Genomic DNA, 72,089 nt, shown 5'->3' on the forward strand with positions numbered 1-72,089 from the left:
TTCTTTTTTTTTTAAATGTGTCATGTTTATTCCTATTACAAGGAATGTAAACATCCCTTGTAATTGAAAAAAAGCATGTCTTAAATATGAGATCGGGGGTCAAAAAGACCTCAGATCTCATTTTTACACTAAAACGCAATTAAAAAAATTTTCATTTGAAAAAAATAATAATGGCCCTTTAAGAGCTATGGGTGGATTTGAAGTTTTGACCCCGCTTCCACCCTGCTATGGTATGGAGGCGAGTGGGGACCATCTTCCCCTCACTCGTCTCCATACCCAGGCAGCAGAAGGACCCGATCGCCTACGCCACTGCCAACGGCTCCAGTAAGCGGCAGAGGGCACGGGAGATATCATGTCACTGATAAAAGTGATCTTGCAGTGAATACGACACAGAGACCACTATTATTGGAAACCGGACTGCCAGCTGAAGAGGAGGATACCTGGGTTTTCGTCAGCTAGCTGCTACCTTAGCAAAGATATCTTTCTTCAAACAGCCAATGTATACCAGCGTGCGGCGGTCCGGAAGTAGATATATACATTTTTACTCTATGCTAAATAGCTTTTGCCAAGCAAATTTGTGAAATTAAGCCTATTGAACTAATTAAAATGTGACTTCAGGGACTTTGATTTTTCAGTGCAGAAATGCTCATCTGCATTGAACAAAGCCCTGTAACACAGGTAAGTTCTGTAATGTACTTAAAGAGATTTTAAAGGTACATTTAAAAAAAATAACAAACATGTTATACTTAACTGCTCTGTTCAAGGGTTTTGCACAGAGCAGCCTGAGCCTCTATTTTTGGGGTCCCCCGGTGGTGCTCCTGGCCCCTCCTCTTCAATAGGTGCCCCCACACAGACAGCGGGACTCGGCCCTGCCCCCAGCTCCCGTGCCACTGCATTTGATTGACAGCAGTGGGAGCCAATGGATCCTGCTGCTATCAATCTATCCAACAAGGACCAGAGACCGTGGCTGGAGCTGATGGGCTCGTGCTAATTGCTGTAACAATCGGGTTCAGGTAAGAAAAAGGGGGGCTCTGGGGGGCAGCTGCATCACAGAAAAACCATGAGACGTTACAACTCCTTTAACCACTTCTCTACTTTGGGTGTTTTTCAGATTTGGTGTTTACAAGACTAAAACATTTTGTTTGCTAAAAACATACTTAAAACCCCCAAACATTATATATATTTTTTTCTAACACCCTAGAGAATAAAATGGCGATCATTGCAATACTTTTTGTTTCACCATATTTGCGCAGCGGTCTTACAAGCGCACTTTTTTTGGAAAAAAAAATCACTTTTTTGAATTGAAAAATAAGACAGCAATACATTTGGCCCAATTTTTTTATATATTGTGAAAGATAATGTTACGCCGAGTAAAATGATACCCAACATGTCACGCTTAAAAATTGCGCCCACTCGTGGCATGGCGTCAAACTTTTACCCTTAAAAATCTCGATAGGCGACGTTTAAAAAATTCTATAGGTTGCATTTTTTGAGCTACAGAGGAGGTCTAGGGCTATAATTATTGCTCTCACTCTAACTATCGCGGCGATACCTCACTTGTGTGGTTTGAATACCGTTTTCATATGCGGACGCTACTCACAGGGCGCTTTAAAACTTTTTTTTGTAATAGAAAAAAGCATGACAGGTCCTCTTAAATATGAGATCTGGGGTCAAAAAGACCTCAGATCTAATATTTAGACTTAAAAGAAAAAAAAAATTTAAATTTTTTCATTTAAAAAAATGACAACAAAAACATTGTCTCTTTAAGACGCTGGGCGGGACTGACGTTTTGACGTCACTTCCGCCCAGCAATGCTATGGGGACGTGTTGGGGCCATCTTGCCCTCACTTGTATTCCCACAGAGCAGGCTGAAGCACCCGATCGCCTCCGCCACTACCAATGGCTTCGGTAAGCGGCGGAGGGCACGGGAGAGCGGCGGGAGGGGGGCCCCCTCTCACCGCCGATAACGGTGATCTCGCGGCGAATCCGCCATGGAGACCACTGTTATCTCTTACAGGATGGCTCACACTAAAGATGGATACCTCAGTTGTGTGCAGCAGCTGCTGCCGTTACCGAGATATCCATCTTTAAAGTGCCGCCGTAAAAAGACGTAAGGCAGTCGGCAAGTGGTTAAGCAGACATTAGGGTTGATTTTCTAATGGTGAATAAGGCTATTTACTTTTCAAAAGAAGTTTTAATTTGAAAGTGATTTTTCTCCAGAGTTTAGTAAATTTGGTGAAATTTCACTTTGCAAAGAATACCCATGGCATGGAAGGAAAATAAAAAACAGCATTTTTGCTTGCACATGATTGGATGATGGAAGTCAGCAGTTCTAGGCTAAATTGTGAATGCAACTTCCCTTGAAAGATGAACCGTCTACATTGCCTTTAGTAAATCAATCCAACAGTGATGCACCTATTGGCAGCTTTTAAGCATTCCTAAGGGCCCTTTTCCATTATTGCTGTGAGCTAAGGTACATTATGTTGCATCTTTACATGATTTACATTATAGGACCTCACTGATATTGATGAGCTGTCAATGTACCAAAACTTCCTGAAAATCAGACCTGTCACAAAATGTGTAATTCAATGCACCACACTAAGGTTGGAGTGCACTGCAACAGATATGTGTTTCCTTAGTGCATTGGGGTGCCATTTAAAATGAACAGTGCAGTTAACGGGCAAATAGACTGCACACTTTGCAAAGTGCAGTTGCAGTTTTCTGTTCTCTCTTTAGAAAAAACATAAAGCTCCTGGACACTGTGAAACCGATAAGGCTCCATTTCATGTTTATTTGAAAATAAATATTTAAGTAAAATATTTCATAACACATTTAACTCAACATCTCAGTGGTGAGTAGGGATTGGCTATCTGTTCGAGTCGAACATGAGTTCATAGCCTGTTCGCCGAACAGCGAACAATTTGGGGTGTTCACGGCAAATTCGAAAAGCCGCGGAACACCCTTTAAAAGTCTATGGGAGAAATCAAAAGTGCTAATTGTAAAGGTTAATATGCAAGTTATTGTCATGAAAAGTGTTTGAGGACCCAGGTCCTGCCCCAGGGGACATGAATCAATGCAAAAAAAGTTTTAAAAACAACCGTTATTTCGGGAGCAGTGATTTTAATAGTGAAATATTCCTTTTAATTTCATACCTGGGGGTGTGTCTAAAGTATGTCTGTAAAGTAGCACATTTTTCTCGTGCTTAGAAAATTCCCTGCACAAAATGAAAATAAGTAATTTAAAACTACTGGCGGCTATAATGAATTGTTGGGTCCCGGCAATACAGATAAAAGTCATTGAAAACAAACAAAATTAAAAAAAGCATGGGGGTCCCCCTAAAATCACATATCAGGCCCTTCAGGTCTGGTATGGATATTAAGGGGAACCTTGCGTCATTTAAAAAAAATGGCGTGGGGTTCCCCCCAAAAATCCATACAAGACCCTTCAGGTATTCTCTTAATTTCATAGTATTTCTCTTGGTTCCAGTAGTTTATTTTTATGTTAGAGCTTTTATCCAATTATATTTCAGCCATCATGTGTTGCCAGGGCTAAATAAATCTGCCTTGAGGCCTTCAGAATTAACAGTGTGGGTGCCTGTAGCTTAAAACAAATGGCAATGAAACAATCAGATTCAGAGTTGGCAAGAACCCTGTTGGGGTAAAGCTAGCAGGTGTTCAAAAAAAAAAAAACAGCATTTTTGTTTGCACATGATTGGATGGTGGAAGTCAATAGAGCTTCTGCTCATTTACTACCCTCTGGAGCAACTGCACTTGCAGAGTGACACTGCACTTTGCAAAGTGCACAGTCTTTTTGCCATTAGTAAATCAACCCCATAGTGTCAGCAGGAGTATAATTTATACACACGGAATAGCCGGTAGCACCTAATTGTGCTGAAGTTTTTTTTTTGCTTGTCATATTTGGTTAATGACTTCAGCAACTATCCTCAACGTTTTGTTGATATTGCATTTGTTGACATTTTTGTGTACAAAAACAGGGAGTGTGGACAGAGAGCATAGGTCTTGGCATGTTTTTGTCATTCATCATGATTGACAAAGATTTACCTCACTGGATGAAGCAGTTGATGATGAATTTATATCATTATATCATTTTTTTTTAATTAACCACTTCAATACCAGGCACTTACCCCCTTTCCTGCCCAAGCCAATTTTCAGCTTTCTGCACTGTCGCTGTTTAAATGAAAATTGCGTGGTCATGCTACATTGTACCCAAATACAATTTTGTTCCCACAAATAGAGCTTTCTTTTTGTGGAATTTGATCACCTATGCGATTTTTATTTTTTGCTAAACAAATAAAAAAGACCAAAAATGTTGAAAAAAATAAAAGTTTTGCTTTTGTTTCTGTCATAACATTTTGTAAATAAGTATGTTTTCTCCTTCACTGATGGGCACTAATAAGGCGGCACTGACAGGCATTGATGAGGTGGCACCAATGAGCGGGCACTGACGGGCACCGATGATGGGCACTTATATGTGACACTGATGGGTGGCACTGATATGTAGCACTGATGGGCATTGATAGGCAGCACTGATGGGTACTGATAGGCTGGACATCATTAGTGATGTCGCGAACCTAAAATTTTGCGTTCGCGAACGCCTATTGCGAACTTGCGCATATGTTCGCGCATGCGCGAACCGCCATAGACTTCAATGGGCAGGCGAATTTTAAAACGCACAGGGACTCTTTCCGGCCACAATAATGATGGAAAAGTTGTTTCAAGGGGACTAACACCTGGACTGTGGCATGCCGGAGGGGGATCCATGGCAAAACTCCAATGGAAAATTACGTAGTTGTCGCAGAGTCCGTTTTTAATCCATAAGGGGTATAAATCACCTAACATTCATAAATTGTTTGGAATAACGTGCTCTAAAACATCAAGTATGATGTTATATCGATCAGGTAGTGTAAGGGTTAGGGTTAGGGTTAGGGTTAGGATAACAGATAGCGTTAGGGTTACAGATAGGGTTAGGGTTAGGGTAACAGATAGGGTTACAGTTAGGGTTAGGGTTAGAGATAGGGTTAGGGTTAGGGTAACAGATAGCATTAGGGTTAGGGTTAGGGTAGGGTTAGAGTTACAGATAGGGTTAGGGTTACAGTCTGTAACCCTAACCCTATCTGTAACCCTAACCCTATCTGTAACCCTAACCCTAACCCTTTCTTTAACCATAACCCTTTCTTTAACCCTAACCCTATCTGTAACCCTAACCCTATCTGTAACCCTAACCCTAATCCTATCTGTAACCCGAACCCTAACCCTATCTGTAACCCTAACCCTAACCCTATCTGTAACCCTAACCCTATCTGTAACCCTAACCCAAACCCTATCTGTAACCCTAACCCTATCTGTAACCCTAACCCTGTCTGTAATAGGGTTAGGGTTCACAGTGACAGACCAAACTCTGAGCACAGTTTACACTATGAGCCTGACACACGCTGGCAACTGACTACAATTCTATTGCAGTAAATTTTTAGGGGTTTTTAAATGTTATGTACTGTGCCACCAAGACAGATGGGTGGTGGGTGGCACTGGGCACAGTGTACGCTGTACCCTGACACACGCTGGCAGACAGGCAACTGACTACAATTATATTGCAGTAATAAAAATATATTTTTTAAATGTTATCGACTGTGCCACCAAGACAGATGGGTGGTGGGTGGCACTGGGCACAGTGTACGCTGTACCCTGACACACGCTGGCAGACAGGCAACTGACTGCAATTATATTGCAGTAATAATTTTTTTTTTTTTTAAATGTTATCTACTGTGCCAAGAAAGATAGATGAGTGGTGTATGGCACTGGGCACAGTTTACGCTGTGATCCTGACACACACAGGCTGCCTTCCTAGCAGGCAACTGCAATGAGATTACAGAGAAAAAAAGCCACCAAGATAGATGAGTGGTGGATGGCACTGGGCAGTGTACGCTGTGATCCTGACACACACACAGGCTGCCTTCCTAGCAGGCAACTGCAATGAGATTACAGAGAAAAAAAGCCACCAAGATAGATGAGTGGTGGATGGCACTGGGCAGTGTACGCTGTGATCCTGACACACACACAGGCTGCCTTCCTAGCAGGCAACTGCAATGAGATTACAGAGAAAAAAAAAGCCACCAAGATAGATGAGTGGTGGATGGCACTGGGCACAGTTTACGCTGTGATCCTGACACACACAGGCTGCCTTCCTAGCAGGCAACTGCAATGAGATTACAGAGAAAAAAAAGCCACCAAGATAGATGAGTGGTGGATGGCACTGGGCAGTGTACGCTGTGATCCTGACACACACACAGGCTGCCTTCCTAGCAGGCAATAGTGTTGCTCACGAATATTCGCATTGCGAATATTCGACTCGAATATAGCATATTCGAGAAATCGCGCTATATTTCGAATTTCGCGGTGAATATTCGCAATTCCGAATATTCGCATTTTTTCAATTTGATTTTTAAAACAGATCACATCCTATCGACGTCTAAAAGCATTGCTGGTATGATTAGAGACCCTGGGCCGAGTAGCTAAGCTGAGGCGATCCTTTTATGTTGCCAAATTGAAAAAAAAAAAATTGCGATTTTTCGCTATTGCGAATGCGAAAATGATTGCGAATTTTCGATAACTGTGGTAGGAGAACTCTGATTGTCTCTGATGCAAAAGGGGGGGGCTTTGTGTATGTTTCTGTTATGAATATTTGTATGTTTGATATTATTTTTTTTTGTAAGAAGGAAAAAATTGCGCATACCTTAAAAAAAGGGGAGAATACAGCAGCAACTCAAAAATGTTATACAACATAATTTAATACAAGACAGAAAATGGAGTCGCTCTACAAGAATAAAAAATATGTCTAGTGACAAGACATGTGGGCAAATTATAAAATAAGCAAGCGCAAATAACTTGTGAAATACACAGTGAAACAAATATATAAAGAAATATAGTCCCAATAATAGAAAAATAATCTTTCATAAAAATGTCTTTGATATGTGAAGTGAAAAAAAGTCCAAAGCATGCAGCATGAACGTGTTCAATCTTCAAGGTGTTTGATTGACAAACGGCTGTGACAGATGGATAGAGTAAAGAATCACCACCAATGCAAAACACTTTTTATTTTGTATTGTAAAATATCAAGAATATTCTGAGCCAATCAGAGTGCTCCTTCTGCATTTGCCGAATATTCGCAATTATTTTGTATTGTAAAATATCAAGAATATTCTGAGCCAATCAGAGTGCTCCTTCCGCATTTGCCGAATATTCGCAATTATTTTGTATTGTAAAATATCACGAATATTCTGAGCCAATCAGAGTGCTCCTACAGCATTTGTCGAAATTGCGCAGTAAATATCGCATTCGCATGTTGCGATATTTCGATAAAATATCACGAATATTCTGAGCCAATCAGAGCGCTCCTCCAGCATTTCTCGAAATTGCGCAATAAATATCGCATTCGCATGTTGCGATATTTCGATAAAATATCACGAATATTCTGAGCCAATCAGAGTGCTCCTACCGCAGTTATCAAAAAATCGCAATTATTTTCGCATTCGCAATAGCGAAAAATCGCAATCATTTAATTTCGATAAAATATCACGAATATTCGAATTTAGCGAATATATCTCGAATATTCGAATATATATTCGAGATATATCGCGAAATCGAATATGGCATATTCTGCTCAACACTAGCAGGCAACTGCAATGAGATAAGATTACAGAGAAAAAAAAGCAGACTGATATACCAGCCCTAAAAAGGGCTTTTTGGGGTGCTGTCCTTACAGCAGAGATCAGATGAGTCGTTCAGGACACTGAAAACACTACTCTAGCTATTGTTTCCCTATCAATTCAGCAGCAGCAGCACTATCCCTCCTCTCACTAAGAATGCAGGTTCGGAATGAATCTAAAATGGATGCTGCCCTAGAGGTGGGAGGGTCAGGGAGGGAGGGTATGCTGCTGATTGGCTGGAATGTGTCTGCTGACTGTGACATTGAGGGTCAAAGTTTGCTCAATGAAAAATAATAGGAGGCAGATCGAACATCGCATATGTTCGCGCGCATTGGCGAACGCGAACGCGCAAAAATCGCCGCGATTTATTCGCCCGCGAACAGTTCTGTACATCTCTAGACATCATATGACGTCCAGTCAGGATAACGCAACCACTGCCCGGCTGTCATTTTTCTATAGGCCAGGCGGGAAGTGGTTAAAGGATTCGTTAAAAAATGTATGTTAATTTACTGTTCACATTTTTACTTGTGAATAAGTTGGGATAATGGGCCAGATTCATAGAGGAGATACGACGGCGTATCTCCTGATACACCGTTGTATCTCCTGTCCTATCTATGCGGCTGATTCATAGAATCAGTTCCGCATAGATAGCCCTGAGATCCGACAGGTGTAATTGACTTACACTGTTGGATCTTAGGATGCAATACTTTGGCCGCCGCTGGGGGGAGTTTGCGTCGTATTCCAGCGTCGGGTATGCAAATGAGGATTTTTACGGCGATCCACAAAGGTTTTTCCCGTCGTTACGTCGTCGCTAGTAATTTTTTCCCGTCGCAAATTTACACCTGCTTTAACATGGCTTAACTTTAGTCGAGCCATGTTAAAGTATGGCCGTCGTTCCCGGGTCGAATTTCAATTTTTTTTTGTTTTCGCGTAAGACGTCCGGGAATACGAATGGACACTACGCACGTCGCCGTTCTAAAAAATGACGTCACATCGCGCAAAGCACGGCAGGAATTTACAAAACTGAGCATGCGCAGTACGTCCGGCGCGGGAGCGCGCCTAATTTAAATGGTACCCGTCCCATTTGAATTGGGCGGGCTTGCGCCGGACGTGTTTACAATACACCGCCGCAAGTTTACAGGTAAGTGCTTTGTGGAACGGGTTACGTTACACAGCCGCAATTCTACGTGAATCTGGCCCATTGTGCACCCCTTACTAATTTACATTGGCTGCGGTATCCTTATTTTTAGGGGTTTTCCAGAATTCTAAGCTCCCCACAGTTGAGACCCTCAGAGTTGTGGGGAAGAGGCCCCTTTTTTTAAGGGATTCCCTCTTAAATAATCCATACCGGACTCCCTTCAAGGATAATGGTCTGGTATGTATTTTTAGGGGGAACCCACGTGCAATTTTTTGTTTGGGGTCTCCATGAACATCTAATCCAGATCCTTATCTAAGATAATGGTCTGGTATAGAAGAAGAACATCCATGCCCAGTTATTTTACAAACAGAAGGGAGCTGTCATTTACTAGGAGTATATTTGTTTGTAAATATCATTTATTCTGTAGTAGATTGTATGCATCATACAGATGCAAAACTTCACAGGCAGGTTGAAGATCATCCCCCCAGCATGTTATTTAAAGCAATTTTCCTTTTATTTATGTTGCCCTTTAAGCACTATTAAAATCATAGGGCCAGATTCTCGTACAGCGGCGTATCTTTGCGGCGGCGTAACATATCCGATTTACGTTACGCCTCCGCAACTTAGACGGGCAAGTGCTGTATTCTCAAAGCACTTGCTCTGTAAGTTGCGGCGGCGTAGCGTAAATCGGCCAGCGTAAGCCCGCCTAATTCAAATTTGGAACAGGGGGGCGTGTTATATGTAAATGTTCTGTGACCCGACGTGATTGACGTTTTTCACGAACAGGGCATGCGCCGTCCGTGGAAATCTCCCAGTGTGCATTGCTCCTAATACGCCGCAAGGACGTATTGGTTTTGACGTGAACGTAAATTACGTCCAGCCCCATTCACAACCAGTTATGCAAACAACGTAAAATTTTGTTGCGGGAACAACGGCCATACTTAACATTGGTACGCCGCACTTACGCCACCATATAGCAGGGGTAACTATACGCCGGGAAAAGCCTAACGTAAACGGCGTAACTGTACTGCGTTGGCCGGGCGTACGTTGGTGAATTTGCGTATCTAGCTGATTTACATATTTTGACGCGTAAATCAGCGTACACACTCCTAGCGGCCAGTGTAAATATGCAGTTACGATCCGACGGCGTAAGAGACTTACGCCTGTCGGATCTAAGGGAAATCTATGCGTAACTGATTCTAAGAATCAGGCGCATAGATACGACGGCGCAACTCAGAGATACGACGGCATATCTGGAGATACGCTGTTGTATCTCCTCAGAATCTGGCCCATAGCTCCTATCCTTTTTTTTTTGCTTTGTTACATGCTCCCTTAGGGCAGCACCCAGTCCCTATACTGTTTCTTTGATAAACCCATACAGTATCAGCCTAGAAAATGGTCCTTACTGTTTTTTTAACATTCAGCTCCTATTGACTTCAAAGGGGTTGGGATGGTGATCCCACCTCAAACTGAACTAAGGAACATTCAGCTTATCTCTAATTCCTACTGTATGCCCCACCTCACTAGATAAACTTGAGAAGCAAAAAGTGGAACCGGTTATGTCATATTTCACCAGCTGCTATATCCCCCAACTGTCTCTAATTCCGTGGGACTGACACAGGATTTTAAAACAACCTCAGAGTCCCACAGATCTGGGCTGTGCCCTGAAGCCAAGTGCTGAAGTGCTTTTTCCAGTATCCAGCTTCACATCTCTGCAGACTGTTTGAAGTGGAGTGATATTCTTCAAAGCAGAGTCTGTTTAATCCTGGCAGAGAGGATGAGGGCTCGAGAGAGGGCAAAGCATGTTTTTCTCTCTACCCCCCCAGTGAGCATTATTTTTTCTCCCTACCCCCATTGGGCATCATTGTTCGTCCCCAGGCTGGCTACTGTAATTCCGCCCCACCTTCGCTGGGCATTATTATTGCTCCTATGCTCTGCTGAGCACCACTGCCCCCCCCCCCCCTCAGGACTGTTGTCTTCCCACCTCCCACAGGGCTCTGATGGTTCCTCGCTAAGCTCTATTGTTCTCCCCACCACCCGATCAGCAAAATTGTCTCCTGCCTACATACTCCCCACCCTCCTAAACATCAGTGTTGCCCCCTCACCTCCAACTAAACACTATGATGACACAAATGCATCTTTTTTATTCCCTACATACCCCCCCCCCAACACTGACTACCAATGTTAGGGCAATTTTTATTTACATTGTGAATTTTATGTTTGCAATGACAATAAATCGTATGTTATCTTTTCCTGCCACAGATACTAACACCAGATTTTTTTTGTCCCACCAACTACCAAATCAAACTCATCACAGATCTGAGGGTATTTTTCCTCCCATTGCTGAGTAATGTAAGGGGCACTATGATCCTTACTGCTTAATTCTTTACTGTCAGGGAAATCGTGTGCACGGCCATGCTCATAATAATTCTCAAGTAACAACTAAAGATTCCCTAAATAGCGCTTGTGCTCATAATAATTCTCGAGTGACAACTAGACATACCCTAACTCATATTAGCATGAGCGTGCATGAATACTTGGCACTCACTTGCCTATTTAAAGTGGTTTCCGAATCCGAAGGATTGCTGAGTGGTCGTCAGCTCCTACTGTCTGTGATCTGATCCTGTGTTTGTTCATGTGTGTACCTGACTCTGCTTATTCCTGGTACTTTGTTGCTGACCCTGCTGGTGACCTGATTCTGGTTTTTGCCTATTATTCTGGTGTTTTCTCTGCTTGCCTAAAACTGACCATGGCCTAGCCCTGATTCTGCTCTGTATTAGAATCTGTACCTATGCTGCTTGGCTGCTACCAACTTCTGCCTGCCTGACCACATTAGATTCTGCATCTGCCTGGACACCAGCTCGGTTGCTGTCTGCTGTTCTGTACCTGCTGCCATGTACCTGCACCTGTCAGTCCACAAGTCTGCCTGCTCTCTTGCACCTGCTGCCATCTATCCACATCTGCCAGTCTGCCTGCTGCTTGGCACCTGCTGCAAGTACCTTCTGTCCAGGATCTCCAACGAGGCACCCAAGCCACTCCGTGCCCTGTTATATCCTGTCACCATTTCCAGGAAAAACAGGACAGGAGGTATAAGGGAAAACCCTCCTGTCAGCTCAGCTTCAACCAGTTATGTGACATTTACACTGTGCTGTTTATTGCATTGCTACATTGTGCCATGTAGTATGTTACATAGAGCAGACCCCTGAACTCCTTAGGCTATGTTTGTGTATTACATACAGTATCTGTGAACAAAGTGTTTACTTTCTCAGCAGTTGGCCATTGCTGTTTAAGTATGAAGACTTTAAGGTAGACTCAGACAAAGCCATGCCCAAAATTCTGTGCAATTTAGTTACACTTAGGGGTTGATTTACTAAAGACAAGTAGAAAGTGCAGTTGCACTCTGCAAGTGCAGTTGTCCAGAGCTTAGTGAATGAGGTAAAGTTTTACTTTGCAAAGAACATCCAATCATGTAAAAAAAAAAAATAAAAAAAAAAAAACAGCATTTTTGCTTGCACATGATTGGATTATGAAAGTCAGCAGAGCTTCTGCTTATTTCCTAAGCTTTGGAGCAACTGCTTTTGCAAAGTGCAACGGTTTGCAGTCTACTAGCCCTTAGTAAATCAGCCCCTTAGTTTTGTCATAAACCATGCTCAATATTCAGTGTAATTTTGCTACATTTAGCTTTTTTGCCACACACTTAGTAGACCACATGTTTTCTCTGTCCCAAGCTGTCCCTCTTTCTCAGGTTAAAACGTTGGGAGTTATTAGCTGCTACAATTATCCCTAAGAATCTCAATTAGGCTTTGCAATGAGACAAGTTAATTCATTCAAATTATTGATTTATTGTAGTATAATGCAAGATACAACCAAAATAATTATATAATAAATGTATTAAATTTATGTAAGTTGATCAATATAATTTAACATCACAGAATATGATCAACAGCTACTTTCTGCAACATGTTTTAAATGCTGACATTTTACATTTAATAAAATAATGAACTACATTTTCATTGACATATAGAAAATAAAAAATAAAAACTTCTAGCAGGCATGAACAATGAAAATTGTTCCACTTAAAATAAAAACAGTACATAAATCTCTGGAAACAAACTTTGAAGGAATTAAGCAGAGTCTAGGTCAGTAAACTGACTATTCATTAATCAAAGCGCTCAATAATTGATTTTTTTTTCTCCTGCAGGTAAGCTCTGTCTACAAGATGCTGGCAACTACAATACCACTATATTAATTGCTGGAATTGCCAAAATGGCTAAATGTGCTTAATTCAATGATGCAGATATCTCAGACAATCCTAATGTGTCCTCATTTACCCAGTTTATGCAAGAGTATTTACAAATATACTGTATTTACAAGTTCAATCAATGGCGTACCACACACCTGTTATTTTGGATGCTGTTGCTTGCAACTAGGGATGAGCTTCGTATTCGAGTCAAACTCATGTTCGACTTGAACATCGTATGTTCGATCATTCGTCTAAATACGAACAAAACGGGTCATTTGCACCAAATTCGAGTTACGTTTCACAGACCATAATTCATCGCTGGCTGATGATTGGCCAAGCATGCACTATGACCCGCATGCTTGGCCAATCACTGCTTGCAAAAAAACGGAGAGCCATAATTGGCCAAAGCCAGGGTGGCTTTGGCCAATTATGGCTCAGGGGGTTTAGTACACGCCCCACACTATAAAAGACCGCCTGCAGGTCGGCCTTGTGTAATGTGTTGCGGTGGTTAAGAGAGGACAGTGAGAGTGTCATTTTTTGCAGGTAGATAGAGCAGGCAGGCTAGTCAGTTAATGTTACAGTGTGTAGAGGATATATATACATCCCAGGTGTTGTACATATATTTATACACTGTATAGTTTAGCTAGATCAGTTCTTCCTAATTTACTGGCAGGCAGGTGATTGTGCTAGCTGCAGTATTTTTATGTGGTTTATTGCCTGCGTCCTCTGTAGTTTGCACCTAAAGCTACTTGGTATGTACTGGCCGTGTGCTCTGTAGTTTGCACCTAAATCTACGTGGTGTGTGTAGTGTCTGTGTCTGTGCTATTTTTCGCAATGATTTTCATCCATATTGCAGGGACCAGACATTACATTAAAGCCGCAAGGAGTTTTAAATTACTTTTTTCTTATAGTAATCTCATTTTGTGCAGGGACAGTTCTAAACACATGCCACTTCACAGGCATAATATAGACACCCAGCAGGTACAAAATTTAAAGGAATTTTTTATTTGTTTAAGCATCATTAAAATCACTGCTCCTGATACATTGATACATGTTCCCTGGGGCAAGACCCGGGTTCTCAAAGACTTTTTACGACAATAACTTGCAAATTAGGCTTAAAAATTAGCACTTTTGAATTCGAACGTTCGAGTCCCAAAGACGTCAATGGGGTTTTAAATGTTCGCGCGAACGTTCGGTGCGTTCGAAGGTTCTGGTGCGAACCGAACGGGGGGTGTTCGGCTCATCCATAATATGGATTATGTATATTAATAATATTCAAGCTGTAGCACTACCCCCGAAGGAGCTGCTGGTTTAGAATTGGGCCTGCTGTTACCTTACTGTTCCATACGCTTGCTTCAGGGGTTCTCCTTGAAGAGTTGTCCATAAGAATGTACGCACCAACGCGAAGTCTCATTCAAGGGTTTTATTAACAAAGTTCTCCAACAGAGGGGTAGAGAGACAGGGAAAGACTCAGGTACTTTCGCCTTGCGGATCACAGATACCACTTAGATGCAGAGGATTAACTCCACACTGGATTTTAGCAACCACCAGATAGTCCCACTCTCACCGACCTAGCAGCTGATGCGAAGCTCGACAAAGTCTCTGCCACAGACTTGATGAGTGTCATCAGGTCGTCCTACAATCTTCTGCCACAAGATCAAGCAATCGACTGCACACTTGATATAGTTTAAACAAAAGTTACACGACTCATGATAACAAGAATCTTTCAGCCGGACCGGCAGCACAGTAAGGTAAATCCACCAGGGTACGTCTATCAATTGAATTCCCCTGGTTCAGCTTCCTTCCATAGACAAGGTAGCGAAGGACCATCCCTGGATCAGTAGGCCCCAGAAACTCCTGGGCCCACTCTCAGTTGCTAGGCCTCGGGCCAGCAGGCCCTGAGGCTACAAAACAGCTCAACATCCCTGAGGCCAGGAGGGCCCTCAGGTCGGGATCGGAAGACGAACCCGGCCAAATGGTGTCTGCTCCTCAAGCACCCATCCCCAGAATGCACAGCGGGTTGACCACGCCCCCTGAGCCTCTTCTGAGAGAGAGATACCCAATACATCCAGCCTGTTGCCTTTCCAACTGTGACCTGCGGTGACAGAGACACCCACCGTCAGGGGGAAACTTGTGCAACCCAGCTGAACTGAACAGAACCAACAATTTAGAATAATCATTCTGAGCCAAACTACTGCTCAGGCAACTATAATTTAACACATAGCGCCCACTCAATGGGAGCAGGGCGCTACAAAGCTCTTTGTGGAGTTTCTTGACATACATTTATGAACCACGGATGATCTTCTTTATCCTGGTTATATGGGCCTACATATTCAAATTCTTGTATTGAGCTGTCGTATCTTAGGGAGTATTGGCGACGTGATTCTGAGCATGCGCGCGCATGCGCCGTTCGTACGGCCATGCATTTACATGGGGTCACGATTCATTTTAATACAACACGCCCACTACCTGCCTACTTTGAATTAGGCGGGCTTACGCCGGCCTATTTACGTTACGCTGGCGTAAATATGGGAGCAAGTGCTTTGTGAATACGCAGCTTGCCTCTCAGAGTTACATCATTATGAGATGCGCTACACCCGCACAAAAATACGCAGCTGTCTCTGAATCTGGCCCTTAGTTGCTGAATATAACACTAGATGATACTGTAGACACATTTTGACAGAACTAAGCTCTGGGATATCCCATTTGGGAAAATTAGAAAATAATTTAGAATTTATATTCTTGTTAGACACTTTCTGAAATAACAACTAATGCTGTTCGTTGGTCAAACTGGCATTCATAAGTGCAACCCACTTATTTTATTAAATTCATCTTACATAAATACTGCACTATGGGAGCAATTTTTTTTTTTTTATATTTTTGAGTGTCATCGTCTTTTCTGCAGTTCCAGACAACCTTAAGGCTCTTGGGGAGACCATTTTCCCTGTGCTTGGTGAGACTACTACTTTAGTGGTCACAGAGAGCTGGTAAGCAGGCTACTTACTCACTTAAGTGTAGAGCTGGATGCACATTGTGTGAAGGATCTGTCACGGTTTTCTCCTCTGCAATTTTATCATCTACATACTGTATTACACGGATGGGTGTTGTTTAACCCTTCATTTATGGACTGGAATTTTATTGGGACTCTGCCTTAGTTTTCCTTTTTTTATCCTCTTTTTCACTTGAAAATATGAACATTTTGTAATGTTGCTACGCTATTATCGCTGCATCTACTTCGTATATATCTATTTGTTTGAGTTTTTGTATTAGAGTTTATGGTACTGGCAGCTGTATCTATACACTATATTCATATATACTGTACCTGTAGTTTTTTTTCCTTAGTCAAGTTATTTCTAGTGCAACAGTAGCCTTCGGGCTTCTTTTTCCACATTCATACATTTCCACTCTTTTATCTATAGGGTTTCCCTTTATATACTTCTTTTTTTTGCTAGCTTCAAAACAAATTAAATTTACTTCAAGAAATCTTTCCTATATATAAGTGTCCTTATTCTCATTCCATTTGTCCTGTTCCAATCCCATAATTTCCTCATAGAAGTCTTTAGTAAATCTGTCTCGAGAACAATGATGTGCACAACAGCTTGAGAAAGTCACAGCTGGTATATGTCATTAAGGCACAGGAATGTAGAGCCAGTGAATCAGTTATCATGTAAAAAGCAAGAGAAGCCATTCACAAGGATAAAGTGAGTCTTGAGAAAAAACAAATTATTATTATTTTTTTTGGGGGGGGGGGGGTGTTTTGTTTTTGTGATTCAGTAGGGAATAGAAAAAACCTTTCTAATTTTTTTTTATGACTGTATTTCATTAGGGAGGATTTATTGTATTTTCTGTTGGGTAGACACAACAGGAAGCTGCCCCCAGAACAAGTGTCCCCCATTACCCTCTATTGTACTGCATTTCTTTGAAAACCTAGGATTTTCCATGTTCATTACATTTTTGTTCTAGTAACAATGGTTACCAGAAATAGGTAGAGTAAATTTCACTAATAGAAAAAAAAAACTGGCAGTGATTCGAAGTCTCTAAACTAAAATGAAAAAGGCTTGGCTTTAGATACCGTTTCAACCAAAGGACATGGTAGATGCGGTGCGGTGACGTACAACACGTACGACGAGACGAGAAAAAATGAAGTTCAATGCTTCCGAGCATGCGTCGACTTGATTCTGAGCATGTGTGATTTTTTCTCCGTTGTAGTTCCATACAGACAAACTGATTTTCCGATCAGGAAAAAAATAAAACATGTTCTCTTTCTAAGTTCGTCGGAATTTCATACGAAAAAAGTTAGGCATACACACGTCAGAATATCCAATTAAAAAATTCCGTCTGACTTTTTTCATCGGAAAATTCCGATCCTGTGTACGAGGCATAACATGTTTCAGATTTTGATACCACATTTCTGTAGGAAAAAAATTGTATATAATTACAACAAAATTTCCCAGGTAAAAGCCACTAAAATGTCTAATTTCTATCACCTTGTTGTAACCTGCCCATTTAATAAAAGGATAATCTGTTTTTAACTGTTTAACCACTTACCCCCCGGACCATATTGCTGCCCAAAGACCAGAGTACTTTTTGCGATTCGGGACTGCGTCGCTTTAACAGACAATTGCGCGGTCGTGCGACGTGGCTCCCAAACAAAATTGGCGTCCTTTTTTTCCCACAAATAGAGCTTACTTTTGGTGGTATTTGATCACCTCTGCGGTTTTTAGTTTTTGCGCTATAAACAAAAATAGAGAGCCAATTTTGAAAAAAATGAATATTTTTTACATTTTGCTGTAATAAATATCCCCCAAAAATATATAAAAAAACATTTTTTTTTCCTCAGTTTAGGCCGATATGTATTCTTCTACATATTTTTTGTAAAAAAAAATCGCAATAAGCGTTTATTGATTGGTTTGCGCAAAAGTTATAGCGTTTACAAAATAGGGGGTATTTTTATGTCATTTTTATTATATTTTTTTTACTAGTAATGGCGGCGATCAGCGATTTTTTTTTCGGTATTGCGACATTATGGCGGACACTTCGAACACTTTTGACACATTTTTGGGACCATTGGCATTTTTATAGCGATCAGTGCTATAAAAATGCATTGGATTACTATAAAAATGCCACTGGCAGTGAAGGGGTTAACACTAGGGGGCGGGGAAGGGGTTAAGTATGCCTGGGTGTGTTCTTACTGTGGGGGGGAGGGTGGCCTCACTAGGGGAAACACTGATCCTCGGTTCATACATTGTATGAACCGAAGATCAGCATTTCCCCTGCTGACAGGACCGGGAGCTGTGTGTTTACACACACAGCTCCCGGTCCCCGCTCTGTAACGAGCGATCGAGTGTGCCCAGCGGCGATCGCGCCCGCCGGGCACATGCACGGGAGTCGGGGGCGAGCGGGGGGCGCGCGTGCCGGCGGCTGGGAGAGAGGACGTCATATTACGTGCTCTCGCCCAGCAGAGCCACCTTGTGGACGTATAACGACGGTGCGCGGTCGGCAAGTGGTTAAAGAATAATTTCAGATATTACAAAGGAGGGCACAGTAAGTACCTTGAAGGAGTCTCTGAAATTACTTTTCCTAGTGAACATCAGTGCACATGTCACCTCAGTTAAACTTTACTTAAAATAGTAATAATATAAAATCAGTCAAGTGAATAAAACCAGCGTACGCCTTGATTAGAACAACATAGAATAGGAGCTCCACAAAGGAATAAAGAACTGTACACTGCATAAAAAAATAAGGTCACCAGTCTGCAGGGAAACCGTTCATCTTGTGTTAACTGGAACATTTCCCGACTTTTGTGTCTTTAAAATACTGAAAAAAATTATGACACCTTCACGGAGTCATGACAATTATTTTAGTTGTGAAATGATGCTTACAAATGTTAGCAAAAATTTTGCATTCCTTTATACATGTGAAAATGCTGACATGACTATGCAATTGTATTCCCGTTTATGTTATTAGATTCTTAAAGTGGCAGTACAGTAAAGGCTAATGTAAGTCTACTTAAAAACATTTCCTCTCCTCTTCTCATACTTATGGTAATTCATTTGTTAGTGATGTTCATGTTTTAGATTAACATATGTAGTACCCATATGATTTTTTTGTTAACCACTTTAGCCACGGAAAGATTTGACCCCTTAATGACCAGGCCATTTTTGCCGATACGGCATTACGTCGCTATAACTGACAATTGTGCATCATGCGACATTGTACCCAGACAAAATTTACATATTTTTTACCCACAAATAGAGCTTTCTTTTGGTGGTATTTTATGATCTCTGCGGTTTTTATTTTTTGCGCTATAAAAAAAAAAAAAAAAACAATTAGAAAAAAACAATTTTTTTTTTACTTTCTGTGATAATACATATAAAAAAAAATATTTATCAGTTTAGGTCGATATATATTCTTCTACATAATTTTGAAAGAAAAATTGCAATAGGCGTATATTGATTGCTCTGCGCAAAAGTTATCGCGTCTACAAACTACGGGATAGATTTAGTGACTTTTATTTATTTTTTATTATCTTTACTAGTAATGGCAATGATCTGCGATTTTTAGCGGGATTGCGACTTTGCGATGGACAAATCTGACCCCAACGGCTTTTGGCATAGATCCGGCATAGATCCGACAGGCGTACAGGCGATAGGCGTACGGCTTCGTACGCCTTCGGATCGTAGGTGTAATTCTCCGGCGGCCGCTGGGTGGAGTTTGCGTCGTTTTCCAGATGTCGTTCCCGCATAGAATTTTAATTTTTTTTTTTTTTTGCGTAAGACGTCTGGGAATACAAAAGTACGTTACGCACGTCGCCGTTCAAAAAACACGTTGGGGCGCCGAAATTTTGCGCAAAGCACGGCGGGAAATTTCCAAACGGAGCATGCACAGAAAGTTCGGCGCGGGAACGCGCCTAATTTAAATGGTACATGCCCCATTTGAATTAGGCGGGCTTGCGCCGGATGGCTTTACGCTACGCCGCCGAAAGTCTACACGCAAGTGCTTTGTGAATCAAGCACTTACGCTGGAAACTTGCGGCGGCGTAACGTAAACGGGATACGATACGCCGCCGCAAATCTACATGAATCTGGCCCTTAGTGTCTAGCATTTAGAATTCACAGGGGTTACAGTATATGAAATGTGTGTGTAATAACAATCTTCATTATTCACAAAAAAAAAAAATGAAATAACAGCAACCATAACACTTTAACACTTTCATTTTATAACTGAAGAATCTGACAATATAGCTTTTCTTTCCTTCCTCTCTTGAAGCTTTATATTCGCTACCCTACAATAGGTTCACTTCATTGTAATACTAGGTAACCTGAGACAGTGCTGGTGCAATGCAATGTACTGCATTACTCATGTAATGTTATACACACAAAGTCCGGAAATTACATTTGTACATATTCAATGTGTTATCAAAATGAATAATATGCAATACATATCTAATTGTAATGCTGTTAATCATTACTACTATATACAACTTGCTATTTCTTTCTGTGAACTTAAAGTAGTGATTTATGTAAAATAATATTTCCTACTAAAACAAATCATTATTTGTGATAATTTCCTTTCTGCTACTGTCCTTAAATAATTAATATTTTTAAACATCAAGTGACCTATTAATAAATCATGCATTTATTTACACAAAACATTGTTCTCTTTACACAGATATCTACCTTGGGGGGGTTGCCATTATTAGAAGATATACATCTCCTACTGTTCACATTATGTAGCTGTTGTATGATTGAGGTAGCATTTCACTCAAAGGTAAAGATGCTATTTTTTTTAAAGACAATTTCTATCCAGATCATTTACAGTAAGTTTAGATGGCAGAAAACTGAAAGCATAATGTATTACCAGTGAAGTCATTTTGGTGCTTACCTCCTTCCACCCAGCCTCAGCATCCTATTAATTGGTCTATTGTGTCTGGGGGAAGGGTGGGAAGGTTTGCCTGTTCATATGATTACTGTGATTGACTGTAGGTAGTCACTTGATAGGGGGCTGGAGATGCAGGCTGATACTCATTGCTAGATACCGTGAGCTGTGTTGGTCACTGTGCTGGGAACATGCAGTGAGCGTTCTGTCAGCACAGAAACCGCAGCCGCCCATTGACGCATATGTGTGGTGTGTGAGTGTTAAAGCCTACCCTCTTTGCCACTACCCATATGCGTTATGTGGGCAGCAAGAGATTAAAGTGCTTTGTGTGTGCATTGCTTACATGATAGTTATTTTATATGTTTCTATTGTGTTGCTGTAGTTGTAGACTAACTACTAGAAGGAGCTCTCAGTATCCCAGTGCTATCACAACAGCTGCTGAGATAAGACGCGTTCAAATCAGACAGCAAAAAAACAAAGAAGAAATTCCACCTCACTATCTGTGTGATCACAAAAACATAGAAATCTTAAAACTAAATAGTAAAACTTTTAAAGTCACCAACACTCAAAAAATGCACCTTCAAAGATTTATTGTAGACTCATAGGGGTTGATTTACTAAAACTGGAGAGTAAAAATCTGTAGCAACTCTGCATAGAAACCAATCAGCTTCAAGGTTTTATTGTCATAGCTTACTTGAACACGCTGAAGTTAAAAGCTGATTGGCTACCAGTTTTAGTAAATCAAGGACTTCTCAGGACCCTCTTACTCAGTACAACTAAGTGAGAGGTTGCGACTTTGTGTTGAGGAAGGGGACCCTGTCACCCTTATGTCATTATGTGCTTAAATAAATCCTTGAATCTTCTTTGGAGTGCTGGTTACTTTCTACATTTGACAACTATATTTACATTAGAACAAGGGGGGGGGGGTACCAAACCCAGGGACTTTAAACGGTGTCTCACAAAAAAGTAAATCAAGTAGAAAAATATATAATTTATTTGATTTATACATACAATGTTAAAATGGAAGTAAACACAACCACATTTTAATCCTATAAGGATGTAAGTAGCTTCAGAGCAAGCCACACAACAACATGTACATTGATTGCCCAACATGTTTTGCCCTGAGTGGGGCTTCATCAGGAGCTTGTACAGGAAATACTATAACGAAAAGAAACACAGTCATCAAGGCATTGAGACAGTAATCAATAGACATGCTCAAAGCACAATACAAGTATTATGATAACTTTCGATGTTTAGCTAAACGTTTTTACATAGAAAAACGAGAAAACAGAGAAGGGGGTGAAAAACTATTTATCACAACAATATAAGATGCATATACATATTCAAATGAGAAATACATCACATGATTTCTGCTGGGCGAACAACTTACCAAATAGGGCAAAGAATTGTAATCCAAATGTGTGATGGAGAAACAATTAAAATTCAATAAGGGGTTGAAGAGGAATGTGGAAAACAACAATTCCCCAAAATCTGCCTCATCGGGGCGCCCCCAAGATCCGCTTCATCCCAAGCTATGAATGATGGCTATAGTAAACATAGGCAAAAATAAGAAAACATAATGATAAATGATGTGTCCAATAAGGTTACAAAGGAGCAACCATAAAGGAAAATCAAGGACACAGAAATGGTTAATCTCTGTGCAACTATATTTACATGGCAACATCCCTTGCTGTCACTACAAGTACCGATTTGGAGTATACCTGGAGTATAGCACTGTCAGGACTGTGCAGATCTACAGTTAAGTTGGTCTTCTTAGCACAGACAGTGGCAGAAATATTGCAGAGACCATACAAGATTTTTTAGTTTGCATAATATTCATTAAAATCGTATGTCCCATTTCTCTTACATTTCTTGATAAAAAAAAAATGTAAAACTATTACAGACATGTTTATTTCAATAAGACACATTTATAAGCAAAAAAATGTGGCTGGAGTTTCATATTAATGGCTTGGGATGCAAACCTAGTGGAAATGACATGCCAGGCTCATTAGATCCAGTGATATAGGCAGCTAAAGTTATTTAGATATCATAATTTTTACTGAAAAGCCTTGCATGGCTCCCTGCATGTAGTGCATATGCTTTGATTAAAATGATTTACTCTAACTATGTGTTAAACAGATATAACAAAAATAATGCAGCACTATAAAGACTAGTACTCGATAAAATTTGTTTTTTTTTTAATATTCAAGCACTGTAACTACCTAAATAAAACCTCTTGTAGTCTCTGCGCAGTAAGGCTGGAATGTAATAGAAAGTTGCAGCACAATGAGCTAAGCAGTTCATGACAAGAAACATGCTGATAGGAAAAGAAGGAAGAGTGACAGAAAGTTGAGCTTATGAAGCCTCGTACACACGACATCGTTTTGCTCGTCGAGTTCCTTGTTAGGCTGTCGAGGATCTCGGCGAGCCAAATTTTTGGCTCAACGAGATCCTCGACAGTTTCCTCGTCAAAGTGTACACACGACCGGTTTCCTCGGCAAAAAAAAAAATACCAGCAAGTTTCTTGATATTTTTTGCCGAGAAACTCGGTCGTGTGTACGAGGCCTCACTGTGCTGCTTCTCCTTTCACTGTCCAGTTACAGGCTGGGTGGGTCCATGGTGATCTAGTAACAGAAAAAAAGCACTGTTTATGCAGCAAACACTAATATATATATATATATATATATATATATATATATATATATTTTTTTTTTAATCTTTTAATAGGCTATTTATTTTTATCCTGGTAGTTTTGTCTAAAGTTCTGATTTAATATTTTTTTTTCCTATGGGCAGGGCTTTTTTTCAGCTGAAACTTGATCTTTGGCTCAGGCCTTCCGCTCCCTACTCACCACTGTCACTTGTAAACACATGTCTAGCTTCTGTGTTTACAAGTGACACCTTGTCTCCCAACAACCTGTTCCCCTGAGCAGCTCCCACTGAGTGCAGGATGGGGACAAGGGAGATGCAGGTGCCCAGGGTGCAGTGCGGATGCCTACACCCTTACTGGATAATCAACATGCAAGTGAGAGAGCCGGAGCCACCTACATTGTATGAGAAGTACTAGAGCTAGGTTCTTTAGCCTAATACAGGAACAAAGGTATATGGAAGATGATGGCGCTCTTATGGAGGGGAGAAGATGGGGGCATTAGAGGGGGTTGCATATAGAGGTCTGAGCTGAAGAAGAGATGAAAGTGAGATGTGGAAGAAGGCTGAACTCTGTATTCTGTATTGAGAGCACCCCTGAACTTGTGGTCAAGTTCCTGCACCTATTTTCTGAAAAAAAAAGCCCTGCCTATAGGTTTTTTGTTTTTTTTGTTTTTTTTCCTATAGGTTAATAATCGTACCTTAGTAAATAATAAAAATAATAAAAAAAAATATTTACACATCAAAGCAATCAGTGTGTAAAACTATATCTGATTATCTTAAAAAACACAGTGGTAGAATTTTCAGAACAGAAGAAAACAAACAAACATGTACATCTTAACAAGCACATTTTACCTCTGGTCCTGTAGCGGTAAATAATGAGAAAAATCTGTTTCTGACAGTTGCTGCCTCTGGATATTAGTCTTTCATGCTTTGCATCTGATTGATGTTTCAGTAACTGATTAACTATCATTGTAATTTGTATTTGCAAATTAATGCTTGCATGGTTTCTAAATATGTATAATAAACATATTTCAGAGAACTGTTGTTTTTTTTTTAATAATAGTCAAGTAAAATAAAAAATGTGGGGGCAGCGTTACAAAAACAAGGTGCCCTTCCTTGCAGGCTACAGAAAATAAAGAAAACAAGCTCTGTACTGGGGAACTAAAACTTATACTAGAGGCAATAAGGTTGATAATAATATGACATAAAAACCTTCCTTCCCTCTGTGCAGTGAGCTTAAAGGCAAAAATATAATCCAAAGGTAGCAAGGCCAGCTTTTTCTCTTTAGATGTTGTAAAACCAATTAATATGTTTTTACACTCCAAAATATCCAGCCAGCTCTAATTCTTCCTTGATCCAAATATCCAAAGCAGTAGATTAGTAAGATAATCATAACAGTAAACTAAGAAATGCATATATGAATAAATAAAAAAAGATGCATTTAAAGTACCGTATATACTCTAGTATAAGCCAAGTTCTTCAGCACATTTTTTTTGTGCTGAAAATGCCCGCCTCGGCTTATACTAAAGTCACCATTTTGCGCCTGATCTCCTGGACTTTGGGTACCCGGTACCGGCCAAACTTGGCACACATGTAGCCCCACTCTTCCTGTACAAGTGTGCAAAGTTTGTTTTCCGGGGGACCTACGGCCGGGGAGCCCCGATTTTTCAGAGCCGGACACCCCTTCCATAGACTCCCATGTCAAACAGTAATTTCTCTGATAACTTGGGGGATCTGGTACCAGCCGGTCGTAGTTCCCCTGAACCCCAGGTTCCATAGACTCCCATGTTAAATGTCAGTCTAGTCATGGACACAGTGAGGCATGGGTACAGTGAGGCATGGGCACAGTGATGCATGGGCACAGTGAGGCATGGACACAATGAGGCATGGGCACAGTGAGGCATGGACACAATGAGACATGGGCACAGTGAGGCATGGGCACAGTGGGGCATGGGCACAGTGAGGCATGGGCACAGTGAGGCTTGGACACAATGAGGCATGGACACAGCAAGGCATGGAAACAGTGAGGCATGCACATGGACACAGTGAGGCAAAGTGAGGCACAGTGAGGCATGCAGATGGACACCCTAGGCTTATACCCGAGTCAATACGTTTTCCCATTTTTTTGTCGAAAAATTAGGTGCCTTGGCTTATACTTGAGTATATACGGTAGATGTAATCCCAGTTTCTAGAATCTCATATGAGCTGTAACATGTTGTTGTAAAATCAAAAGCCACAATCAGTTTTTTTTTTTAATTTGCAGCTTTAATTTAAAAAAAACTACCTAGTAATCTTGCCATGAAGGTTCTTATTTGGGCATTTTCAATTCTGGAGTGCCAACTGTTTCCCAGTCTGAAAAATAGAAACTAACACAGTTACCACATCTAAGGACAGGATAAGCTTCAGTATGGAACATTTATGTTTTTGAGTTTAGTATACTGTACACTTTAAGTATAACGGCTGCAAATGTTTTTACCCTACATGACCAACGTATCTCCTATTTTTTAAAACTACAGTTATGAGCAATTTTCTTTTAAATATGGATACATTGCCAATGGAATTTATCCACAAGATTCCAAAAGATACTTTTGAAATGCGTTGTTTTGAGTAGGGACATTTTTACAAAACATTCATATTTTCCTTTTGTTCTCATTTAACATACACTATTTTCTCATCTATTTTTAATAAATAGACAAATGAAATTCAAAGAATTCTAATGGTCATTGCTTCATGCAGAACAAGGCCATTCATTTTAATAACACTCAAAAGAACAGGAAAAATAGGCAGAACTTAATTTTATTCCTGTGCTTGTAGAGAGCATGAAACCTTACTGTCTATGGGAATAATTTATCTCCCGCAAAGCAATTATTCTGAAAAGACAAATGCATAAGTGAGCTCCTGCTAGAACTACTGTATTCTACTTTACATTAAAAAAAAACACACCCCAAATCAAGTTTCAGTAATATGTGTATGTCAAAAACTGTATCCCAGAGAAGAGCTTTATCTGGTTAGATGCTCATTCCTTTTCCTCCTACGAATTTACCCTAACAGTGATGAATGAGTGACTGTCATTCTGCCATAAAATAATGGCTTGAAAATATAGTTGCTGACAGCTGACTATGTTTTGTAGCATTGATTATGCAGCAGGAATAAAATAAACACTTACAATTTGTTTTGTATGGTCTTATATATTCTAATCTGATCTAGAAATATGAGGAAACAGGAATGCAGTTTAGTAATAATATACAATACAATTTAAAAAAATTAGCTCCAATGAATCATTGTTTAGAATTATGTCCTACAAATATTTTGTGGCTATTTAGGTTTTACTAAAGTGTCAAAGTCTTCCACTGGACTGGCAATGCAGAAAATAAATCTATTATGCATACTACCTTATACCATTATTTTTTAGTATTCTGTTTTTGCTGTCTAATGATTGTGAACGAAACCATGATAGGTCTAGGGACTGACACAAACACAATACTCATAAGTGCCTCAGTAGACCTTTTTTGTTTGCATTATTCAGAAAACAAATATTTGTGAAAACAGTGTTTGATTAATTCACCAAAATATTGAAATGTATCCTATTTATGCTATGTTGATGCTAACAGGGTTAGATATTTGTAAAGTTACAATTTGTTTTCTGAAAACATAATATATAACATAAATTAATTACAAAAACTTCTAGTGCATCATGTGATTAGGGTGTCATATAAAACTGGCTTATAAGGGAGAAAAAGCTGAAAGAACACTCTATATCAGGGGTGGCCAACCAGTGGCCCGCGAAGGCCTCTTATGTGGCCCGCGACCTCCTGCTCTGGAATGGTGGGTTGGCAAGCAAAGATCGCAGGTTGCCGACCCACCATACCACAGCATTAGTGTTGTGATATGAAGCTAGTGGTAGAGGAAGAAAGTGGCTGCAGAGCAGAGCCCCATAAGCTGATGCTTCCCTCTACAGCGCCGGCTTTTGGAGTCTATGGCAAAGTTCAGCTAAGCCGCAGGATAGACACAGCTGCACTCGCGGTGTGGGTAAACCGCAGCACATCAGTGTGAAAGTGGTCTTAGGCCCTTTTCACACTATCAGCCTGACCAAATGAAACCCTTAATTCACCTTTACAGAGAGACAGATGTCCGTTTACACCCTCCTACCTCCAATTCGAAAAAAAAATTTCCCCTTCCATCTGGGCGAATTGGAGGGCCTATAGAGTAGCCGTGATCTGTCATCCGTCCTCTCCGCTCATGGTGGCCCGTGACTGGTTACCAAGTTACTTAAGTGGCCCTCGCTCTTCAAAATGTTGGGCACCCCTGCTCTATAGCTAAGCCTTAAAATGTGCATTGCAGAAACAAATGGTAAAGCAATGTAAACGCATGGGTGTGTTGTATGCCTTTCTTTTGGCTTGATACCCCAATGAAATGCAAATATGAGAACTGTTTTACTGGCAATGGAGTGATAATCCTGTTCAGTTATGCCTTGTACACACGATCGGAATTTCTGATGGAAAAAGTCAGACAGACTTTTTCCATCGGATATTCCGATCGTGTGTGTAGCCCCATCAGAGTTTTTTCATCGGATATTCCGAGGAATTCCGTTGGAGTTTAGATATAGAACATGTTCTCTTTTACTCCGATTGAATTCTGTCGGAATGCCGATGTGATTTGGCTGGGCAAAAGCCTGATCGTGTGTACAAGGCATTAGTCCTTTGGTCCAAGTGCTGACAATGCAGATACTGCTGGGCTGATTTACTGAAGGAGTTGAGAATTTTCACTCAATAAATTGTGTGAATATTAATTTCAATTTCCAATCATGTAAAAAAATGATTTACTGTTTACGTGTTTACTTCTTCATTTGCACACAACTGCAGGGCCGATCCGCCCTATAGGCTCACTATGCCAGCCGTTTAGGGCCCCACAAAGCTGTGGAGGGCCCCCCAAATTACTAGAGGCCCTGCCTGGTGAGAAGTCATTTTCGGCCCCTCACCCCGCTTCTCAACTCGCTGGGAGAAGAACTTGCATGGGAGAAGAAATAGTAAGTCAGCACCCCCCCACTTCTTATTGTAATGTGAGGCCTCGTACACACGACCGAGTTTCTCGGCAAAAACCAGCAAGAAACTTGCTGGGAGATACTTTTTTGCCGAGGAAACCGGTCGTGTGTACATTTTCGTCGAGGAAACTGTTGAGAAACTCGACAAGCCAAAAATAAAGCATGTTCTCTATTTCCTTGACGGGAATGGAGAAAATTGGCTTGTCGAGTTTCTCAATGGCTTCACAAGGAACTCGACGAGCAAAACGATGTCGAGTTTCTCGGTCGTGTGTACGAGGCCTAAGATGTAATTTCCAACAGCAGAACACCCCCTCCCCCTGCTTCTAAACTTTAATCTTTATTAATGTGACATGTCGCTGTCGGATCCCCCCCCCCCCCCGCGCTTCTTTAATGTGAGATGTCATTTTGCTTAGGGCCCCAGGGAGGTCAGGATCGGCACTGCATAACTGCATAATTAAAGTGAATATTCCCACAATAAGGTTGTTTTATCTAAGTTAAGTTCAGCTTCAACAGAAAAACACTGCACTAAAATTGTAGAACATACATTTTTTACAGTTGTGGGACCACATAATAGGTCTACATTGAGGACAATGGGAAGGATATGAATACATTAAGCATAATAGTGCTGAGAAGATGTAAGGCCAATATGGGATATTATCATTCATTCATAATTACTTTTATTGTTTTTATTACTATAATAAATAAAAAAATAATGAATCCCTTATTAAAGTATCAAAGGTCTTGGAGTTGTTTTTTTGCTTTTGTTTTTTTCTTCAAGGTTTTAGTGTGATTTGCTAGCAAAGCCCTAGTTTTGACCTGATTCTTGCTATGAAGTGATCAAAATGAGTAAGGTCCAAAATGTGTACAGATAAAGAATCTTTATAATACTTGAAGTGGTTGTTAATCCTTACATATACATACTGAAGTGACTAGCCTCAGATTATACACAGAAATGAAACAAATCCTCCTACATAAGTTGTACCTGTTTATCTGTAGTCTTCCTTTGTCTGCATCCTTTTTAAAGTGCAGTATTTATACAAAATGTCTAACTTTCACAAAAGCAGGGGGGCGAAAGTTACAGCTCATTGAGAGCTGATTAGAGGGAAGGGACATACCCCCCTTCACACAACATGCAAAAGTAGTGAGCCGATGCTGTCAATCACAGGTTGTGTGCTGGAGCTCCCCCTTCTATCACCTTTTTTCTCTTGGCGTTAGGAAAACCTGCCAGTAGTGACTCAAGCAGATGGCAGGGAAGTGAAGCAACAGGCTGAAACAACAACACTCTGATTTGAGACAACCACACATTATAGAAGGATATGCTTTGTTCATATTTCATGTCAGAGCTTTACAACCACTTTAAGCTGAACTCTAGGTATATACAAATTACACAAAATGATGCAGTTCTATAATTATTAATACATAACTTAATGTAAGAAATTTGGCGTTTTTTCAAACTGTCCCCACAGTAATGGACAGTTCACAACACTGCTTGACCCCTCCCCCCCCCAGCAATGGCAGAACACCATGGCCTAGTCACAAGTGCAACCTTTGTGACCCTGGTAGTTTCACCACTGGTTTACAACCCTGAGGGAGGAGATACTAGCAGATAGAATGGCTCTTCTAGATGGTGTCTGCTGTATATGCACAGGCTAATTCATGTTCTTGTTCATGCTAATAGGAATTGTGCAAGTGCTCATTCACACGTGCATATGTTTCAGTGCTGTCTTTATCTACAACACTCCTGTGCAAACCTGCAACATGTAAATCTGCCTATGGCTATTGTTATTGACCCTGATTGTCTTGACTACTCATTAACTCTGCCTGCATTGATCTACGCTTCTGCCTGTTTCCCTTGCTGCTGCTCCACTGATCTGTTACCGACTCGGCCGTCATCTCAACATTTCTCCTGTCTACACATCTGTACCTGATCCGTCTGCCTGTGTATGACCCGGTTCGTCTGACTCTGCTTCTGTCTCCATCGCTACTGGACTGCCTTCTACAAGCCTCTGCTAATATTTCACTGGTGTCTATTCAGCACTCCTGCTTCACTGTGGTCTACTGATGGTGCAGCAACTGCTGTGTAGCTGGAATAAGCAGCTAAAAATCAGAATGTTTGAAAAGGAAATTAGATGTGCAACCATAGGGTTATGCAAACAAAGTGGATAAAGTGATTTTTGATCTTTAAACTACCCAAAACCCATGTTGTCTCACCATAGATGGCTTCATCAGGAGTAAAAAAAAAGTGTATCATGAATAAAAAAAATGCAGGCCAAAGACACATTTTTTAATGAGTTAAAAGACAACTGTACGATTGAAACACATTTTATTTTTATTCTTATTTATCAAGGTATACCGAGGAATTTTGCAAATATAAACTCTAAGACCCCTTTCACACTGAAGCGTTTTTACAGCGTTTTATCGTTAAAAATAGCGCTATTAAAACGCTCATAAAACGATCTCCATGCATCTTAATGGACCCTTTCACACTGAGTCCTGCAAGCAGCATCTTTGGAGCAGCTTTTGGGTGCTGAAAAAAAACGCTCCAAAAATGCCCCTCTCCATTGAAATTAATTGATAGCGCTGTAAAAACGCCTTACCTTTTCACACTGAGGCGTTGCACTGGCGGGGAGTTGAGAAAAGTCCTGCAAGCAGCATCTTTGGAGCAGCTTTTGGGCGCTAAAAAAAATGCTCCAAAAACTAAATGAATTGAAAGCGCTGTAAAAACGCCTTACCCTTTCACACTGAGGCACTGCAAAAATGCCCTAAAACTTTAGGGTTTTAGCGATGCTTTACCAGCACATTGGGATTGCAGATGAGGCTTCGCTCGAATAACGCTCGAAAAACACTTGAATAATGCTCAAATAACGCTAGAAAAAAACGATTGAATAACGCTCAAATAACGCTCGAAAAACGCCCCAGTGTGAAAGGGGCCTAATTTCTTCATATTTCTTTGTGAAGATTTGAGAAATGTGAGCACAAACTCAGTTTAATTTTATATTAATTCACTGCATTCAGGTTTACCAATATTGCAGATGAATGTGTAGTTCTGATAACAGTGCTTTTGAAACACATTAGCTTTTTTAATGCATGTAAGGAAGGATACAAAATGACTTTGCAAAAACAACCTATAACCTTTGAGTTTACTTTCCCTGTGCTTATGGAACTGTCATGTCAGGCCCAGGTAGTGTTAATATTTTTCTGTTTATGTCCAGCAAGTCTGATACAACTTTGTAAACAAGAAGTGAGAACAATGATTCACTGACTTCACTTCAATTAACCAAAATTAATGACATATTCTGCAACGCAATCTTATGTAGCACTTGATTTGCTTGGTCCCTGTTCCTGTGCCTAGAACTCTGTAAACAGAGCCACATACTCTTACACCCCTGGCTAGGTGGGGAATGTTTACTGCAAGTAACTGTATATACTGTACACCTGAAAGGCTCAAGGTGCATAGACACCAGGAATGAAATGGTTGAGTAAGAGCAAAAAGTATATTGCAAAAGGGTAGACTGAGAAGAAATATGCTGTAATGGTTAAAGAGTAAGAGAATTATACTGCTATGTTTAAACAGCACGATAAATATACTGCAATGATAAGGCAATAAGAGTAATAAGCTACAATTTTTTGTTACAAAAAACAACTCTTCCTGAACCCTGTACTGGGCAACCCTAACTAGGAGAGTTAAACAGTATATACCACAATAACAGTTCAGCCGTCAGTAATATGCTAACCCATTTCTTCTGCTAGCCAGCTCATTAGGGTCCCATTGTTCCTTTAGGCATTGATGCAGGCAATGCCACTGTGTTTCTTGCAGACAATTTTGTCCCTATTTTCTCAAGGTGTAATGTAGGGTTTGCCACTAGCCTCTTGCCACCCTGTGTTAGCAGGGGATTTTCTTCTGTTTACTAGCAAAGCAGACCCAAATCAGTGTCCTGAGCATCTGGCTCCTCAATCAGGCAGGAGACTCAACTAGCATCCATAAGATGTTCTGATGTTCTGGGATGGCTGGCACTATGTCTTTCTTTCACTCAGGTGCAGCAGTCCCTTCACAGCCTCAGTTTCTCTGCAAGTCAACCTTCCTTCCTCTCCTCAGCCCACAAACGTTACCACATTACCCCTCCTTTCCACCACAGTGCTGCTAGGAACTGACATATTTTTCATTTAGAAGGCCAGTTCAATCTGTAGGATCTACACCTCCAACAGCCCTCAACATGTTTCTCCAGATTCTCAGGCCTTATCCTCAGTGCACCCCTAGTGGATTGAGGGTGGGCTTAACTCTGCTTTGGCTTAACTCTTCACACCTCCAGAAAACAATGCCTTGTGTAACATTTTCAACCCACCAGGCACCACTGGGCTCTCCTTTTTGCAATAGGGGTCACAACTGACCCAAAACATAACATCTCATTATGGATTTTTTTAAAGACAGTGAGATAAGAACCACTAAATTAGAAATTGTATGAAGATGACAATTTTAAATCCCTAATACTGGTTTATGTGATTACTGAATCAGCATAAAACACAAACTGCTGTAAGCAACTGCACAAGTTTTGTTCAGCTCTGCCATCTCCTCATTTCATGCAATTTTATAGAATCAACTGCATACATTAGAATGCACAGCTAGAGGTATCTTTGAGATTTTTTGGGGGGACTCACTCCTAATCAGTTTAGCTAAACTCTTGTAGGGATTGCCTGCTTTTGACAGTATGAGATCTCCTGTAATGACATTCATTATGAATTACATGACTCAAATCAGATACATCGGGCCAGATTTACAGTGCAAGTACGCCGGCGTATCTACTGATACACCGGCGTACTTTCAAATTTGCCACGTTGTATCTTTAGTTTGAATCCTCAAACCAAGATACAACGGCTTCTGCCTTCGATCCGACAGGCGTACGGCTTTGTACGCCTTCGGAACGTAGGTGCAATACTTTGGTGCCCGCTGGGTGGAGTTTGCGTCGTTTTCCGCATCGGGTATGCTAATTAGCTTTTTCCGGCGATCCACGAAGGTACGCGCGGCCGTCGCATTCTCTTACGTCGTCGCTAGTCGGCTTTTCCCGGCGTATAGTTAAAGCTGCTATTTCGTGGCATATAGATAGACTTGCCATGTTAAAGTATGGCCGTCGTTCCCGCGTCGAATTTTGATATTTTTTTTTTGCGTAAGTCGTCCGTGAATAGGAAAGGACGTAACTCACGTCGAACATCAAAAAATGACGTTGGTGCAACGTCATTTCGCACAAAGCACGGCGGGAAATTTCAAAACGGAGCATGCGCATTTCAATTGGCGCGGGGACGCGCTTCATTTAAATGAATCACGCCCCCTACTCGCCCAATTTGAAATACACGCCGAGAAATACACTACCCCGCCGTAACTTACGGTGCGAAATCTTCCTGGATTCAAAATTCCGCCAGGTATGATACGGCAGTGTAGCGTATCTCTGATACGCTGCGCCTGGGCAATTATCTGTGAATCTGGCCCATCTTCTTTTATTTCAGTATTATTATCAAAAAAAACATATAAAAATATATAACATTTAAATTTTAAATCAGAATGACACAGTGCAAGTGCTAATATAGCTGTTTACATTTATAGAACAGAAGTTTGAATTTGGTTAAGATGAGCTGTCAGCAATTGAACACTCTGAATGCCCTTTGTCATATTATGCTATCATATTTTTCCACTGACCAACTGACTCCTATTTGCACCTGACATTTATCTTTTACATTTTTCCTGCAGCACATCCAAAAGGATAATAAATCATGAAGAAAATGTTAGTTCATTAAAAGCATAACATTTTCTCTTCTCTTCATTTAACCTCTTCTTGAGTTTGCCAGCACCCTTCAACAACAAAAAGGTCAAGTGAAACATTAAGCATTTCATTTGTTAGCATTATTACCACGTTTGACTCTTTACATCTCTATCTTAATGATTCATACGCCTCCCTACAATAAACCACAGAGAACACCAGACTGACTTTAAAGAAACCGCTTGCATACACAGTTCATTATATTGTATGATATACTGAGCACAACGTAATATAGTGCAATGATTTGGCAAGTTCTTAAAGGATAGGTGAACTTTCACAGAAAGCCCTCCTGACCTAAAGTAGTCCATTCTTTTCTGCGTCAAACATATACTTACATGAATCCCATGGGCACAGCCTGTCCCAATGTAAATAAACCTCTAGCATATACAATTTATGATAAACTGAGTATAATGTAATTTAGGGCAATGGCATGACAAGTTCTTGAAGGGTAAGTGAAAAGTACACATATCTTTCCTATCTAGTCCTCCTGACCTAATGTAGCCCATCTTGTGTAAGATGTATACTTACATAAACCCCATATCCTGTCACACAGTGCTGATGCAAGGATTTTAGATCCTAGGCCAAACCTCATTTTGCTGCCCCCTTATTGGCTCGACCCCTGACTCCATCTTCTTTGCCCTGCCCATGTATACACTACCTTTTTAATGAAGCAGATTATCAAATGCAGCCCACCAGCACCCATCAAATGCAGCCTCACCAGCGCCCATCAATGCAGCCCATCAGCACCCATCAAATGCAGCCTCACCAGCGCCTATCAAATGCAGCCTCATCAGCGCCCATCAAATACAACTTTACCAGCGCCCATCAAATGCAGCCTCACCAGCGCCCATCAAATGTAGCCTCACCAGTGCCCATCAAATGCAGCCTCACCAGCGCCCATCAAATACAGTCTACCAGCACCCATCAAATGCAGCCTCAACAGCGCCCATCAAATACAGGCCTGGCTACCAGCGCCCATCAAATGCAGCCTCACCAGCGCCCATCAAATACAGCCTCACCAGCACTCATCAATGCAGCCTACCAGCACCCATCAATGTAGCCTACCAGTGCACATCAATGCAGCCTCACCAGTGCCCATCAATGAATATTTGCTTGCTTACATTTTTTTGGGAGTCGGGACACAGACACAGCCCAAAGCCGCCACGGCACCTCTGTCACTATGTGTGAACGGAGCTGCAGCTGATGCTGAGACTTAGTTGCTTGCTGCAGAGGGAAGGGAGTAGGAACACCAGTGGCCAGACGCCCTAGGCAGCAGTGTGCTCTAGTTTGCCTAGTGGTAGCACTGGCCCTGCTGACACAACGTTGACAGCCTGCAGTGGAGATCTTTTCACTGGCTTTGTCTGCATAACCCCCCCATAGACTTTTAGGTCCATGAGCTAGACAAGAAGGATAAGTACATTTTCTATCAATTTCATTATGGGTGGTTGTTAAATTTTGACCATTATTTCTGTGACATAGTTGCATGTAAAAAAAAAAAACATTTGGAAATCAATTTCTTATTTCTTATTCTCATTAACACCTTCTCATCCAGGTCCCCTTAAACTCTGCTCTACCTTCATCCTCCACTGCCTCTACCCACTTACTCACTCACTGCCCAGTGATTGATAAAACTTGTGAGGAGATCTCCAATGCACAGACACTTCCCCCACTAGGGATGAGCTTTGAGTTCGAGTCGAACTCATGTTCGACTCAAACATTGCCTGTTCGGCGAACAACGAACAATTTGGGGTTTTCGCTGCAAATTCGAACACCCTGTTAAAGTCTATGGGACATTTGAAATCTAAAGTGCTAATTTTAAAGGCTAATATGCAAGTTATTGTCCTAAAAAGTGTTTGGGGACCTGGGTCCTGTCCCAGGGGACATGTATGAATGCAAAAAATTTTTTTTTTTCGGGAGCAGTGAATTTAATAATGCTAAAAGTGAAACAATAAAAGTGAAATATTACTTTAAATTTCATACCTAGAGGGGGGGGGGTGTAAAATTAGCATGTGAAATATCGCATGTTTCCTGTACATAGAACTGTCTCTGCTCAAAGTGTCATTTCTGAAAGGAAAAAAAAGGCATTTAAAACCGGACCTGCGGCTATAATGAATTGTCGGCTCCGGCAATTCATAGAGAATTCATTCATAAAAAATAAATAAAACAAGTACGAGGGTCCCCCCAAATTTAATTACCAGGCCCTTCAGGTCTGGTATGGATTTTAAGGGGAACCCCGCTGTCAATTTAAAAAAAAATGACGTGGGGTTCTCCCCAAATATCCATTCCAGACCCTTCAGGTCTGGTGTGGATTTTAAGGTGAACTCCACCCCAAATTTAAAAAAAAATGGTGTGGAGTTCCCACAAAAATCAACACAAGACCCCTTATCCGAGCACGTTAACCTGGCCGGCCGCAGAAAAGGGGGGGGGGGGACAGAGTGCGGCCTCCCTCCTCTCCTGAACCATACCAGGCCACATGCCCTCAACATGGGGAGGATGTCCCTATGTTGATGGGGACAAGGGCCTCATCCCCACAACCCTTGCCCGGTGGTTGCGGGGGTCTGCGGGCGGGGGGCTTATCAGAATCTGGAAGACCCCTTTAACAAAGGGGACCCCAAGATCCTGGCCCCCCCTATGTGTATTGGTAATGGGGTACATTGTACCCCTACCATTTCACGAAGGAAGTGTAAATAGTTGTAAAAAAAACACACACAGACACTGTAGAAAAAAGTCCTTTGTTAATAAAAAAATAAGAAAAAAATCCAGCAGTGGTAATCTACTCGGTCCCGGTTCCTTGCTCCAACGTTGTCTGTATCCAGCGACGGGTGATCTCCTCTCCGGCCCAGCGATAAGAAGATCGTCCGGGATCCAGAGCAGTATCGCCGGCCTTCTCTCTCCGCCGGACACCGCCCGGCGAATAAGCTGCTGGAGCTTTGACATTTCTTATATTTGTGAGGCGGGGCCACCGTCACGTGACCCCGTCCCCCTCTGATGCACCCTCTGCGTCACTGGGGAAGTCCAGGCTTTCCCCTTGCGTCAGAGGGAGCGGGGTCACGCGACGGTGGCCCTGCCTCATAAATATAAGAAATGTCAAAGCTCCAGCCGCGTTATTCACTGGGCGGTGTCCGGGGGAGAGAGGAGGCCGGAGATGCTGCACTCTGGATCCTGGATGCAGATGTGGCTTCCAGATTTCGATAAGCCTCCCGCCCGCAGACCATGACAACCAACGGCCAGGGTTGTCAGGAAGAGGCCCTGTCCTTATCAACATGGGCACAGGGTGCTCTGGGGTGGGGGGGCCCGCAGTGCGCCCCCCTGCCCCAGAGCACCCAACCCCCCCATGTTGAGGGCATGTGGCCTGGTACGGCTCAGGAGGGGGGCGCTCGCTCGTCCCCACCCCCATTCCTGACCGGCCGGCAGCGTGCTTTGGATACGCGTCTGGTATGGATTGTGGGGGGACCCCCTCTTCGGCTTTTCGGTGTAGGGGGGGTCTCCTTACAACCCATACCAGACCTAAGGGCCTGGTATGCCCCTAGGGGGGGAACCCATGCCCGTTTTTTATTTAAAATTTGCCATGGAGTTCCCTCTCGGAATTCATACGAAACGCCGCAGCTAGAATTGGCGGGAATCCAAGTCGGATCTCCGTCGCTTCTATGACGGCTTTGTCTCCATCGTAGCAAGCCAGCTCCCGCGATGGGGCTCGTAGGTGGTCAATCTCGCCGAGAAAGGGAGCGAGATTGACACAATATCGCGGTCACCCACTGTAGTTATAATAGTATGACCCTGAGTGGGGGGGTGGGACGATGTGGACGTGTTTCCCATCAATTGCCCCTTCGCAGTTGGTAAAAGTCCCACCTGCTGGGCAAACTGGGAAGCCACAGTATGCCATTCTTGTGGCGTTGAAGTAAACTGTGGAGTCAAACCAGAAAAAAAAAATTAGTACTTTTGCACATAACATTGCAAGCAGATTAGACACAAACATTCTTGGCCAACATCAGTATAACATTTATTTTAAGGAGTATTTAAAGACAAAAATATAAGGTCCACTTATCAGATCCCTCACATCCTCTAATGGCCCATTGTAAAAATGTTAGGGTGGGGGGAGGGATTAAAATGAGTTTGGGACCCCCAAAAAAAGCCTCTGGCACTCTGCCGGAAACAACAATAACAGTTGTACACATTTTAGGGGGTGTTTAGGATAAAAAAAATACACTGGAGCTGAGAAAATACATTGTTAAGTGACTAGGCTATGGGCCCAGGATAGCATGCTGGAGAGGTTAGTGAAGGCAAATATGCATGTAGGCCAAAAAAGGAGCATTAAAAGCTTACAGCATGCACAAGGACAAAGGAGAAATTCACAGCATATTACAATCATGGTAATTAGGGAATGATGAAAGAAATACAATACATTAGCATACATTAAATACATAAAATGTGATGTTAGAGGAGAAAACTTACCTTAATATAGTCCTTCTGCAGGACTTGTATGATGGCAGAACAGGTCTCTGGAATAATGATCCCCAGAGCCTGGGGGGAGATGCCTGTTGTGAACTTGATGTCCTGCAGACTTCTCCCTGTCGCCAAGTACCGCAATGTGGCAACTAGCCTTTGCTCGGGAGTGATGGCTTGCCGCATGCAGGTGTCCTGCTTCATAATATAAGGGGACAGCAAAGCCAACAAACAGTGAAAAACGGGGTCCATCATCCGGAGATAATTCCTGAAATCATCAGGATTATTCTCCAGAATTTCCCACAACAAAGGCATATGAGAGAATTGGTCACGCTGGAGCAACCAATTATTCGTCCATGAACTCCTCCCCACCCTGTTCATGGACTGGGCTTGGGTCAAAGTAAGAACGCCAACACCAAGCCCCCACAAAGAATCAACTCTATGAGTACGTAGCCGCAACATGGCTAAAAAAAACAGTCGGCTGGTCAGAACGAACTTACAGAACGCACTGAAGAACAGAAAGGCCTGCGAAGAACGAGCTGAATATCGGAAACAAGCAGACAAGAACGCACTGAAAACCAGATACGAACTGACTACATGCACTGAAAAACAGATATGAACGCACAATCACAAACTGAAGAGCAGTAACTGACTAAAAAAAACACGAAGGATGAAAAGCATGAATTGTCTCTCACCAAACTTCTACTAACACAAGATTAGCAGAAGGAGCACAAAGGGTGGAGCGCTAGGTATTGAATTTCCCTTTTTATAGTGCCGTCGTAAGTGTTGTATGTCATTACATTCTTAGCGGTCGGAATTTTGTGTGACTGTGTGTATGCAACTCAAGTTTGCGCCAAGATTCAGTCAGAAAAAAAAACACGGTTTTCTTGTCTGAATTTCTGGTCGTGTGTACGCAGCATTAGTCTGCTTGTCTTCAGCAAACTGCAGGCTTTCTTGTGCATCATCTTTAGAAGAGGCTTCCTTCTGGGATGACAGCATTGTAGACCAATTTAATGAAGTGTGTGGCGTATGGTCTGAGCACTGACAGGCTGATGCCCCACCCCCTCAACCTCTTCAGCAATGCTGGCAGCACGTCAATTTCTCAAAGACAAACTCTGGATATGACGCTGAGCATGTACACTCTATTTCTTTGGTCGACCATGGTGAGGCCTGTTCTGAGTGGGACCTTTCATGTTAAACTGCTGTATGGTTTTGACCACCATGCTGCAGCTCAGTTTCAGGTTATAGCTTAGAAGAAGGGGAAGGGTAAGGGCAAAAAGAATAGTTGCTGAGGCTAGACTTGGGAACATGCCCACCCTAGAATTTTGTGGACTATCTCGGTACATGTGAAAAACAATAAGTTGTTGAATAAAAAAGATTTATTACAAAATAAGACATATACAGAACAATCATACAAATCAAAAATTGGCAGGGTCTCTACTAGTTTCGCGGGCTTGCCGCTTCTTGCATATTGCATGTCAGCGTGATAGCCGCCTCTCTCAACACCAGGCTGAGAATCCACGCGTGGATCTCAGCCTGGTGTTGAGAGAGGCTGCTATCACGCTGACATGCAATCTAAGACCTTAGGGATACTTGCGGTGGATTGCCCATGGTGATTGCATTACCCCGCATCCCCTGTCACCATATGAATACTCCTATGGCTGATACCACACTGGTTATTACCAGTATTAGTGGACACCCCTTCCCCGCACACCCCCCCTGGCCTCTGCATTAATCAGCGCCTATCATTTCATCTTGGTCATCTGCCTGTCCCACACCAGCAATTTAATTTTTATATCATGATTCAGCCACCACAATCCACAGCTCTCACTGTGGAGAGCACCACGCATCATCCCCCTTGTCCGCCACGGGGGGAATTAGTGGGTGGCCTGCTTCCACATGTGCTTTTATTACCCACCGGATTGGCTCTCCTGAAGAAGCAGCAAGCCCGCAAAACTAGTAGAGACCCTGACAATTTTTGATTTGTATGATTGTTCTGTATATGTCTTATTTTGTAATAAATCTTTTTTATTTAACAACTCTTATTGTTTTTCCCATGTACCGAGATAGTCCACAAAATTCTAGAGTGGGCATGTTCCCAAGTCTAGCCTCAGCAACTATTCTTTTTGCCCTTACCCTTCCCCTTCTTCTATATCAAATTGGATGATGGTACATTTTTATCATATATTACTTTTAATACCAGAGGCTATACTCCCCTTTTTTTGCTTCTTATAGCTTAGGCCATCTTTATGTAGAGCAACAATTCTTTTTTTCAGATCCTCAGGGAGTTCTTTGCCATGAGGTGCCATGCTGACCAGTATGAGAGAGTAAGAGCAACAACACAAAATTTAACACACCTGCTCCCCATTTGCACATGAGACCTTGTAACACTAATGAGTCGAATGACACGGGGAAGGGAAAATTGATAGCGAGACTGCGATATTGTGGTGGACAAATCGGACACCCAACTGACACCAATACAGTAAGCAGTGCAAAAAAATATGCACTGTCACTATACAAATGACACTGGCAGGGAAGGGCTTAACATCTCTAGCCCCCTTGTCACCTCCTCCCAAGCTCACCTTCTGGACTTCTCCAGAGCCTCTCCCATCATCCCTACCCCAATCAGTCCCACTATCTCCTACTTTGTCAACTTTTAGACGATCCTCTTCTCTTCAGGGAGGCTTTTCCTGCCCCCACCTAACAGCTGTACATTTATTTTCTCCATCAGCCCATCCCCCACAGGTATTACCTTTTGAATCTCTTGACCATCCCTCTTAAATTGTAAGCTCTAACAGGCAGGGCCCTCTGATTCCTATTGTATTAAACTGTATTGTAATTGTACTGTCTGCCCTTATGTTGTAAAGCACTGCGTAAACTGTTGCCGCTATATAAATCCTGTATAATAATAATTATAATAGATATGTTGTCTGTGGCTTTGAATATTTTATCCATAAATACCTAGTTTATTAATCACTCACCATAATCTTGTATCTATTGGGGCTTAAGTTCCAAGATGCAGTCAGAGTAACTGACCCCTCTTGTCATCATTACAAAGCTTATCCTGCTGCATTCTCTCTATAACAACTTCCAGATAAAAAATGTACCCATATGCTGCTGGATTTTAAATGGTTTTACTGGGATGATGCCTGCAGCTGCAGCCATAATTCTGGTGCCATTTTTAGAGCTTTTAGACGGCTCTCTTGTAAAAGCATTCCTATTGGCTAACTAGCCTCTGGATTGTTTTCACAAGCAGTGGGAAGGGTTGCCTCCCTCCCGCTGCCTTCCGCAACTTTTTCAGGCTCCACCAGTAGACCCAATTGACCAGCAAGTGCTTCCACCCACTGATCAGAGAGCTGAACAAATCTTGGATCGGCTTTGATTGGCTCTTGGCTATGGAAACCCGGAAGCTATAACCTAACATCACGTCCGGGTTGTCTGGATGTCAATGTCACCGTTTAAAAAAATCAGGTGATCTTGGTGTTTTGAATGCATTTAGGGGCAGAGGAGGGATTTGGGGGCCTATAGACCTCAGATCTCTTTATAAAGAGTACCAGTCACATTCCTATTTCTGTCACAAAGATGTTTACATTCCTTGTGACAGCAATAAAAGTAATTACAAAATGAAAGCAACAGTGCAAAAAAAAAGTCTAAATTATTAATTTAAGAAAAATGCCTCTGAATACTTGTCCATAGTTTCACCACAGATTCACATTAAATACTTTTTTGATAATAAAATTAAGACTTTGGAGAAATAGAAAAACAAAATTACCCCAGTCAAAAACTTTTAAATACAACAAACCAAAAATATTTTACCCAAAGCTGTTATATTTTCCAATTATAGGATGTTGGAGGCTGAAAAATTGTTGCCATTTGATCATGTACATGTGTAAGAAAATAAGAACAGACAGCTAGAGCTCCTGCTTGGCATTTTTAAATATTTATATTGGACCACAGGCTTTTGCCACAAGTGGTTGTGTGACAGCTGGAGGCCCAGCCATGTGTAAGGTTGATGCTCAGCAAGAATACATTTACCTGCCATGCCAGTTGCCAATAAACGTAAAAGTGAATTGGCAAGGAGATCAAATAATAAACATTTAAGCAGTAGATTAAAAAAATACAGGGAAGTATACAGTTATAATTGTCCTTTAAAACGTCCTTACAGAAATTCTCAATACTAAACAAATATACAAAGGAAATATAAAACAAGATATAATTTTTAAATAGACCTTGAAAATTAGATAGACATGTTCATAACACATTTTGTATTTTCTTAGTTATACTATGAATAATATACATGCCACTATATTTTTGTTTTAGTGGATTTTTATTCCTTTATCTTGTCAACTATCTCAATAAGGATGCGTTTTCATATGATGTTTGTGCTTGCTCATAAATTTTACAGGACTGTTGATTTCATTGAAATATTTATCAATCTGCCAAGAAGCTTCTTGTGGGAGTCATATTTCTGTCACTCCACTTCTTCATTTTAGCTTTGCAGCACATACAGTGTACCCATGCCTTGTGATCAATGAGGATATACTGCACAAGGTGCAATGCAGTTCAAAGAGTAAAAAAAGGGATACATAATAATTTATTAAATTTGTCCTACAAATTAAAAAAAAGCTGGTAGTTAACAACTAATTTTATTTGCGTGGGATTGATGAAGGTTGACTACAATGGCTTTACCTTTATTGAGGTTGCTGCAATAACTAAGAAAATATTTCAGTTAAAGTCTGGTAGTCAGGATGATGTAGAATATGTCATACTAGTCGAAGGTTTCAAAATTCAGCACACAATTCTTTAGTTATAGTTAGAAAGGCCTTTGCTAATAAGTATCTGTAAGCCTAAAAGAGAGAAAGATACAGGGGTAGATCCACGTACATCGGCGCTTCTCTCCACCGGGCGCAGCGTATCTAAGATACACTACGCCGCCGTAACTTAATTTTTTTTTCAAATCCACAAAAAATGTGCGCCGTAAGTTACGGCGGCGTAGTGTATCTTTGGCGGCGTAATGGCGCGGCATTCAATTATCTGTAATGGGGGCGTGTTTTATGTAAATACGTTGTGACCCGACGCAAACAACGTTTTTTTTTAACTGCGCATGCGCCGTCCGTGGGGGTATCCCAGTGTGCATGCTCGAAATTAAACCGGAACAAGCCAATGTTTAAGACGGTGACGTCATTCTACGCACATCCCTATTGGCGAACGACTAACGCAAACAACGTGAAAAATTCAAAATGCGAGGCGGGAACGATGGCCATACTTAACATAGAGTACGCCTCATAATAGCAGGTTTAACTATACGCCGGAAAAAGCCAAACGCAAACGATGTAAAAAAATGCGCCGGCCGGACGTATGTTCGTGGATCGCCGTAACTAGCTAATTTGCATACTCGACGCGGAATTCGACGGAAACGCCACCTAGAGGCCGCCGAAAAATTGCACCTAAGATCCGACGGCATACTAAGACATACGCCTGTTGGATCCATCCGAGATGCCGTCGCATCTTGTAGATACAAAACAAAGATACGACGCGCAAAATTTGAAATTACGCAGCGTATCAATAGATACGCCGGAGTAATTCTTCTGTGGCTCTGGCCCAATGGAGCAGCAACCACTATATACCGAAATGTGAATATTGATAATTAGCAGAATACTAACAAATTGAACAAAGTCGTTAACACTGGAAACACTGGAAAATCAACCTGTTCATTTTCATTCAGTATAGCAATGTTTCACACAAAAGGGAAACTATTTCAATTAATTGACCAGTAGTTTGACAAAAGATTTCCTTGGACCAAATTATTTTCCTTGTTTTGTCTTTATAAATTCAATACAATTATTTGTAGCGGTTGTGTTTTTTTTCATGATTTGCTTAAACCACGGCTCGACAAAATCCGGGTGCCCGGTCGCAATTGCGACAAGAAATTGTGACCTGGCGCCCACCGGTAATTGAGGCCACGGCTTTGCGGCCTTCACAGAAGGAACCTTCGGCCTGCAGAAGGCCGCAAAGCCGTGGCCTCAATTACCGGCCGGCGTGGGCCGGCGCGATCATGCGGCGGGGAGGGGGGGCACACAGAGACACAGGATCCTGCGTCTCTGTGTGCCCCCGCCGTGAGATCGCGCCGGGCCCGCCGGTAATTCATGCCACGGCTTTGCGGCCTTCTGCAGGCCTAAGCTTCCTTCTGCGAGCTGACGCCATCTTTTGGTGGTTGGCATTACAAGTAAAACAGCAGTTCTAATGTGCCATCTCCTTCCCTCTAATTAGAACCCCCAAACATTATATATATTTTTTATTCTAACACCATAGAGAATAAAATGGCGGTCGTTGCAATATTTTCTGTCACACCGTATTTGCGCAGCGGTCTTACAAGCTCACTTTTTTGGGGAAAAAATACACTTTTTTAAATAAAAATATAAGACAACAGTAAAGTTAACCCAATTATTTTTTTTTATATTGTGAAAGAAAATGTTACGCCGAGTAAATTGATACCCAACATGTCATGCTTCAAAATTGCGCTGGCTCGTGGAATGGCGACAAACTTTTACCCTTTAAAATCTCCATAGGTGAAGTATAAAAAATTCTACAGGTTGCATGTTTTGAGTTACAGAGGAGGTCTAGGTCTAGAATTATTGCTCTCACTCTACCAATCACGGCGATACCTCACATGTGTGGTTTGAATACCGTTCATATGCGGGCGCTACTCACGTATGGGTCCGCTTCTGCACGCTAGCTTGGCTGGACGGGGCGTGTTTTCTGGCTCCTAACTTTTTTAGCTGGCTCCTAGATTCCAAGCAAATTTGTCAAGCCCTGGCCTAAACTGATTTTCATCTATGCAAAATTGTATTTACAATTCCAAGCTTTTTCAACAATTAGTCAACTGATCGACAGTGGTATGGAGATGAGAATAACTCAATCAAAACTATTGTGAAATTTGGCTTCATCCCCAACCTTCCTCATTCTTAAACAAAACTCTAGCCTAAAACTAACATGGCACTGAATGGACATGGCATTTCAATTTTTTTTTTTTGTTTTATGTATTTCTTTTTTGAATACACTCTTTGCTATTCCTTCAGGAAAATCTTTTTTTGGTGCTAACATTAACAATTTTGTGCGAAATGCGTCAAAACATTAGCTGTTTTTTTCAAGATGTATCTGTGCTTTCATTTAAAATAAAAACGTTGTGCATTACATTGCTGCCCTATAGGGATATATACGTGGACTTATGGTAAAATTGTTGTCAGGTTTCATCAACTGAACACATTTCAGATAAAGCTATGTAGTAAAAGACCAACTGTGTTTAAATGGCTTCATGTGAAGCCTAAAATTAACATATTCCCTAGTTTAGATGTATTTAGTGCTCAGCCATATGTCCATGAGTATCAAAGAGAATGTCTGGGAAAGAGCTCAACATTTTCCATTTATTTTGAGAGAGTGTTGCTCACTGATTTACACCCTTCAGCCCAATAAAATCCATGGGAGAATGAAGGGCTGTGTAAAGTTCAAGCCTGGTTCTGCAATCTGCTGTGCTGTCATCTGTGCTGTATCCATAGAAGCATCTGAAATATTTACCAATCCATTACAGCACTCTGGGTCTAAGTCTTTGAACATCAATAGCTGTTTAAGATAATGAGCTAAAGCTATTTATCACTGTGCAGCCCCGTATTAAGCTTCTGAAACATTTTTGTTGAATTTAATAAACTTTCATTACAATGAATAGAGAGTGAACTTATTTACATCAGCCTAAATTTGCCCTATAGTTCATTGACTCACCCTACATGGATATCCACAAGCATTTTTTATTTTCCCAATGCCATTTGGTAGTTTTTTCCATTCAATCTTATATTGTATCTTTTTTTCACAAAGTTTGTTTGTCACGATTGTATCAAATAATCCTATCACCATCCTAAAAAACAGGAATAGCTCAGTGGTAATCATTTCCAATGTACATTAATTCTGTTTTCATGCAATCAGTGATGCTCAGTGCCATCTTCAGTCATGTAGACACAAGGATTCCTCTTATATATTTTACAATCATTGTTAATTTAGGACAAAGAAAGTGAATTTCCTTACTGCCAATGATCATTAGTAAGTGATAACTATCAGTAATTCTTCGCAGATTCAGTGTGAGGATTTGGGAGTTATAGACAGAAAGAAAGGATATTCAGTGGTAGACAGTATGTGTGATGTATTGCACTCTCAGCCCTAATCTTTACGGAGATATTCCAGAAACAATAATCTAAGCATTAGCAGGAATATAACTGGGGCAGATCAACTTCTGAGTTAACACCTTACTCAAAATGGTAGCCACCATCCATCATTTACAGCATCTGATCTGATCTTTAACCACCAATACCAGGCACTTACATCCCCTTCCTGCCCAAGCCAATTTTCAGCTTTCAGCTCTGTTGCAATTTGTGTTTCAATTATGTTTATTGAAAAGATTTATACAACAGTACAAAAGTATCTCAATACATCAGCAAGCTTTAGAAAACGCAAACTAAGGCCCATACATCAATCATACAAGTAATGCAGTGATCTACAAAAATAGAATCCATCTCTGAAAGAATCCCCAGGGTACACCCCAAAGTGCAACCCAGTATAAGAATCAAAACTATCAGTACAATTCCCAGGAACTTCAAGACCCCCAGGACAAGGGTCCCCAGGCACAAAATTGTAAGCCCATCTAACTACTAGGACTGGTATCTAAACAAAGGGGGCCGTGTTTGAGAACTCTTGAGAGAGAAATTAAGAGAAAAAGGAGAAAATTAGAGAAAAAAAAAGAAGAAGAAATAATAAGAGAGCTACCATCCAGAACCCAAGGATCCATCAAGTAGGACCCAACTACGTTGCCAGCGATCTCAGGTCATTGGTAAGATACCCAAGCCATGGGTCCCAGACTTTATGGAATAACTTATTTTTTCCCTGAACCAGTGCTGTCAGTCGTTCATTCAACATCAGCCAGGACAGTTTCCTTTTAAGCTGGTTGAATGGCAGGGCAGCGGACCGCCAGTTTCTAGCGATCGTGATCTTTGCCAATATGAAAATAAAGGTAAGCAGCCGTCTTTGGGCCTTAGAGGCTTCCGCCACCCTGTCACCCAAAAGAGCCTGTTTCGCTGATTTAACCAAATTCAACTGACTCAAAGAGTATATAAAATTGTAGACCCTGATCCAGAACCTCCTAACCTTTGGACAAGTCCACCAAACATGATAGATCGTTCCAGTCTGGCCACAGCCTCTAAAACACTTAGGGGTAACTCCATGTACAAAGGTAGCAAGCCTAGCTGGCACCATATACCACCTAAGCAACACTTTATAATTAGCTTCTATTATAGATGTGTTGATGAGCAAGTATCTGACATCCTGTGCCACTCTTCCAAGCTGAGTGTTTCCTGTAAATCTTCCTCCCATTGGAGCATATAGGTCAATTTAGTCGATGAACTCATCAACATCGCATATATTTCCGAAATATGGCCTTTGAGTCTATCGTAGTGAGTACAAATGTGCTCCATGGGAGTAGAGGCCTCCAGATCACCCCGACGAGCCAGAGACTGCACATAATGGCGTAATTGAACATATCTATAAATTTCTGCTAATGGCATGTGATATTTATCCCGCATAGTTTGCTCAGTCAATGTCTGCTATTTGTCCACCATTTAAAAGCAAAAGGATCGAGGCCCGGGGTGAAAGCACTATTCAACACTATGGGTGCCAATGGGGAGTGAGGCGATTTGAAGTTCTGAGTTCTAGAGACTCTATCCCAAATTTCCAAGGAGAAAGACAAAGATGGGCATAAAATAGTGGGTCTATCTTTAAGCGGGAGCTCATAATGTGGGATATTTGATGTGGACGACAGGAGTAAGACTCCATGATCATCCATATTGCTTGCGAACGGTTAGGGTGGAATATGGAAAGTTGGGCTAGCTGGACCGCATAAAAGTATTTCTGAAGATCGGGTAGGCCCAATCCCCCCTTACGCTTAAGAGTAAACATAGAGCTAGATTCAGCAAAGAATTACGCCGACATATCCATAGATACGCCGCGTAAATTCAAAGCTGCGCCGGCGTATCTACTTTCTGTATTCAGAAAGCTAGATACGCCGACATTAGCCTAAGATACGCCGTCGTATCTTAGGGTGCATTCTCACGCTGGCCGCTAGGTGGCGCTTCCGTTGTTTTCGGCGTAGAATATGCAAATTACCTAGTTACGTCGACTGTATGTGCGCCAGGCGGTAGTTTTTTATGTCGTTTGCGTAAGGCTTTTTCGGCATAATGTTGCTCCTGCTATTAGGTGGCGCAGCCAATGTTAAGTATGGACGTCGTTCCCGCTTCGAAATTTTAATTTATTACGTCGTTTGCGTAAGTCGTTCGCGAATAGGGCTGGATGTAATTTACGTTCACATCGAAAGCAATGACGATTTGCATCGGAATTTCGAGCATGCGCACTGGGATTTTTTCACGAACAGCGCATGCGCCGTTCGTAAAAAACGTAAAGTACGCGGGGTCAACCTAATTTAAATAAAACACGCCCCCTCAACATCATTTGAATGATGCGCGCTTACGCCGGCCCCATTTACGCTATGCCGCCGTAAGTTAGGAGGCAAGTGCTTTGTGAATACAGCACTTGCCTCTTAAACTTACGGCGGCGCAGCGTAAATACGATACGCTGCACTGCCGTAAGAAGGGGCGCAGCTACCTGAATCTAGCCCTTAGTGCGCTTATTCACCCTAGGCCTCTTATCCCCCCAAATAAACTAAAGAATTTTCCTTTGCAACATTTTCAAATCACTGCATACCAAGGCTACCGGTATCGTACAGAACAAATATAATATACTTGGTAGGACGTTCATCTTAATAGAGTGAAGTCTTCCAAACCACGATGGGGGGTGAATTTGCCACTTAGCCAGGTCCTCATTTACCATCTTAGCGCTGTTGCAATTTGAATGACAATTGCATGGTCATGCTACACTGTACCCAAACATTTTTTTTATCATTTTGTTCCCACAAATAGAGCTTTCTTTTGGTGGTATTTGATCACTGCTGGGGTTTTTCTTTTTTGCACAACAAATAAAAAAATACCAAATTTTTTTTAAACAAAACAAAAGGTTTTCTTTGTTCCTGTTATAAAATTTTGTAAATAAGTAAAAACATTTCTTCACTGATGGGCACTGATGGGCACTGATAAGGCATCACTGATGGGCACTGATGAGGTGGCACCAATGAGGTGGCATTTATTATGGGCACAGATCAGCGGCACTGATGGGCACTGACAAGCAGCACTGATGGGCACTTATAGATGGCACTGGTATGCAGCACTGATGGGCATTGATAGACAGCACTGATGGGAACTCATAGATGGCACGGATGGGCACTGATAGGCGGCACAGATGGGCACTGAAAGGCTGCACCAATGGACACTTATGGGTGGCACTGATGGGCAGTGATAGGTGGACACTGATGGGCATGGATGGGCACTGATAGGTGGCACTGATGGACACTGATGGGTGGCACTGATGGACACTGATAGATGGTACTGATGGGAATCACTGATAGGGAGGAATCTGGCAGGCATTTGTGGGCATACCCGGTCATTCATTCTTGTGTGCCATCCCTGGTGGTCCTGGTGGCATCCCTGGTGGTCCAGTGTGGGCATCCATGGGGGGGCTGCGCTGATAATCACTGTGATCAGCTGTGATTGGACATGGCAAATCACATGGTAAAGATCACCTGTCAGAGGCTCTTTACCAATGTTGATGTAGTGTAGTGTGTCAGACTGACACACCGCACCACCGATTGCCACCACCGATTGCCACGCTCAGCACCCTTCACGGGATGACATCATGTGATGTCCAGTCAGGATAACTGAACTGCTGCCCAGCTGTCATTTTGCTATAGGATGGGCTGGAAGTGGTTAAGAAATGCCTGTGACACTTGCAGCCATGCCCAGACAGGAATGTAATATAATTTGAAATATGGTGGCTTTCTTTAATGATTTGATTTTTGAATTTCAGGTTAGAGCATTTAGAGAGAGAGCTTACCAATTTTTAAATATTGTTTTAAAGAAAAGAAAAATTGTGAGAGAAAATATTTACAGGAAAAGTATTACAGTACAGCCCATTAGCAGCAGTAAAACAATTGAGAATAAAAGTAAAAATTAAAATTAACAAAGTTTGTATGTTTTTTGGTTTTAACTGCAGAGTAAATCCAATCTGATGTATTAAAGTCATCAGCTCTTATGAATAACCCTTAGCATTCTTTCATAGTTTCAATGTTACACAAGAGCAGCTGAGCTGCAAAAGCAGCCATTTTTTTAAGTTTGTGAACAAGAGGTTTACAGACGTAGATAAACAATCAAGGAGTCTGAGGAATGTACTGAAAGGAGTGGTTAAGTGTTTTATGATGATTAGCAGACACACCCTTAGTGTAAATTTTTTCCGAATACATCTATATTTCTTTGTCAATTTTGTTTATTGAATATTAAATAATAAAGACAGTTACAATTAGTAATAAATAGTTACAACAAATGGTAATATTAGTTAAGTATATGATAATAAATTGGATAGAATTATACATATCTGAAGATTAGATATTTTACATAAACAGGTAATCAACTCGAAAATGAAATGTTAAGTTAATATAAACAATTGAAAAATGTAATATGTAAATATGTGCTCATACACTTATTTCCAAGCATATTCAATTAATATATAGTCACTATGGAAAGAAAGCTAATTGGAAATCAACAAATTCAATAAAAACTTCAAAAATGTATAATTATTGTTAATAATAACTAAATATAGTATTTATGTATAATACAGTACCATTTAAATATGGTAATACAAAAAAATAGGGACATAGAAAAAAAGGACAGAGTAATAGTAAAAGGGAAAGAATGAAGGTAAGAAAGAGAGAAAATAGTATAGGGTAAGAAAGTTCTCCGGAGCATCTATATTGTAAGAATATTATTAAGTTAGTACAGAAGACAAATGTTCATGTTTAGTACTTGTTTCCACTCATATTGTTGTATAATATTATAGTATTATAGTATATCAAGGTCTTAATAGGGAATTGTCAGGGATCATAGGAAGAAAATACATCATCCACGGATTCCATATTTTCTCAAAATGTTGTATAGTGTCGTTGGTTATGGCTTCTGATTTGGAAAGGATCATTGCTTGGTTTATTCTGTTTTTAGCTTCAGAGATCATTAATGTATTGGTTTTCCAAGCTTTGGCAATGGTTTGCTTTGCGGCTGTGGTGATCTGGAGAAAGAGCCTAAATTGAGTGTAAGAAATATGAACTGTTTTTATATTTAAAAGCGCAATAGTCGTGTCTGGAATGATGGCTATTTTAAATATTTTAGATACCATGAGGAAAATTTCATTCCAGAACTTTTTTGCAATCGGACAATCCCAGAATGTATGCAAGTGCGTTCACAGACCACCACAGTCACGAAAACAGAATGGGGAGCATTGAGGAGCATATTTTGCAATTTTAACAGGAACCAAGTACCAGTGCATGATTATTTTTTGAGAAGACATTTTTGTATTGGCCCAGACTTTATTCCAGTCGGAAATGTCGATTTTAGTTCCATGTTCTTTCTCCCATTTTTCCACATATGAAGGTTGCTTTGAGTCAGAAGTAGTGATCAGATGATTATATAACATTGAAATAAGACCTTTGGTATGAGGGTCTTGTTTACATATACGTTTGAATTGAGACATATTGCTTAACCACTTCCCGACCGCCGCATGTATATGTACGTCCACAGAATGGCACGTACAGGCAAATGGGCGTACGTCCTTGCCTTCTAGCGGGTGGGGGGTCCGATCGGGACCCCCCCGCTACATGCGGCGGTCGGATTCCCGCGGGGAGCGATCCGGGACGACGGCGCGGCTATTCGATTATAGCCGCTCCGTCGCGATCGCTCCCCGGAGCTGAAGAACGGGAGAGCTGTATGTAAACACGGCTTCCCCGTGCTTCACTATGGCGCTGCATCGATCGAGTGATCCCTTATATAGGGAGACTCGATCGATGACGTCAGTCCTACATCCACACCCCCCTACAGTTGTAAACACACACTAAGTGAACACTAACTCCTACAGCGCCCCCTGTGGTTAACTCCCAAACTGCAACTGTCATTTTCACAATAAACAATGCAATTTAAATGCATTTTTTGCTGTGAAAATGACAATGGTCCCAAAAATGTGTCAAAATTGTCCGAAGTGTCTGCCATAATGTCGCAGTCATGAAAAAAATTGCTGATCGCCACCATTAGTAGTAAAACATTTTTTTTTATAAAAATGCAATAAAACTATCCCCTATTTTGTAAACGCTATAAATTTTGCGCAAACCAATCGATAAATGCCTATTGCGATTTTTTTTACCAAAAATAGGTAGAAGAATACATATCGGCCTAAACTAAGGAAAAATGTTTTTATATATGTTTTTGGGGGATATTTATTATAGCAAAAAGTAAAAAATATTGGATTTTTTTCAAAATTGTCGCTATATTTTTTTTTATAGCGCAAAAAATAAAAACCGCAGAGGTGATCAAATACCACCAAAAGAAAGCTCTATTTGTGGGGAAAAAAGGACGCCAATTTTGTTTGGGAGCCACGTCGCACGACCGCGCAATTGTCTGTTAAAGCGTCGCAGTGCCGAATCGCAAAACCTGGCCTGGGCATTTAGCTGCCTAAAGGTCCGGGGCTTAAGTGGTTAATTGATTAGTATCATGTAAATAAGGTTCAAAAATGTTTTTGTTTTGTAAGTAACGAAAGAGTTCAGAAGCCGGGAGTTTGTGATGTTCACATATTTCAGGGAATGTTTTGAATGAGGTTAATGTTAAAAAATCAGCTAATTGTGTTAGGCCAGCAGAAGTCAATTTTTTGAATGTATTAGGGTATATGTGGGCTGGGTAAAATTTGGGGTTTCTGATAAATGATATTAAAGGTGTATGTGGAGATTGCAAACCTTTGGTTATTTTAAATGTATCCCAAATGGTAATTGTATGTTTGGTTATTTTATTTTCAATTATTTTATGGTCAGAAGAGGTAGACCATATTAGATTAGGTGAGGATGTTGGGTTGCTATCAATTGTTTCAATTGCTACCCAAAGAGGGATTTCATGTTTTGTATGATATTTGGGGATATCCGCTATTTGTGTGGCATGGAAATAGGTGGTAAAATTGGGAAAGCCTAGTCCACCTTTCAATTTTAGGAGATATAGAATGTGTGAGGGTAAGCGGGTTTTTAGAGAGTTCCATATAAATGCTTGTGCTTTGCGTTGAAGATTTCTCAAGAAGTATGAGGGTATTGGAATGTGTAAAACACAAAAAAGGTATAATATTTTTGGAAGTATAGTCATTTTTATGATATTTATTTTGCCTATCCATGATATTGGCAGAGTAGACCATTGTTTTAGATAATTAGTAATTTTTCGTAATGGTCGGGGATAGTTAGCAGAGAATATGTCGGTGAGATCAGGAGTGAAAGTAATACCTAGATAAGTGAGGTGTGTAAAAGGGAGGGACGTTTTCACTTGCTGTAATGTATCTGGAGATAAAGAAATACTTAGAGCTGTAGATTTTTGTGAATTTATTTTTAAACCAGGGCCCAGATTCACAAAGGACTTACGATGGCGTATCTCCTATTGCCAAGATACGACTGACGTAAGTCGTATCTTGGGGTGCATATTTACGCTGGCCGCTAGGGGCGCTTCTGTATATTTCCACGTTGAATATGCAAAGGAGCTAGATACGCCGATTCACGAACGTACTTGCGCCCGGCGTATTAAAATACGCTGTTTACGTAAGGCGTACGACCGGCGTAACTTTACCCCTCATAAAGCAGGGATAAGTCATGTTAAGGTATGGACGTCGGAAACGTCGGAACAGCGTCGCATTTTACGTCATTTGCGTAAGTCGTCCGTGAATAGGGATGGGAATAGGTTACGTTCACGTCGACTAAACATTGATCCGGCGTAAGTTAGGGAGAACATTTGACGTGATACTGAGCATGCGCGCGCATGCGCGCGCATGCGCCGTTCGTTAGGTGCGTCATTTACGTGGGGTCACGATTCATTTCCATACAACACGCCCCCTACCAGCCAACTTTGAATTACGCGGGCTTACGCCGGCCCATTTATGCTACGTCGCCGCAACTTACGGAGCAAGTGCTTTGTGAATACTGCACTTGCCTGTCTAAATTGCGGCGGTGTAGCGTAAATAGGATACGCTATGCCCGCACAAAGATACGCCCTCCTACGTGAATCTGGCCCCTGGTATTCGGGCAAATTGGTCTAATTTGTTGATAAGATTAGGGGCAGTAATATGTGGGGAAGTCATAAAAATTAAGATGTCATCAGCAAATAAGCAAAGCTTATGTTGATGACCTGCTAATTCTATACCTTTGATTGAGGGATCTGCACGAATGGATTGGGCAAGGGGTTCAATTAATAGGGCAAATAGGAGTGGGGAGAGAGGACATCCCTGGCGTGTACCTCTATTGATATCAAACATGTCAGATTTGTATCCTGCGTATTTAGCATAAGCTTTGGGTTTATTATATAATCATGAAACCCAGCTTTAAAAGTGGGGGCCAAAACCCAATTTTTGTAGAGCGAAATGTAAATATGACCATGATACCGTGATTTTTATGTCTAGTGATGCAAGGCATGTAGGTATTCATCTAGTTTTAGCTGCTTGGATCAATAATGCTGTTCTACGGACATTATCTGAAGCTTGGCGCAAAGGGATAAAACCTACTTGATCTTTGTTGATTAGGGAACCAATTATATTATTCAGCCGAAATGCCATAACTTTTGCTAGTAGTTTTATGTCTAAATTTAATAAAGATTTTGGCCTATAATTTGCACAGGCTGAGTCATCTGACTGAGGTTTACAGTAGGGATCATTGTAATTATTGCTGTATGGGTTTCTGATCTAAAAGATGGATTGTTGAGAAGGGAGTTGAATGCTTCTGTCAGCATGGGAGTTAATACATGGGAGAATTTTTTGTAGTAGAGGGCTGAGAACCCGTCAGGTCCTGGACATTTGTTTGGTTTGAGGGATTTGATTGCCAGTTCAATTTCACTAGGGTTAATGGGATTTTCAAGACTGTTGTATTGTGTCTGAGATAGAGTTGGGAGATTTAATTGTGAGAAAAATGATTCTGCGTTGGATTGGTCAAAAGATCCTTCTTTTTTATAGAGAGAGGTGAGATGTTTATGGAAGGTGTGTATTATTTTTACAGGATTACTTGTGTATCTATCTTGAGAGATTTGTAGTCTAATTGGTTTAAAAGGGTTATTTCGTTTTTTGAGTACTCGGGTAAGGAGTGTACCTGGTTTATTTGCTTTAAAATAAAAAATTTGTTTAGATTTACGTAGTGTCTTGACTACTGATTCTGGTAAGAAGAGGTCAAGTTTTAAGCTAGCTTTATCTAGTTATGACTTTGTGGTTCGAGTAGGGTTAGATTGAAAAATACTATGGCATTTATTAAACTCATTTTCTAATTTTTTGTTTCTCTTTTTTAATATATGATTCTTGGCGTATGCAATAACCTCTAAGAACAGGCTTGTGTGCTTCCCATACATCTATATTTAAATCAGACAAGATTTGACTACTTCTGCTGACAGACTGCTACTCACAGAGCTCCGAGTGCAAAAACCAATTGTTAAATGAATACATTTTTAATTTTAATTAAATAAGCACGGCAATAAAAGAAAACCAATGAGGTGCTGACATCACCCACATGAATTAACTGTTCCAATGAAACATGACTGCGGTGTTACATTGGGTGAATGCACTGTGGTGAACGAAACTGTATCATTTTGCAGGTTTTATCTGTCATGAGTGATCTGGCTTTAATATATAGGGTTCTCCTGGCTATTACTCTAGATGCATTTCAGGGAAAAGGACACTCTCCTTCCTCAGCGATAGAAATTCAAGAGAGCCCAGCTTTCAAAAGACAATGGAGGCAGGGCGCTAGGAAAATGTGAGTTAAAAAGGCAACACTTTCATGTAAATAGCCTGTATTCTGCTCCAATGGTTGGTGTGGGCATGCAAGAACTGCTTCCTGCAGTCTGAACAGAATGATAGTAGCTGCACGGCACAGGGCAGGGACCCACTATGGTGGTCAAGCAAGAAATTCTCTCCCTTCACTAGAAACTAGAGATCATGACAGGCGTTTGTGATGGACAAGGGGAGAGGGAAAGTGTAGGCTGTCAGACCAATCAAAAATGGGAATGGGCAGATCTGACCATCAGAATACAAAGATTTGCTGGCAGCAAGAGAAAACGGATTGAGGGATCAGGTGAGACTATATAGCAGCACTAACGTGCTGTAAAAACGGGGAGAACAAATTTTTAAATCTAGAAACAAATAAAAGATACTGTATATATAAAAATATGTATAGAGCAGTACTGCGATAAAAATAAAAATATAACGCAATGTTAATGTAAATGTGCCATGATGGTACAATATTCAATATTAACCACTTCTTGCCCAGCCTATAGCAGAATGACAGCTGGGCGGTTGTTCTGTTATCCTGACTGGGTATCGTATGAGGTCCAGCAGGATAACATGTCGTCAGGTACGCGCGGGGGCACGCAACACAGCAATCGTTGGCACTGTGTGTCACTCTGACACACCGCATCTCTGATCGTATGTAAGGAACCTCTGACAGAGGCTCCTTACCACGTGATCAGCTGTGACCAATCACAGCGTGAACCAGGAAGTGCGGGTAAACGTTTTTCCTCAGTTCGCGCTGACAGGAAAAGCCTATCAGTGTCTCTCTCTGTCAAAGGGGGGTCTGTGCTGATAACCAGAACATTGATTATCAGCGCAGCCCCCATTAAAGGGTGCCTATCAGCTGCTAATCAGTGCCCATCATCTGCCAGTCTGTGCCACATCAGTAATGCCTGTCAGTGCCAATTAGTGCCCATAAATGGGCAAATCAGTGTCCCATCAGTAATGCTTGTCAGTGCCCTTCAGATGCCAATTATTAATGTTGTCAGTAGTTCCTCATCTGTGCTGCCTATGCAGTGCCATCTATCAGTGCCCATCAGTGCTGGCTATCAGCGCCCATCAGTGCCACCTATTAGTGCCCATCAGTGCCACATATCAGTGCTCACCAGTGCCACCTATCAGAGCCCATCAGTGCCGCCTATCAGTGCTGCATATCAGTGTAGCCTATCGGTGCCCATCAGTGCTGCATATAATAACCCCCTTCTAAGGGGTTAAAACTAGCGGCGCTTTACCACTACCTCCCCCTCCGCCCCAGAATATTAAATTATGGTGTTGATTTCGAGCTCCTCGTTCAACCTTTTGGTGTCAGAGTGTAAATATCCAGCAGGTCTCCCTGCTACAGAGCCTCTGGAACCATTCTGCTAACGAATCACAAGGGGGATGGATTCAGTTATCCAAACTTCAAGGCCTTCTGTGGACTTTCTATGCTGTATGAGAAACACACACACACTTTCTGGACACAGCACTTAATCCACCATCCACTTTTCCTCCCACTCACACTAAAAGTTTGTTTATTGATACGTTTTATCAGATAACCTATGTAGAATGTCCTAAGCTGTGTACATCTGCCCATCCCACATCTCACTGCCAACCAGTATCAAGCAGCAGTGTGACACCAGCACTGAGTATCCACCCCCAGCACGCAATCTTCAGGAGTTTTTAATAATATATTGGTCCTTTTACTGTGGCATGCTTTTTATGTTATTTACATGGTGGAATACAACACATAGACATTTTTTGCACACTAAGGCATTTTTAATATAATTAGTTTACATTGGGACACTATGAACAACGGATATAATGTTTTATATATATATATATATATATATATATATATATATATATATATATATATATTAGCACTCTGATGGTGTAGTGCTGCAGAGGATTATATTTCTATGTGTGTAATGTCTTTGTAGATCTATCTACCTTTTCTGCCAGCAGCCTCTCCTATCACAGCATGGGCGAAGCACTAAACTTTGTGTTCAGTATAACTTCCCCATCCTCCCCACTCAGTTTGGGGCTCATCAGACCTTATTACAGTCACAGTAGGCTTTTTGTGCTGTGACTGATACCACGCTACTATTATTCAACTTTTTTTTTATACAAATTTGGTTACCCATCACATACCAATTAACCGCTTAAAAATTGCGCCCGCTCGTGGCATGACGTCAAACTTTTACCCCTAAAAATCTCGATAGGCGACGTTTAAAAAATTCTACAGGTTGCATTTTTTGAGTTACAGAGGAGGTCTAGGGCTAGAATTATTGCTCTCTCTCTAACGATCGTGGCAATACCTCACTTGTGTGGTTTGAACACAGTTTTCATATGCGGGCGCTACTCGCGTATTCGTTCGCTTCTGTGCGCGAGCTCGTCGGGACGGGGCGCTTTAAAAATTTTTTTTTTTGTTTTCTTATTTATTTTTATTTCGTTTATAATTTTTTACACTGAAATAAAAAAATAATTGATCACTTGTATTCCTATTACAAGGAATGTAAACATCCCTTGTAATAGAAAAAAGCATGACAGGTCCTCTTAAATATGAGATCTGGGATCTGGGATCTCATATTTAGACTTAAATGCAAAAAAAAAAAAAATTGAAACTGTCATTATTTCAAATGACAAAAAAAAAAATGTTTCTTTAAGACGCTGGGCGGGACTGACGTTTTGACGTCACTTCCGCCCAGCAGAGCCATGGGGACGGGTGAAGGCGATTTTTCCCTCACTCGCAACCCCAGTCAGCTGCCGAACAGACCCGATCGCCTCCGCCGCTACTGACGGCTCCGGTAAGCGGCGGAGGGCGCGGGAGAGCGGCGGGAGGCCCGCTCCCGCCACCGATAATGGCGATCTCGTGGTGAATCCACCACAGAGACCACCGTTATCTTGTACAGGACCGCCCACTGAAGAGATGGATACCTCGGTTGTGGCAGCAGCTGCTGCCGTTACCGAAATATCCATCTTTAAAAAGAGGACGTCTTTTTGACATGGGGCGGTGGTCAAGAGGTTAACCCTTCGTCGCCACTCCAGCCGGAGTGGGTATAGTGTACCTGGACAGGCCTCTCACACAGACCTGGCAGCCAGGGTATCACTCGGAACCTATCAGAAGGAAACACGTCTCTGCCACAGACTTGGCTGAAATAGAAATAGGTGTGGAACCTCTGCCACAGGCTCCTTACTCTAGAACACAGTTTAGATGAAGCGAATCCTTCTCAATAGTAATGGCGCCTGAATCTCCCTCAGGTAGCTTTTATGTTGCAGGTCACAACTGACAGGTTGCCAAAAGACAAACTCCCAATGTCCGGTCACCTCGATCCCCGATGGATTGTCTAGGCCCTGTTGCCTCTGGGCTCACCTCAGACTGAATCCCCACCGAACAGCATAACTCGCTTGGGATCTTCCTCATAGGACTTGGGGACCCAGTAAGTCACTGGGGCCCCTTCTCAGCTTCAGTTGCTCTGGGCCATGAGGGCCCAGAACCTGGAACACCACGTAGCACGTGCGCCCCGGCCTGGTAGGCCATATCGCCGGGGCCCGTGATGTGCGCACACCCTAAAGGTGGGTGCCGCACCCCTGGAACCAGGAACAGAAGAATTCCCCACAAAAATGGCGTCTGCCCTAGAAGTACCCTCCCCCAGCATGCCCCAGAAGGCGCCTCCGCCTGAACCCCTCTGGCGCCACCTGTCACCCAGAGATGGAAAGGTATCTCTGGAACACAGAACGAAACCACAGGCAGCCCAGCCAGGCAGAGACTCAATTCACTCAAATCAACCAGATGAGAGCAAGGTAACTCTCTCATCCCCCTCTAAATTTAGCATAGCACCTGGACTGAAAGTACACAGGCGCTACATATATGAAAACATTAATATTAATGGCTGCATTGCCAAACTGTTCTCTCTTTAATAATTGTTTTTTTAATGAGCATCTGATGTAATGAGCATCAGTACTTGATCACTGAAAACCTAGAACTTCTGTTAAAAAAAGTCTAATTTACCTTATTATATTATAATGTGGGAAGCAGCCAGGTATTTAAAACAAATATGATCAATGGCAAGAATGGCATTGAACGCAGAGCTAAGAGCAAACAGAATCACACCAGGCCGACTGCTATGCACAGACAGCCTTCCTTAAGCTAGCAACACATGTATACACCTCTACCTTCTTCAACTTTCCCTGTTATAGCCCATAATTCAATGTATAGAAAGGAAAGAAGAAATACATGACTAACAATGCTGCTGCGGCCAACTAAATATTTATCTTGGCATCATGCTGGTGATGCAGTCATTGTAGCACCAGTTAGTTGTAGTTGAGTCTTGTTCCTTTCAAAACCTGTATGGGGTGCATTCAAAAAGATATCAAACCATGAATGTTTTCTCACAAAGCTATCCCAATGCTATGAAATGACATCACTAGTAACACTGTTCTCTGGATGTCTCTCTGTCCATCCAAGTACATGCCATTACTGATACATGGAGCAGCAGATATGATTACATGAAATGTATTTATTTATTTTCTGGCTTTTCCACTTACAGAAAATGCACACTTGAAATTCATACTTTTTATAATTGCTATTTTACCTACCAAAAGGGGTTGTAACTCTGTGCAGTCAATATTCTGTTTATAACCTGGTGAGTAAAACTCTATACATTTTGTGTGATCTCCCTCATGATTATAACTAATGGCCATATTCAGATGTTTACAACATTATTTTACTATGCATAATTAGCCAATCCCCCATTCTAGTCTATCTGAGAAGGGAGTATACTGATTACATTCAGTAGTAGTGTGAGTATAGAAATAGTATAGTATAAAAAAAAACCCCTACTTCAAATAAGACTTTGATGAAACCACAACAAAGGAATCAACATTTTCCCGAAAACTGAAATCAATGAATGTATGATAAAGCTTTTATGTATACTGTGACCCATTTATTTACAGTATATTTGTATTTTTGTATAGTATAGTTTTTTTTTCTTAAGTTGTTATGTAAATATAAACAGCTACATCCAGTCATTTCTTTTAGAAAATTATATATTTTCTACAACTAAGGGATATTTTGTTTAATGAATATATCATAAATGAGGAACCTTTACATTTTTGTGTAGAAATACTGTGCATATGGTAGAGATGAGAAAACTACAGATCTGGTAGAGGTTTAGTAGAGCAGAGATCATCGATATTCAATTCACCTGGTCGATTTGAAATTGAGAGAAATTATCCATAAGGCAAAACCCTTGGTGAATTTGTATGAATCCACACCTTTTCCTTCAACCTTCTGGTGGCTTTTCTATATATTTCTATGCTTAATGCAATAATAAAATATGTAAGCTCATGTAGGTAAAGTAAAAGAGAACACTTGAAAATGGCTTAATAATAAACACTGCAATAAAATACTCCTGTCAGCTCTTCTATTCTTTTTCTACAGTGTCTTCTTTTAGACTAGTAATAACTAGGGATGAATTTAAGGATTTGGTCCAACATGAGTTCAACCCCAAATACCACCAAATGGCGATCAAATGCCATCATACTAAACATTTACCAATTAAGCATTCTTTGACCTTTAACCACTTAAGGAACAAGCCTTGTAATAGAAATAAGCAAGACAGGACCTCTTTAATGTGAGATCTGGGGTCAAAAAGACCTCAAATCTCACATTTACACTTAAAAATAGGGATGAGCAAAACAACTCCTGTTCAGTTTGCATCAGAACATTTGTGCGAACATGCGAAAACCGTTAAAGTCTAAGGGACACGACCGTGAAAAATCGAAAGTGTTAATTTTAAAGGCTTATGTGCAAGATATTGCCATAAAAAGTGTTTGGGACCCGGGTACTGCCCCAGGGACATGTATCAATGCAGGGACATAAAACAGCTGTTTTTTCTGGAGCAGTGATTTTAATAATTCTTAAAGTGAAACAATAAAAATGAACTATTCCTTTAAATATCGTGCCTGGGGGTTCCCCTTGGTCTGCCTGTAAAACTGTGCCTCTTTCCCATGTTTATAACAGTACTGCAGCAAAATTACATTTCTAAAGGAAAAAATTTAATATAAAATTGAGGCTGCAATGTATTGTCAGATCATAGCAATATACATAAAAAAATCATAAAAAAAACTCCAAAATTAAAATAAAATGGAATGGGGCCCACCCCAAAATAAATAACAGGCCCTTCAGGTCTGGTATGGATCTTAAGGGGGAACCTGCACCAAAATAAAATAAAAATGGTGTGGAGGTCCCCCAAAAAAATCATACCAGGCCCTTCAGGTTTGGTATGTATTAATTTTTTTTTTTTAAAGACGACATGGGGGTCCCCCAAAAGTCTGTGCCAGACCATTTTCTAAACAATGCAACCTGACAGGCTGCAGGAAAAGGGGGGGGGTCGAGAGAGCACCCCCTTCTGAACCATACCAGGCCACATGCTCTGCACATGCAAAGCACATTGTCCCCATGTTGACGGGTACATTGTACTTTATTTAAAAAAGTGTCCCATGTGTTTAAATACATTGTCAATCACGGTGCCGACAGTCCAGAGGGAAAAAAAACAGACAAACTCCACCTCCATGAGAGGAATCAAATCGATTGCCATCATTTTGCTTTGACAGCTGTTAAATATCCAAGGGCAGGGGCCCCCCGGTGATGTAAACAGGTGACCCCGCCCCCATCTGACATCACATGATGACAGAAGAGGCGGGTATCCCGGTTACATCACTGGGTGGCCCCACCTGTGGCTATATAACAGCTGTCACTGTGAAAAGAGTTTTTCCTTTTTTTCTTGGGATCGTCTGCACTGTGATTGAAGATGCATAGGAAAAAATGTTACTGCGCTGATCTAATTATCCAGAGAGTTTAATCTCTGGAAGTGTGGGCTGTGGATTGATAGAATACACCCTCAACCATAAGTGGAATATATATATCAGGGCCACAATGTGCCCAATCTTAGATGTGGATAACCTAAATACAAACAATCTATAAAAATATATAAATTAAATTTAAATCATGCATATGTGACACAGTAATTTTAAACTTGAATCACAGATATAAATTGAATCACAGATATAAAATCAGCTTATCCACTTTAAAAGACCCCAGTAAAATGAAGTTTTATGCCATTGATAAAATTGAACAGAATTGGAGGAACTTAAACTTAAGAAGGGAAGTATCGAGGAATGAAACCGAGTGGATTTTTAGATTGGACACACTCAAACCCAGGGGAATGAATGTGGAATTAGATATAAATTGTTTTTTGGAAGATTTTTGATGATTTGGGTATTCCACATTACATTTCCCCTTTAAGAAACAATATTAGATTATTTACCATTAAGTATTAGACATTAATGAGTATGTGTATTAAGAAATTAGCAACATACGGCCGAGATACCAGTAATGATACACACTGAGAAGTGTCTATGTATAGAAATGTTGCAGTATATATATATATATATAAAATAAAAATTATATTATATATTGTTATAAAAATATTGCAGCATAAGAAACGAAAACTGTATAATGTTTCCTGCTTTTTATGGTTTTGGATCAATTTTTAGTAACATAATTTTTAGCAACAGAATTTGAGAAATAAAAAGTTGTTTTATTGTAAAGTGTCCCTGGCAGCGTCAACCAGACACGTTGACTGCTATTCAGGGATCATTTCCAGTAGTTAAGATGCCTAACGATTCATTCTGTATGGGGAATCAATGAACATCGAAAACAGGCATAGAATAACATAGGGTGCCAGCAACCAAAATGGCGGCGCGGGCACTTCCGGTGACGGAGGCAAGATGGCCGCACACACACTTCCGGTTGCGGCGATAAGCCACTAAGGGAAAATACACAGGGCGATGAGCGCCCGCATACAGGGGGGTGGACAGAGAGGAAAAAAACGGAGGTAATAGCGTGCATAGCGCTACACATATATAGCCACCCGGGCTGCTGGGCACATCCCGATCCATGATATCCAGCACTAGCAGATGGACTGGCAAACGACTGCATAGATGCTGGGTATCCAGGAACCAAGATGGTGGAACTGGAACGTCCGGCGCCATTAGCCAAGATGGCGGCCGGAAGACTTCCGGTTTTCAGTGACTACTTTGCAGCATTACAGGTAACATACAGGGCTATAAATACAGCTGAAACAGTAGTGTCCACAGCTCTCCTGACGACGCAAATAGCGAAACGCGTTGAGGCTGCCTGGACACACACATAGAGGGTGAAGCACATCAGCATGCAAGGAGAAAAGCGGGGCATGCACACCTCCTAGGATGCCATTTAAATGCTGGTCAGCGGCTTTTAACGGTTGACACTGCCAAAGACACTCAGTGCCAGTCAGAGGCACTTTATATTGTAAGTGTTATTTTTTACCTTTTTTTAAATAAATATATTTTAACATACTACACCATGATGAGCCCCTTGTCTTTGAGGATTTAAGGATACCTTGTAAAAGGAAAAAGGAGGTAACACCCACTGACGGATAAAGAAAAGACACCACCTTGGAGCCTAATAATATCTGGGGTCTGGTGAGTGTTGATTTTAACCATTGGTGATGGTGGCACATCTTTGTCGGTTGGAAGAGATAGCGGCACTTGTCTGTATACAGCACTACCAACATTGAATCTCTTGTTTGCTGGAACCTATTGTATAAAAGCAAGATTGCTTGTCATTGGACTATTTTCAGTGCAGCTAGCACATTGCACATTTTATTGGTTGTTTGATAACTATATATATTTTTATTCTTTGATATTTTTTGGGATTATCTGTTTCCAATATCAGTTATTGGACAATTCACGGTGCAGTTGGCACATTGCACATTGTGTGTTTTTTATATATTATTTTTTATATACTATTTTCTGTATTGTTTTCACTATTTAGCCGGCTAGTAGCAGCAACAATAGCCACTCTTTCCCAGGAGCACTGTGGCATATTGATTGATGTGTATGCCGATACACCAATTTATATCTGTGATTCAAGTTTAAAATTACTGTGTCACATATGCATGATTTAAATTTAATTTATATATTTTTATAGATTGTTTTTATTTAGGTTATCCACATCTAAGATTGGGCACATTGTGGCCCTGATATATATATATTCCACTTATGGTTGAGGGTGTATTCTATCAATCCACAGCCCACACTTCCAGAGATTAAACCCTCTGGATAATTAGATCAGCGCAGTAACATTTTTTCCTATGCACTATTAACCCCTACCAAGGGCACACAGTACTGCAGCAGATCACGGTTTATATTTATATTTATTTTATTTTATTTTGCGCCGGTGACACTCACAACCAAATTGTGATTGAAGATGGGTGGACATCGCTGGACACTTTTTATATTTTAAAATGTGGACACTTTTTTGGTGAATGTACCCCTACCCATTCACATAGTGGGGGGTGGGATATGGGAGCCCACTTGTTAACCACTTCAGCCCCGGACCATTTTGCTGGCCACTTTTTGCGATTCGGCACTGCATCACTTTAACTGACAATTGCACGGTCGTGTGATGTGGCTCCCAAACAAAATTGGCGTCCTTTTTTCCCCACAAATTTTATAGCATTTTTATTAATATTTATTTTTTACTAGTAATGGCAGCGATCTGCGATGTTTATCAGTATTGCGACCTTTTGGCGGACACTTCGGACACTTTTGACACATTTTTGGGACCATTGTCATTTTTATAGCGATCAGTCCTATAAAAATGCATTGATTACTGTAAAAATTCCACTGTCAGGGAAGGGGTTAACACTAGGAGGCGAAGAAGCGGTTATTTATGTTCCCTAGGTGTGTTCTAACTGAAGGGGGGTGGGACTGACTAGGGGAAATCACAGATCGCTGTTCATACATTGTATGAACATGCGATTAGTCATTTCTCCCCCTGAAAGGACCGGGAGCAGTTTGTTTACACACACAGCTCCCAGTTTTTCGCTCTGTAACAAGCGATCGCGGGTGCTTGGCGGCCCCTTGTGGCTGAAATGCGAAATCACGTTATAGTCGAGCCGACCTGAAGCCGTAAAAATGCGGAGGCTGGTCGGCAAGTTGTTAAAGGGGGCTTCCAGATTCTGATAAGCCCTCAACCCACAGTCCCCCACAACCACGGGCAAGGGTTGTGGGGATGAGGCCCTTGTCCCCATCAACATGGGGACATGGTGTTTTGGGTGGACCTCACTCAACTTGGCAAATTTATTTTGATGCACAAACACAGGACTGGCCTTCCTTTTCTATGAGCCCCTTCCACTCCCTCTAACTACATTGAACCATCTCCCTACCTGATAATCCTGACTTGTCCCTGTAAAGGTTATATGCTCAAATGTTGCATGTTTTGCATCTCTAGCTTGCGCTAGCTAATTTAGATTAGGTTTTTTTGTTTAACAAAGAATTCTGATCATTTATAGCTATAATTAATATAGCTAGCTAGGTAGAGGTATCTTTATCTTAACCTTTTTATTAATTAAAGATATATAATGTCATGCATTCTTTCGCAAGCTTTTATTGATCACTATACTTTTCTTCAAAGCTGGTTTAATGTGTTTAAATTGATCTTTCCCTGAACAACGGAACAGGCAAGCTGGGTCTTCACAGAAAGACGTCTTTGCTCTTTAACTGTGAATGCAGCGCTACTTTTTATTTAATTGAATAACATTTTTAGAGCTTCCTAAGTGCAGATATTGAGTCCATTGGCATTAGATCTCAGATCAGCTAAACTAAATGGTATTTTAGACGATAGGATGTTACAATAGTAATATAGCTAATGGACTCTTCTGAAATGGCTTGTGTGTTTTTGATGAAAAAAGTATGATACCTTTTATTGCTCTTAGAGTAACTGCATGGTTTTATTCATTAATTGAGTACTCTAATTTGTTTCTACATTTAGTAAGTAAAAAGTCACCCATAGAAAATAATGCAATTAACTGTTAGAGGTTATGGCTGAAAAGAATTTGGGGAATTTTTATCCAGAATGTGTTGCTGGACAGTATCTACTGAATAAGGCAGGGAAAACGGCTATGTTAATAATATTTTGTGTATTTTGTTCACTTATGCTTGGTCAAATTGTGGCCCCAGCAGTCATATCTGGGCACTGTGATACCCCCAGCACAGCATGCACTCTGGGTTTTTTTAGTTGTTTTTTCTTCTCTTTTTTCTTTTTTTGGGGTCACCACATATTGTTTTTTCCTAAACCTTTTCCAAAACCCTGCAAATACCTATTGAGCTTGGCAGTAAAGTCTGCTTACTGCAGCACCATGTTATGTTAAGGCAATGGTGCCGCACTGTTTCTGAATTTGGAATAGCTTTGCTACTTTCACGTAGGCTGCGCCTGCTTGCACTACAGTGGGGTGTTGCAAGCAAAGTGGCTATCATTATTGTCACTACTGATTTCCAAACCTGTAGCTTGTCAATCAGCACTTAGTCATTTCCACTACTGCTAAAACCCTCTCACTGTAGTAGCTGAAGTAGGATTTGGCTATGCCGGGGAAGGTAAACCAAGTTTGCGCTTACTACAGTATATGGTGTATTAGAAAAAAGGCAAACAAACTGTGCTAATTATAAAACTCAAATAAAATAAAATTACATTTAAAATAAAAGGCAGCTTTTTTTCCCTTTATATGGTGTATTTGCATTTTCCTCGATTTATGACTTCTTTTGCTATACCTCGCAACTTTTGAACTTCAGAATGAGGGAAACGTGAGGAAGGAAGTAACCTTGCAAAACGCGCCACAGCAAATGCGGGCATGGTAAAACTCTTGACAGCTCCCTTGTACCTATAAAATATGCTTTTATTACTGTTCCACAAGAATGAGTCTCATGGATGCACACAAACCCCAGCACATTCATTTAAATAAAAAAAAGATAAAAGGGTGCAGGGTTTTGGAGTGCATTACTTCCAGATTGCAGGGTTCTGGGATGAGCTATATACAAGGTGCAGGGTTCTGAGATGAGCTATATACGGGTTTTAGGGTTCTGGGGTGATCTATGTACAAAGTGCAGAGCTCTGGGATAAGCTACATACATAGTGCAGGGTTCTGGGATGAGCTATGTACAGAGTGCAGGGTTCTGAGATGAGCTATATACAGGGTTCTGGGATGAGCTATATAGAGGGTGCATGGTTCTGAGATGAGCTATATACAGAGTGCAGGGTTCCGGGATTAGCCATGTACAGAGTGAAAAGTTCTGAGATTAACTATGTACAGAGTGCAGGGTTCTGGGATGAGCTATGTACAGAGTGCAGGGTTCTGAGATGATACAGGATGCAGGGTTCTGAGATGAGTTATATACACGGTGCAGGGTTCTGAGATGAGCAATATACAGGGTGCAGAGTTCTGAGATGAGCAATATACAGGGTGCAGGGTTCTGAGATGAGCTATATACAGAGTGCAGGGTTCTGAGATGAGCTACATACAGGGTGAAGGGTTCTGGGGTGAACTATATACAGGGTGCAATGTTCTGGGATGAGCTATGTACAGAGTGCAGGGTTCTGAGATGAGCTATATACAGGATGCAGGGTTCTGAACTACAGGTGCAGGGCTCTGGGGTGAGCTATGTACAGGGTGCAGGGTTATGAGATGAGCGATATACAGGGTGCAGGGTTCTGAGATGAGCTATATACAAAGTGCAGGGTTCTGGGATGAGGTGCCTACAGAGTATGCCAGGTACAGAGTCCATCTATCCACATATTATTACTACAGCCCTCCTTAGCAATAACCTCTGCACCCCCCCAACACAACTCCTCTTCACTGCTCCACCCTAATCTTTAGCACCCCCCCACCCTCCCCAAAGCTCTACCATCATTCCTATGGTTACCTTTCTGGCTCTTCCATCCACTGCAGCAAAATCTTCCTTTTCAGTGCACTAATTGTTAGCTCCAGAGCTTCGCAGACCAGATAAGAGAATGGGGATCACGCTGCAGCTCATCAGGAGCTTCTCTCCCTCTCCTGTCCTTGAACACGCTGCACTCTGCCAGAGCAGCACTTGCCCCCTGTGCAGAGCAGGCAGGCTACTGTAAGAGCCACAGGAGAGGTTTAACTTTCACTTTCTAACACAGAAGATGGGCTCTTGTATTTTAAAGTGAAAATGCTTAGCTGTGAGCACACAGCTAACCCAGGCTGCAAACAATGATGCAGGACAAAGCGGAGATGTTGGAGTGTCCTGCCCAATCCGGGACTGTTGGGAGATATTCTTATGCTGTTATACTGGAGTCTATTTTTACTATAATGGTGTCAGTGAACATGTATGCGGTCCTCTACATCAGATGTGCAAGTAAACAGTAAATCATGTGACAGCAACTACTGTACATAAAACTAAAAAATAGTGAGGAAGATCACATCATTTAAAGCACACCACCACTTTGCTCGCATTTAGACATTGGAGCTTATACTTCACCATATGCACAAGCGTAGCAAAGAATACGTCCCCATATGTACAATAACGATTAGCCAAATGTCCAGGGTTCAGATAAGTTAAATATTTGGATGCCGAATCTGAATCCCATTGAAGTCAATGGGAGCCAAAAAAAAAAACAGGTATGGTCATTTTATAGGATAATGGGCAAAGGACTGTCATACAAATGGCACGGGGAGATTGCAAGATTGGGCTCTGCCCTAGGGAGCATATACCAAAAAAGGGCAACATTAAGCATGCACAATTCTTTCAAATAACATACCTGGGGGATGCTTTGAATCTGCCTTTGAAGTTATGCATATGTATGATATACACAACCTACTACAGCAAAACTGTCTTTTACAGAGAAAAAAAATAAATGCTATTTAAATTTCTGGTAAATCACAGCTCTCAGCTGCTTTATTCTGTTTGTAAACAAATGGCTGAAGTCTCCTTGTATCTACTGTATACCAGACCCTTATACTAGGGTCTGGTATAGATGTTAATAGGAAATCCCTAAAAAAACTGTGTTTGGTTCTCCCTAAAAATAGATACCAGACCTTAGAGAAAAAAAAAAACATTTGGCAGAGAGCAGAGATTTTAAAAATGGGTAACGGCCCAGTCACAACAGGATCCTATTGGAATGCACACATTCTCGTTCAGAGTATTTTGACAACCAATTCATTACAATGCGAAAAATGCAAAACGCACCAGAACCACGCAAAAAAATTGTTCTTGCACTTCTTTTAAGAGTGCGCTGCACCAAATCACATGGTACCTTTACTGCACTGTAGTCTGGTATGAACCGGCCCTAAAGGGAAACAAAGAAAAAAAATCTATTTAGATTGCCAGTAAATGACAGATCCCGGCTGCTTCTTTCTGTTTGTAAACAAATGGACAATGATTTTTTTAATCCATACAAAACCCTTATCTTAGATTAAGGTCTTGAATAAATGTAAGTGCAGACCCTCTAAAATAATCAACTTGGAGTTCCCCTAAAAATATAAAGCAAACCCTTATCCTTTATAAGGGTCACGTATAGATGTCAAGAAAGACCCTATGCAAACAAAGCACACAAAAAATTGGTGTGGGATCTCTGTGGCTTGATTCTAAAGGGGGCTTTCAGATTCTGAGTGAAAAAAAAACTCAAGGTCGAGCCAGGGTTGTGGAGAAGAGGTCCTTATCTTCATCAATGTAGGGGCAAGCTGCTTTGTGGGGGGGGGGGGGGGTTACCCCTTGCAAGGTACATTTCCCAGGCTGAGAGCATGTGGCCTAGTTTGACTTAAAGGGGTACATGCTTACCCCCTCACCCCTTCCCTGGGCTACCAGGATGTACCTACCCCTGATATACATCATATATTAACCATAACCCTGGCTGCTGTCTGTTGTCCCTAGGCCAAGGCTTATGCCACCCTCCTTTTTGAAAAATTGAAAGAAATACTGTTTGGCCCAAATCTTATAATAATACACTCCAGTAATATGATGTAACATCATCTCATGAGATTTGGAATACTGCAAATGCTAGGAAGTGTCTTGTTATGTGAATGCTCATTGGTGTGCACATGACCTACTAAACCGAAAGAAAGTGTTAGGCAAAAAAATAAAAAATAAATAGAAACGCCACTTGATACATAAAGGTTTATTGATGCATGCATTTTCATATGGAGGTACAATTATACTTTAAGTCTTGAAATCAATAATGCATCCTAACTTTAAATGTACAGTATGTATTATGTATACTATGGCTACTTGCAATACATTGCACTTTGGTAT

The sequence above is a fragment of the Rana temporaria genome, chromosome 2, assembly GCF_905171775.1.
Source record: "Rana temporaria chromosome 2, aRanTem1.1, whole genome shotgun sequence".
In the NCBI taxonomy this organism is placed as follows: Eukaryota; Metazoa; Chordata; class Amphibia; order Anura; family Ranidae; genus Rana; species Rana temporaria.